At 36.7% G+C, this 72,089-nt stretch overlaps 1 protein-coding gene across 1 annotated transcript; it reads left to right on the top strand.

Annotated features, from left to right (window-relative positions):
• The first annotated feature begins 12,955 nt into the window (after positions 1 to 12,955).
• LOC128230166 (myomodulin neuropeptides 2-like) lies at positions 12,956 to 47,861 on the top strand. The gene is made up of 2 exons (XM_052942218.1): positions 12,956 to 13,329; positions 46,295 to 47,861. The coding sequence occupies exons 1-2, from the start codon at positions 13,275 to 13,277 to the stop codon at positions 47,167 to 47,169; spliced, it is 930 nt and encodes a 309-aa protein (XP_052798178.1). The 5' UTR covers positions 12,956 to 13,274; the 3' UTR covers positions 47,170 to 47,861.
• The last annotated feature ends 24,228 nt before the right edge of the window (positions 47,862 to 72,089 follow it).

The raw sequence follows: 72,089 nt of genomic DNA, 5'->3' as shown, positions 1-72,089 counted from the left end.
GTCTGTAGTAGCGTTTGACAAAATGTAAAAAGATTTATGCTTGTAAAATGTAAAGCTGACGGAAAGAGTCTAATGTTTTCCCGATGTTTTCAGACTGTCTCTGGTATTATACTCAGGTTTTTTAAGTACAAGATATATGACAGCCCCATTTATATGCCGATAAGTAATGCTTAAACACACATTATGAAACGACTAGACAATGCCAATATAATTTCAGAACACAAGCTCATACTTCCAATCAAATTTATTCTTATTGACATTTGGAACATTTTCCGACCAAATGGAGGCCTCACAGAGAACGTCTCGACAATCAAGTTAAACTGCATAAGAGGTTTGGTATTTTATTTCAAAACATAGCCGACGCAGGAAAATATAAAAATGCAGAGCATACAGTAATGTTTTTCAAGTTGCCTACAGTTAAAATAATGAAACAGGGTGTAAAAAGTGAAACAGGAAGTAGTACCACACACAAGATGATACGCAATAATTTTAGTGTACATATGTCCCCTTACTTACATGAGAAAACATCACTATGTTGTCTTCAAAATTGCATTAATAGTTTACACAACGTCATTATCAAGAAGCGATGTATCGGCATACAATTATCCAAGGAGTAAGTTCCACGGACGCGTCATAGGCGGCGTCTCATCAGACATTTCCTCCGCCTGGCGCGTAAGTCCACCCTTGGGCAGATATCTTCCGCGTATCTCAAGAGGAAGTATCCCCCGAGGGCAACCAGAACTGCAAGGAGCACATGGGCACCGTTGAAGACCGTTTTCGATAGAAACTGGAAGGTAGTGCTAAATCGTCTCTTGCTGGAAGCCTTTCGTGTCTATGATCGTAAAGATAAAGATGAAGATTTCATGAGAGGAAAAAAGGGCCATTGGCGCCAAGGAAGTCTGCTTATGATGAAGATTTCATGAGAGGAAAAAAGGGCCATTGGCGCCAAGGAATTCTGCTTATGATGAAGATTTCATGAGAGGAAAAAAGGGCCATTGGCGCCAAGGAAGTCTGCTTATGATGAAGATTTCATGAGAGGAAAAAGGGCCATTGGCGCCAAGGAAGTCTGCTTATGATGAAGATTTCATGAGAGGAAAAAAGGGCCATTGGCGCCAAGGAAGTCTGCTTATGATGAAGATTTCATGAGAGGAAAAAAGGGCCATTGGCGCCAAGGAAGTCTGCTTATGATGAAGATTTCATGAGAGGAAAAAGGGGCCATTGGCGCCAAGGAAGTCTGCTTATGATGAAGATTTCATGAGAGGAAAAAAGGGCCATTGGCGCCAAGGAAGTCTGCTTATGATGAAGATTTCATGAGAAGAAAAAAGGGCCATTGGCGCCAAGGAAGTCTGTTTATGATGAAGATTTCATGAGAGGAAATAAGGGCCATTGGCGCCAAGGAAGTCTGCTTATGATGAAGATTTCATGAGAGGAAAAAAGGGCCATTGGCGCCAAGGAATACTGCTTACGATGAAGATTTCATGAGAGGAAAAAAGGGCCATTGGCGCCAACGAATTCTGTTTATGATGAAGATTTAATGAGAGGAAAAAAGGGCCATTGGCGCCAAGGAAGTCTGCTTATTGACATAAGGTTTTCGTCCATCCGAAAAATACGGCCATCAAACAATCCAAGCGCCAACTATCGGTTGGGCAGGCATCAAATAAGACCTTCCATTTATATAAAATACGTGAACATGTATTTATTTGTATTTATATAGAATTAAGGTACAGTAGTATGGTAACTAATGAATTACAATTTACTGCTCTAACGGAGATGACTTCGCAGTGTGGATTGGTTGATCCCCTCCGCTAGACAGTGCCAGAAATGAACACATAGGCTAATAGTGTGTAGAAGAAATGGATAAAAAACAACAACAACAAACAAACAAATATTAAAAATGTCTTTGATAAAATTTCGTGCTTAATCATTTTCTGCCTGAAGTCATTATTAAACCAGTGTGGTAAATCCACGTGATTCGTGACGTCATTTCAGGTACTGTGGCAAGTACATATTAACGAGTTAAATTTTCAGATTCAGTACCTGAACATGACAAAACGAGTCACATGGTTTATACACACTGTAAGTGTTAAAGGTAAATTTCTTCCTAGAGGCTTCTAATCCAAATTCCATTTTACACGGGGGATGCGGTGGGTCGAGCCGCAATACAGCCAATTGTCACTGGTAGACCTTAAACAACTCTAACACCACCATAACCACGTCGGTAACTAATATTTCTCGAACTCCAATAACATCAAGAATCAGCAATTTTGTTCCTAGAATACACACAACTATATAGCAATGAAGTGCAGCTACACACATCCCCATGTAGCAATGAAGTGGAACTTCACATATCCCCATATAGCAATGAAGAGGAACTAGGAACTACACACATCCCCATGTAGCAATGAAGTGGAACTTCACACATCCCAATATAGCAATGAAGAGGAACTAGGAACTACACACATCCCCATGTAGCAATGAAGTGGAACTTCACATATCGCCATATAGCAATAAAGAGGAAGTAGGAACTACACACATCCCCATATAGCAATGAAGTGGAACTTCACACAGCCCAATATAGCAATGAAGTGGAACTTCACACATCCCCATATAGCAATGGAGTGGAACTTCACACATCCCCATATAGCAATGAAGTGGAACTTCACACATCCCATATAGCAATGAAGTGGAACTTCACATATCCCTTAAAGCAATGAAGTGGAACTTCACACATCCTTATATAGCAATGAAGTGGAACTTCACACATCCCATAAAGCAATGAAGTGGAACTTCACACATCCCTATATAGCAATGAAGTGTAACTACACACATCCCCATATAGCAATGAAGTGGAACTTCACACATCCCATATTGCAATGAAGTGGAAATTCACACATCCGCATGTAGCAGTGAAGTGGAACTACACACATCCCCATATAGCAATGAAGTGGAACTTCACACATCCCATATAGCAATGAAGTGGAACTTCACACATCCCATATAGCAATGAAGTGGAACTACACACATCCCAATATAGCAATGAAGTGGAACTTCACACATCCCCATATAGCAATGAAGTGGAACTTCACACAGCCCAATATAGCAATGAAGTGGAACTTCACACATCCCCATATAGCAATGAAGTGGAACTTCACACATCCCCAAATAGCAATGAAGTGGAACTTTACACATCCCATATAGCAATGAAGTGGAACTTTACACATCCCCATATAGCAATGAAGTGGAACTTCACACATCCCAATATAGCAATGAAGTGGAACTTCTCACATCCCATATAGCAATGAAGTGGAACTTCACACATCCCATATAACAATGAAGTGGAACTCCACACATCCCATATAGCAATGAAGTGGAACTTCACACATCCCATATAACAAAGAAGTGGAAACACCCATATAACAATGAAGTGGAACTTCCCACATCCCCTTCACTTCACACGTCCCCATATAGCAATTAAGTGGAACTTCACACATCCCAATATAGCCATGAACTATTACAATAAATATGAATACAATATTCAAGTGACCGTTATATCATGTGTGTTATGTAAATCAAAATGATAAAACAATAGAAAAAAACGGTTTGTACTGAATAATTTTGGTTAGGGTTGACCTATTGCTAAGGATTGTGTTTAGGGCCCCGAGCGTCAGGGTCAAGGTCAAGGTCACTGTTACTAAAAATAGAATAATGGTTAGTACCGAATAACGTTAGTTAGGGTTAACATATTGTGACCAAACTTCGTAAATAAGAAGAGTTTATAGAGACCTTTCATGGGATTGCGTTTGGGGCCCCTAGGATTAAGGTCACTGTTACTAATAATAGAAAAAAAACCGGATACGGTTAACACATTGAGACCAAACTTGGCATATAAGAAGAGTATATGGATACATTTCATGGAGTTGCGTTTGAGGCCCTTATACAATTATAGGTGTAAGTTTCGGTCAGCGATGGTGATTTATTATGAAGATATCAGAAAAAGATACATAAGCAGCGGTAGTTGCGTAATCCAAGTTTTTTAAAATGTATGCAATTGATTAATAGTTTAAGTTCAGTTAAAACAAAAATTTCTTGCCACTTTTACTTTCTTCAATCCCTTTGAAACATTTATTAGCTGGCTGACGTGCTTTTTCTCATATGTTGAAATGAATACATGTTGTCTCTCCCGTTAACATGAAAATCTTCCTTTGAAAGTAAGCCAAATAATATTGATCTGCTGGTTTAGTAGTTATCATTACGTTACAGCCTTGCAAATTCATCAAAGGAAGTCTGATATTGTTTTTCGAAGATATTTGAAATATCATTATGCCAGGTGATAGGTTGCTGAACCAGTATATTACAAGACAAATGTTGATGCTAGGCATCAAAGACGCGGCTGAATGGGTTTTATTGAATATTAATATATATCTACTGATGTTCATGAAACATTCTGATTTAGTTTCATGAAAATTAGACCAAACATAATGGCTCTAGTGTGTTCCAGATTGGACATAGTCACCTAGTTTTTGACCCCATGTGACCAACTTTTACAAGCGGTCGATATTTCATCAAAGGGTACATTCTGACAAAGTTTGAATATAATCTGAACAATCATTACCATGATATGGTTCGGGACAAGATTTTTCTAATATTTGACCTAGTGACCTAATGTTTGATCATATGTGACCGAGTTATAAATATGTCCAAAAGCTCATCAAGGGAAGTATTCTGATTAAATTTCATGAATAATAGACCATGTATAAAGCTTTTAGTATGTTCTAAAGGTTTTTTTTAATTTGCCTAGTGACCTTTTTTTACCTCATGTGATTTACTTTTACAAGTGGTCAATATTTCATCAAGGAGTATATTCTGACCAAGTTTGAACATAATCTGACCAATCATTACCATGATATGGTTTCTGGCTAGTTTTGACCTAGTGACCTAATTTTTGATTATATGTCACCCAGTTTTAAATATGTCTAAGAGTTCATGAAGGAAAATATTCTGATTAAGTTTCTTGAATATTTGACTATGTAAAATGCCTCGAGTATTTTCCAAGTATTTTTCTAAGATTTGACCTAGTGGCCTAGTTTTTGACCCCATGTGACCCATCTTTACAAGTGGTCGAGAATTTATCAAGAGGAACATTCTGACCAAGTTTGACATTTTTTGTGACCAATGCCTACCAAAATATGGTTCCGGACAGAAAAAGTGTGACGGACGGACGGACAATGCCAATACAATATCCCCCTCACGAAACCTTCGGTTCGGCGGGGTCCAGTAGTTTTATAGTCATGCTCTGAACAAGGAAAATTGCAATGGATCGACTGACCGACCACAGGTTGACTCCAATATATCCCCTTAAAACTTTGTTTGTCGAGGGTATAATAAATGAATATTCTGGAACTGATTTCCATCCAGTAGTTTTTAAGTTATACTCTGGACAAAAAAAAGTAACAAAGGCACTTACTCCGTAATCAGCTAAAGTAGAGTTACAGTTCTTATGCACTGCACTTCCTCTCATTGTATGAAGTTTTAATGTATTCTATCTTCTTTTGTCGGGATATAACAAATCAATATTCACTAATTTAAATACCCATGAAAAGGTAGATTTTTTTGGAAAGTCACGAATTTCATGCCAACGAATATAAATGATTTTTCAGTATGTATGACTACGTGGCAGTTAATTCAGTAATTTAACGCAAGATCGTGAAAATAAAATAACTATATTGTTAAATGTATGCAGTCAGATGGTCATTACATGATGAGATAATGATGTCATGTAGTAAGAACTAGAGCTATCACCGACGGTTTAATCAACTTTATAGATCGTAGTTACTCGGTCGTCTCCGGCATGCGTAAATTATTTAGACTGCTACTTTGCATTCTCACCGATAAAATAATTGGTGTCGGGTCGATTCGGCCGAGATATCATTTCGGCCTGATCCTTTTCGGACTACTTTTATTCATTAATGTTTGTTTAAAATCGTGTGAATTACGCTTTGAACTCTCATTTTATATCAGTTAAATTTAAATTGTGTTAATTTCGTTATTGCGACTTACATTTGTTAGTAAAATCGTGTGAATTAAGCTTTGTACAAGTACTTCCATATTATCACTGAAATTTAAAATAGTCAATTAATGTCGTATTAAGGCACTTATATTTGTTATCAAATGCATAATTTAAACTATTATTCACAACATGCCCGTACATTCTCACATGCCTATTTACTACCACAGCGTGTATATAAATCGTTTTCACAGAAAGTAAATTTCTAAAATAACGAACTCGTATGACCGGCGACCAGTCAATACAAAAACACAGAGAATAACTTTTTTTTCAATTTCTTGTTTTAAACATTTGGCTTATTCGTTTTATATGACGTTTTGAAAGTTTTACACGCATCAAAACGGTTATTGACGACAAATTTTAAGTAATTTTGAATAAGAGTTGATATCATAAACAAATCTTCTTTTTTTTATAACTAAAATTTATCCGTATACACTTCCCCATTGACAATTGCAAACATGTATCCCTATAGACGCGGCCTCCAGGCCGCGTCTAATGATACTTTGTTGTTAATTCTGCTGTGTTATGGATCTTGTCAGATGTGTTTGCATAATAAAATTTTCTTCTTTAATTTGATACAAATATCTAACGTAATATATAGAAAACTAAAATTTCCCCATCCCTGACCGAAACACCAAGCTTTGTTTACACGATCGACCCGTTTCTCACTTTCAGTCATAAAGACCATATAAACATATATGTCCATGACAAGGTGACGTCCTTGGCGTAAACAAATAACAAAAAAAAAAAACCCATTTCACCTGTCCATTTATTGGCGAACAAAACTGTTTTGGGGCGTATCAAGTTTTCTTGATAGACAGTTAAACAGCATGTAATAATCGTGAATATTGAGATTAAATAAGGTTTCCTATAATCGGTAATATCCTGGGAATAACGGTGAATTTTATCATCAGAGCTATCAATATTTAACCCACGTTTTAGTGAGTATTATTCATTGGCTTTTCCAACCCAGACCAAATAAAAAGCCACATTAAACAAACAAATTAAGTCCACATTTCTTCTTTGCTGGAACTGATGTAAACAAATATTATTACAAAATAATTTATAGGTTTCATTAGAACTTGCATTCTGTAGAAGCAGTGGAATGTTTTCAATATATTTGGTGAAACAATACGTAAATTGCAGAAAAAATTGTTACAGAATAATGGGAAAATATTGTTTACTGTATCCATTTAAAGTACATTAATCTGCACATGTCAAGTTCATGTACGTTAACGCACAAGAAACACACAATAGACGCAGATGTAATTATTGATAAAAGGATACTTATGTAACAAACACTATGTTCTCACTCCATAAATATTCACGTTAAATGCACTGGTCTACTTAAAGGTAATCGTATGCACCAACATAGCTTACACACAATGGGTAACCGTCATTGATAGCACGTGATGCGGACCATTTCCGGCACGCCGGAAGGAAGTGTCGACATGTAGCAGTCATGTACCAGTCATATACGATGCTAATCGGCCACTCGATAATTTTCCATTTATTTGTCAACTGAATAACTACAAAATTGTTTCCTATAAGACGAGCACAATTAACTGAGGCACTGCTTTACACAAAAGACTAGCCTTTCAAGGCGGCTAAGTGATTGATGACGCCGGCCCACGCGTCCATTCTGACCCATGATCAGCACAAAGTCCAAATGGCCCTGCCAAGCTTGTGGTAGATGCCATAAATTGTGTGTCTAGAATAGACTCGTCACTGCCCAGTTATCTCCCTCATTACCTTTAAAAACATTTAAATAAATACTAAATTTCCTTTTCTTTTAATAGGGATAAAATGAAAACGAATAAAATCGTTTGTGGATACCAACGGGACAGCACATTTACACACCTTTTAGATAAATTTACTGGACATAGATTTTTATTAAAGTTTCAAGTCCCAAAGAGCTATATAAACATGAATTGTAACGAGAATCATCCATATGGATGATTTAACATGACTAAAATCTAAATCTTAGGGAACGTATTAGAAAATTAATATGACAATTTAATGGCTACTTTGGCTTCAAAGTAATAGTTAGAGAAAGTAAAATCTTAATGATTAAGAATGAGTGTAGCGACCGAGCCCTTCTTTATTATTTTGAATGTTGAGATACAGTGGATGGACAAGCGGCATTCAACATACCCACATTGAATGTTGTGCTGGCTCTGCAAACACAATTCAACATTTCGAAAATGATGGCTGGCAAAATGAAAATCCACGTCGAGCTTTTTTGACACAAGATATTTGACAATTAGAAGAAAATATAGAGAAACAATATTCGATAAATCCGATGAATGTAAAGCTGGCTTGACAAACAACATTTAATTTTATGAAATTTGAATGATTTGACAAACGATATTTGTCATGAAAAATAAGGTCAAGTTGGTTTATACGACAAACGACATTGCATTACAAGTCTTGTTATTGTTCACGAACATTTGATTATATCTGAATACTCAGCAGGCACACACCATTGTGTCAACGTTTTAACATGGTTGGTTAGTGGTCGCAACGTCAAACAGCGATATTTCAAAGTTGAGATAAAGTCGAAGCTACAATGTTCAAACAATTGAAATACGGCCCAGTTCGATATTTTAACTTTATAAGCACGTCAAAAGTGTTTAACGTATAGCATCGATCTATTTATTTTGGTCAGAAATGATACCACTCTGCATATTGGTAACAATTTATTTGTGTTTATTTTGTGTTTATTTGGCGGGGGGAATACTTTTTTTTATCTATTACACATGTGTAATTCAAAAAAATACTAAATATAAAAAGTGGAAACAAGGTATATCATGAAATAAAATAAAATAAGGATCCCAGTGCACTGCATGAATTGAACTACTACTTTTCGATCGTCTAGAAGAATAATTCGATGTCTCAAGTTTACAAAACTGGTGTGTGACTGGATTGGTATTGCTATACGTCAATAAAATCAAGCGAAAAATGCCCAACAGACCCGTGTCTGTAGCCCCCTTGGAGGTTCCTACTATCGGATATGCTTAAAGCTAACACTGGATGTGACATAGCTACCGGAAGAAAGGATTCCCAATAGCCCCGTGCCTTTAGCCCCGTAAGAGAGTCATGAAATAAGATGTGCCTTAAAGGGGCTGTCTCACGTATGATAAAATAACGAGAAATTTTTTTTTGTCGAAAACTGACATAAAGTTGGCATCGATGTGTACAATGCATTGAAACTTACTAACTGAAGTACCACATAGTTTACAATTTATTTAAGTTTAGCAGTTATTTTGTATTTTTCCATTAAAAAAGATTGCTGGGTATGTGTACCAGGTAGAATTCATTCCTTATGCGTGATTGGCTAGTCGGTGTTATCACGTGATATTACCGAGGTAGGACTATAGCTTTATTATATCACCCGGTTAGAATAAGACTTTGTAGCTCTGTGAGTAAGACGCTGGATTTCAATTTTGGCGACGCGGGTTCGAAACCGGTCTCCGACACAATTTTTTTTTAAATTTTGGTACTTTTTTTACAATTATGATATCAAACCGTAACACATTCTATTAGATAATTGTCCTGAGATTCGTTACAGAAAAAAACTTTTTTTGGTGCCAATCTGTGACACAGTCCCTTTAAGCCTTAACCAAGCTATGATGTAATATGCTAAAGGGTCGTGCCTCTTTTGTTTCTGAACCCTACTGAATTTAATGTGCGCGGACACCAATACCTACACGACGGTTCACTAGAATGAAACAAGACCTACACGACGGTTCACTAGAATGAAACAAGACCTACACGACGGTGCACTAGAATGAAACAAGACCTACACGACGGTGCACTAGAATGTACAAAGACCTACACGATGGTTCACTAGAATGAATCAAGACCTACACGACGGTGCACTAGAATAAAAAAAGACCTACACGAGGGTGAACTTGAATGTACAAATACCTACCCGACGGTTCACTAGAATGAAAAAAGACCTGCACGACGGTTCACTAGAATGAAACAAGATCTACACGACGCTCCACTAATGCACACAGACATACAAGACGGTTCACTGAAATTGCCAAAGTAATAAACAACAGTTCAATAGAATACATCAAGACCTACACGACAGTTCACTCGAATTCACCACGACAAACACGACGGTTAACTGGAATAACAAAGACCTACTTGACGGTTAACTAGAAAACACAAAGACATACACGATGGTTTACTAGACTACACCAAGACTTACACGGCGGTTCACTAGAATGCAACAAGACCTACACGACGGTTCACAAGAATGCAGAAATACCTACACGACGGTTCACTAGAATGCAGAAAGACCTACACGACGGTTTACTAGAATGCAAAAAGACCTACACGACGGTTCATTAGAATACACAAAGACCTACACAACGATTAACTAGAATTCAAGACTACATGCACGACAGTGCACTAGAATACACGAAAACCTACACGACGGTTAACTAGAACACACAAGGACCTACACGACGGTGCGCTAGAATGCACGAAAACCTACACGGTGGTTAACTAGAACACACAAGGACCTACACGACGGTGCGCTAGAATGCATCAATACCTACCCGACGGTTCACTAGAATGCAACAAGACCTACCCGACGGTTCACTATAAACCACCCAGACCTACACGACGGTTCACTACAATGCACAAATACCTACACGACGGTTCTCTAGAATGCCTAAAGACCTACACGACAGTTCCCTTGAATGCACCAAGACCTACACGACGATCAACTATAATGCACCACGACACACACGACGGCGCACTAGAATGCAACCAAAACCTACACAACGTATGTAGTGTGGGGCCAAAATGGGAGGATATGAGGAGTGAGAGCTGGGCCAAAAGAAATCATCATCACTAGAATGTATCAAGACCAACACGACGTTTAATTAGAATGCACCTATATGTACACGATGATTTACTAGAATGCACCATCACTAGAATGTTCCGAAACCTATATGACGGTTCTTTAGACTGTTCCAAAGCTAAGAAACATATTTGAAATTTCTAAACAGATAACAACATAAACAAACTTTACAATAAAATTGCTCTCATATCTGCATTATTTATTTTTTATATATATTTTCATTTGCCGAAGATATATGCCAATTTTGTTTGCCAAATGTTTATGCAACATGTTTTAAAATAAATGTATAATTGATAATCGTTTTATACTGATAACAATCGTACTATTTTGCCCGCATGCGTAAAAATACTACACCTTCCATTTACTTTTATTTGCATATATTTTTAAATGTCTGAGAAAGCATTGTATTTTACAAAAACTCAATTGAGGAGCAGGTTAAAATCTGCATTGGTAAATAAGCCGTTTTCGATTGTCAAAAGAAAATACATTGAAAAGGTCGTAAACACGCATTGTGTCAGATTTTCCGAACATTTTCATTAAAGCTTTAAAGGAAGCTTTCTGAAAACATTTCAATTCGACACCATTCATATAATGCGCCGTAAAAAGTCCCATTGAAGAGAATATTTTCTCTACGAACATAATAAAAGTTTGAAATGGGGAATATAAATGAAGAACCATAGACGCCAGAGTGTATTTCCAATTCTGGCAATTAGAGGAGATTGGGGAAGCGAATGGAAATGTATCAATAAAGATTTGGTTTGATGATTAGTTCCGATCGGGATGAGTGCTACAGAAAGATATGAATATTGTTTGATTGTCACGGTGCGAAGATTTATCAGAGCTCCGGATTTTCCGGACGGGTTGATGGGTGGGCCATTTTCCTGACTGATCATGCACTTTTGTACAACGAGATAATGACATGTCTCATTATTTTCAAATTTCAAAATAACTTTAATGAACAGTATTTGATGTTAACCTGATATGTCAGTTTTCAGTAAGGAAACCTACACGCTGTGTTAGGCTCGCCCCATTTGAAACTGAGATTATACTTATTTATACGTAATTGCTTATTCAAGCTAAATGAAAATGAATCGTCAAGCGCAGGCAGACTAACGATTATTTTGCATATAAACTTCAAGGTGAGTTTCGCTACTTAGAAAGCACATCCCGTCTTTTACTGAATTATGGACGCTTTCATTTTCGCCCAAATCCGTGATAATATGTACGCATAAGAAATGGCAATTTATGACTTTATATTCTCAAGTATTTTGTCATTTAAGTATTTCTGGTCATTAATATACTTTTTTCTTCCCAAGGATTCGAATGCTTCGTTCATTCATGCAGTACGAACGATCGGGCGCGATTTTTCAGTGTTTAATTCGGTGTTAAATCATGTACTGTATTTATTATTATTGACCAAGGTTAGGTAAACCGAAACCAGTCTAAGGTGAACTTGTATAGACGAAGGGAAAAACAAAAACGTTGATTGAATGAAAAAAGGGCATTTATTCAATGCCATAAAAGTGTAATAAATTAATATATATACACATGTAGTTTTTCCAAAAGATCATATCTGGGTGGACAAAAAACGCCAACAGGAGAAAACCATGTATTGTATAAGATATCACCAGAGACTGTTATTTCTAAACTACACAATTCAACAGTTAAAATAAACGATTCGTCAGTTCACATGCGACTCAATTATTGCTTCTTTATCGTCAGAAAATCAAAGGCAACTAAATGGCATATTACCAATAACTATTTGTTGATTCGACTCGCAGGGTTATTTCCGATTCCATTCTCCACAACTGTCAATCAGAGGCCACCGCACGCTGGGCTTCCAATTGATTGATAGCTTTCTCGCAAGGTGGAGCTTACGTTAATTGCCACTTTCTGTAATTACTTTTATTTTTGTATTTAAATGCCCGCCGAAATAATTATTTCAAATTGACATCAATTTTCCAATTCAATTGGCATTACACGAAGAGTTTTCGGGGATTTTGCGCAGTTCATCCGTTCTATGTCATTTCCGGTGTAGGCGCGGACGGCGGAGGACGAACGAAAACGAGGCGTTACCACGCAGGAAAAAATCCCTGACTTTCTACGTCACACACCGTGATTAAAACCACTGCAGCTCCATTGGTGATCGGAGAAACGAAACAAACGGCACAAGCTCAAGATCATTTTTCATTTTTCGGAACAGAACTTCAAAATTTGGCTTAGTTTTCATTCGTGCATCTTTTGGAAAGAACAGTTACTGTTCTTTAAATCATTTTTATCAGGGATACCTTTAACTGTTTAAATTGAAAACAAAAGAGACAGCTTATAAAAATGAACTATAGATTTCCGGTAGCAGTTGTGTTGCTCAGTTTATATACAGTGTCTGGTAAGTACTACATAGATATTGTCTTCGCAAATATGTTTCTACACTTATACTAAATACGACTGTTTAATCAGATCACAAACAAAAACTTCTTGAATGGCTGTAGGAAATGCTACCTGTATCACCAATTCAGTAACAATGTGTTTGCTCTTTTTGAGCATATGCTATATAATTACGACTGAACATATGCTATATATTACGACTGAACATATGCTATATAATTATGACTTGAAGGTAGTAGTGAGAACAAACAGATTTGTTTAGTTTTAGAAAATATATTAAACACTCACGCTTGGCTAATTGAAATACTAGTTGGATGCTTTTTCAGTCAAAGGGACGCGGAAAAACAAAGCTTTTTTGTTTCAATTATGTTGAAAATGGAGTTGTCGGCCACATGAACAATACAATTTTCTATCGGATGCATTTCGTTTCGTTATTGAGTAAAAAAATGTAAGTTCCATAGTTGCCGTTTTTACGAATGAGAGTTAAGCGATGAAGAAGTCGAGTACATATTTTTGAAACATTGTTAAATACTTATTTTCCATAGCTAAAAATTACAAACGTTCAGGAATAAGAAGGCAATTCAATAAGATTCTTATAGTCTTTCGAGCCTTTGTTTTTTATTCTTTTAGTTTCAATTACAATTAATATTAATTCCACTACATGCATTCTTAGAAGAATTTTAATTCTAAATAAAACTCTTAAAAGAGAAAATAAATATTTCTTGAAGAGCTAAGACTAAAAAAGTATAGCAATCTAAATTCAATGAGAGTCAAAAAGAGGTCTTGCATTGTGCGTTACAGGACGGTGTTGATAATATCGATGGGAATACAATTTGTTACATGTTTCCTGATAGAGATGATTATTTAAGATGATTTTCTTTAAAATAAAAGAAAGTAACGCTATTTCTAATAAAGTGGCTATCATCTTATCAGTATGGCATAAAACAAGTTTAAGAGGCAATCTAATGTTGTTTTTGTAATACAATTAAATGAAAGCATCACCAAAGAAAGACAAATCGAAAGTATTATAAAACTGTATTTAGACTTTACATACAATGTTGCAATACCACTTATACAGGAAATATGTTATGGAAGGTACTGCTGTTGTACACATTTATAAAAAATAAATCAAAATTCGTGTTCAAAGTACTTAAAATTATAATATACGCCGCCTTTATTTTCTGTAAACTCGAATTACCTGCGAAATAAATAGATCTTTGACAAAGATCAAAGTTTTGAAATATGCTCGGAGCAGTTAAGAACGCCAAGCATAGTGAATGCTATTTCGTTAATGTGAATATTAAATATACACTACTCTAAAACTTAAACTATACCTCGATTAGTATCACTGTTATGCATTTGTATTTGAGTTTGAACTATTTTGGTAACTTTTAAAGATTATGAAATGAAAAACTTCTTTTTAATCCAAACATTTTAAAAAGTTCTTTCATAACAAGCATGAGTTGGCAATTTCAGTGGAAGAACTGATTTTCAATAAATGGAAATGAAACAAAAAGGTAATGACCTGATCATGCAAAAATACAAATCATATTGAAAACTCTGAAAAAACCCCGATCTAGCCATGCGATTGAAAGGACAAATCAATCGCATCCTTTAAGTTTAAAATATAGCAGAAATGGTTCGATTTTCGTTGTGATAAGTTAGTTTATAGTAAATATGCTGGCTTGTAGACATTTGCTTACTTTACACGATGTCAGATCACTAAAAGGAAATAACACAGACTGTAAGAAACTCGAGGATGTTATTTCTGAATCTGTACATGTCATTCTAAATTATTTGCGGTTTTTAAAATTTAAATAAACTATTTATTTCTAAAACTAGGAACTATTATATTGCAAAAGGGGTTTAATAATGTTATGATTTATAAATCAAACCTTGCAGGTTTTAACTTAACTGTGAGCGTTATTGAGAGTTATTAAGATTCTAATCGACAAAACTTTATATTGAGGTCGAACACTTTAAAAGACAATTTGATATTAAAGTGAAAAGTTCGAGGGAAAAGAATAATGAGACTAATTAAGTGGAATATTTTTTACCAAAGTAACTGTACAGAAAATCGTGATTAAGAGCATGATTTCTTTTTTGATGTTGTTTTTCTTATATCTATTTGAAATCATTGTACAACATTCACGGTTCGAAGCAGGTTTAGCCTTAATACAAGATCTGAGAGAATACAAGGCCTCGGGGAAATTGTACCGTGACAAAAATCTCCATACGATAAAACACTCGTTAGCTGGTAATTATAAATCGCATAAAGAAAAGTAATATTCACTTCTGGATTTATATTTTATAATCGTGTACAAACAAATCCAAATATTGCACTACGAAAAACAAGTATCTCCAGAAGAGGAATTTATTTACGTCGAATCGAAATTACAAAGATAAACATGTGGTAATTAAAGTTTTCTTTGAATCATCCCAGTATGATAAAACCAACGGTGAAATGGTCAAACAGTTTATTCAAAACATCTCATAAAATGGCAGCAAATTCTTTTATTTGAGCAATATATGGTTTATCTCTCCAGAGGCTTTGTTTATGTTTCGGATTCTGATCCAAATCCTACCCGCTAATCCGCTAACATACATTTACAATATTTCCGTTTAATTATTCATAAAATGGTAGCCACAGAGCAGACATCAGTGGTAGAATAAAGACTTCGTACACTCTACTCGTCTCCCGTGTCTCAGCAACCAAGAGCTTTAGCACAAGTACAGATATGCCAACAATTATTAAAAACATTAAAGATTTTGGTCTCATTTTATCAATAATAAACACTATACTATAGTTGTTCCAAACTTTGTTTGAATTCCTATACTTGGTTGTTGTCTTAATATCGCTAATCATTAAACACAAACAAATTCGCTCATCATTCAGGGCGTTCATCGGCACGAGTTGCTTCCAGGGAACAAACTCATACATGACTCCCATGAGCTTATGGCTATCATAACAATCTAACTAAATCACTAAATGTTAAATCATAATCTTTTTCAAGTACATAGCAAAACATGTACTAACCTTTAAATTCTAATCTTAAAGACTAGAACTCACGTAACAACTACCAGCCATAAAACTGAGAACAAGAGTTGAGGTAGTTGAGAAAAGAGAGCGAATTTCAAGGGTGATTCTGATAATGTAACAGGAAAAGGAAACCATGCTTTATTGTTACATATGGCGGTGTAAAAAGGATCAGTGTCCGGAATGCGATCATGCCAAGTAATAATATAGTCATGATCACAGGAAATAATACATAACTAGAATACAGACATATGATCCTCACTAGATATGCTAAACACATGCGACACGCCATACCTTTTATTAAAAGTGCGGTTCAAAAAAAGGTAGTAAGGACTTCAAACTTATAAAGATAATTGATTTTGAACTATAGAAATTGTCGAGAGCAGAGACCATTTAATGACCATAGGATGGGTCTCATAAGAGGAAATTCAAGATTACATATTAAAGTATATATTGCCATTTGTTGTTTCACTATGTAAGTAAACCGGATCGAAATGCGCATCCATCATTCAAACTGTAATCTTTGTCAAAAAAAATAAGATGGAGTAAAATCATAAGCAAGAAAGACATAACCCCTATTTCCCCCGTATAGCAGTAACAATGATATTAAAGGAACATTTCGCCTTGTGGTGCCATTTCTATTAAAGGAACATTTCCCTCCTTGTAGTAACATTGAAAGTTAAGAAAATTTCCCCTTCTCGTATAAACATTTGTATTTAAAGAACATTATACCTTCTAGAGGTAACATTGATATGATATGGAACCTTTCAACTTCAAGTAGTCACAATGATATTTAAGCAACATTTTCATTCGATTGTTTTCCCTTATGAAATAGTTTGACGGAGAACGTACAAGCATGGTTGTTTCAAGAACTCGCAGAAACTATTGACCATGTTTTATTTGATTGAACAAATGTCCCTAGAACGCTTAACATGTTTGCCAAGACAAGGCAAAATGGTACTTCATTATCCTACAATTCGCTTTGCTTGGGCACACACGTGACTTGATTAATCAATGTATGATTTGGCGCCGTTTATTTGACTCGCAAATTTATTTTGTTTGGCCGTTGGCTTGTGTGTTGTATCCATTTCTAGTGTTGATGTTTTTCATATGGTAAATAACGTAAAGATACGTCTAGTACAGCTTACCTATTCGACTTCCATTCAATAAATCGCATTAAATAAATTACAATACAAAAAAATAATACTCACACACATACTCAAGTTGTTTGTATACTAGTAATATAAAATTCAGAACTCCTGCATATATTTCCTTCATGCACCCGCTCTTTTATGACATTACATAGCTTTATTGCAGTGAAAGGCCTCCAGCCCAAAATGAAAATTACAAAATAAATTGTATAGCAATATAGTACAAGAATAGGTCAAATGAAATTTTACAGCAAACAGTAATATGTAAGTACCAATATAAATTGTAAAGCGATATAGTTCCAATGTTTATTCAATGTGGAATATCAATTTAATGGTATGGTGATATAGTACATATAATAAATATGCTGCCCAAGTGGTTCTATCCGCCTCATCTAAAGATTTCAGCATGTTGTAGCATTGCTTCGGGTATCTGTTGTCCTCCATCCATTTTTGTACGTTTAATATAATCCAAAACTTTGCACGTTTTCGAGATTTTAGTTGAAAACAATCTTCACAATTTCGCAGAATAATAAATAAAACAGAAGAGAACTATGCATTGATAAACACATATCGTATGAATGTCGTCGTTTGGCTCGTTGCAGACGGTGACGTCACTTGGTAGTTGACCAAACTTGCATTGGGTGCATTGTCGTGTTACAAACTATCATCATAAATATTATATACATATGTATAACAAACATATATCAGGGAGAATTTTAAACATTGACAAGACAGACAAATATGGCATTCACTGGTATGGAAGAGTTTTGAAGCAAAAAATACATCTTGCTTTCTGACTTGTACATCTTGCCTTGTTACTTTTACATCTTGCGTTATTGCATCCTTAATTTGTTATTTGGGCAACTGTTATGCTTGTAAAGTTCCTTCTTTTATCTTGGTTGGTCTAAAGTGACATTCAACGTTTGCCTATGCATAAATGTGCATACGTATGTTTTCTGAATATCTTGTCAGTCAGTTATTAATTTATACATTAATGTCAGTTAAATATTCTGGGTTTAACTACCTTTTTACTCTAGCTTGATTTAAAGCTTACTTCCTGACTAATTTTCTTCAAGTGAACAGGCGGGCATTCGTAGTTGTAGTTTCTTCAAATGTTTAACATATTTAAAATATTTTGGACTGCACATACTGTGTTATTGCATCAAGTATTTGTTAAGGAAAGAACAAAAAAAAATACAATCGTGAAAAGGACATGGTTTGGACTTAAATAGCTATTTCCCCATTGATGCCAAATAACGGTTAATAGTAAAAAGCCACGGCACAATATATACTTAGTTTTTCGCGGTTGTAGTTCCTCAAACGTGTTAACTGGCTGTGCCAAGGCTTTCACTGTTGTAGTGCCTGGCTGTGCCTTGGCTTTCACTATTGTAGTTACTCAATCGTGTTTACAGACTGTGCCGAGGCTTTCATTAAAGTAGTTCCTCCAGCCTGTTAACTGGCAGTGTCGAGTCGTGAACTGTTGTATTTTCTTCAGCCTTTTTGGTGATAGTTCAGAGGCGTTCACTGGTGTAAGTTCTACAGCCTGTTTACTGATAGTGTCGAGGCTTCAACCGTTGTAGTTGCTCCATCGTGATTACTAATGCGTTACCCTCAGTACGGGCTTTCACTGGTATAACTTACCATGCCAATGCGTTACCCTCAGTACGGGCTTGCACTGGTATAACTTACCATCCCAATGCGTTACCCTCAGTACGGGCTTGCACTGGTATAACTTACCATCCTAATGAGTTACCCTCAGTACGGGCTTGCACTGGTATCACTGACCATCCCAATGCGTTACCCTCAGTACGGGCTACACTGGTATAACTTACCATGCTGATGCGTTACCCTCAGTACGGGCTACACTGGTATAACTTACCATGCTGATGCGTTACCCTCAGTACGGGCTTTCACTGGTATAACTTACCATCCCAATGCGTTACCCTCAGTACGGGCCGATGCGTTACCCTCAATTCGGGCTTTCACTGGTTTAATTACTATCCATGCCGATGCGTTACTTTCAGTACGGGCTTTCACTGGTTGAATTACTTACCATGCCGATGCGTTACCCTCAATTCGGACTTTCACTGGTTTAATTACTTACCATGCCGATGCGTTACTCTCAATTCGGACTTTCACTGGTTTAATTACTTACCATGCCGATGCGTTACTCTCAATTCGGACTTTCACTGGTTTAATTACTTACCATGCCGATGCGTTACTCTCAATTCGGACTTTCACTGGTTTAATTACTTACCATGCCGATGCGTTACCCTCAATTCGGACTTTCACTGGTTTAATTACTTACCATGCCGATGCGTTACCCTCAATTCGGACTTTCACTGGTTTAATTACTTACCATGCCGATGCATTACTCTCCATTCGGACTTCCAATGGTTTAATTACTTACATGCCGATGCGTTACCCTCAATTCGGGCTTTCACTGGTTTAACTACTTACCATGCCGATGCGTTACCCTCAATTCGGACTTTCACTGGTTTAATTACTTACCATGCCGATGCGTTACCCTCAATTCGGACTTTCACTGGTTGAATTACTTACCATGCCGATGCGTTACTTTCAGTACGGGCTTTCACTGGTTTAATTACTTACCATGCCGATGCGTTACTTTCAGTACGGGCTTCTACTGGTTTAATTACTTACCATGCCGATGCGTTACCCTCAATTCGGTCTTTCACTGGTTTAATTACTTACCATGCCGATGCGTTACTTTCAGCACGGGCTTTCACTGGTTTAACTACTTACCATGCCGATGCGTTACGTTCAGTACGGGCTTCTACTGGTTTAACTACTTACCATGCCGATGCGTTACTTTCAGTACGGGCTTTCACTGGTTTAACTACTTACCATGCCGATGCGTTACCCTTAATTCGGGCCGTCACTGGTTTAATTACTTACCATGCCGATGCGTTACCCTCAATTCGGGCTTTCACTGGTTTAATTACTAACCATGCCGATGCGTTACGTTCAGTACGGGCTTCTACTGGTTTAACTACTTACCATGCCGATGCGTTACTTTCAGTACGGGCTTTCACTGGTTTAATTACTTACCATGCCGATGCGTTACTTTCAGTACGGGCTTTCACTGGTTTAACTACTTACCATGCCGATGCGTTACCCTCAATTCGGTCTTTCACTGGTTTAATTACTTACCATGCCGATGCGTTACCCTCAATTCGAACTTTCACTGGTTTAATTACTTAACATGCCGATGCGTTACTCTCCATTCGGACTTCCAATGGTTTAATTACTTACCATGCCGATGCGTTACTCTCAATTCGGACTTTCACTGGTTTAATTACTTACCATGCCGATGCGTTACCCTCAATTCGGACTTTCACTGGTTTAATTACTTACCATGCCGATGCGTTACTTTCAATTCGGACTTTCACTGGTTTAATTACTTACCATGCCGATGCGTTACCCTCAATTCGGGCTTTCACTGGTTTAACTACTTACCATGCCGATGCGTTACTTTCAGCACGGGCTTTCACTGGTTTAACTACTTACCATGCCGATGCGTTACTTTCAGCACGGGCTTTCACTGGTTTAACTACTTACCATGCCGATGCGTTACCCTCAATTCGGGCCGACACTGGTTTAATTACTTACCATGCCGATGCGTTACCCTCAATTCGGACTTTCACTGGTTGAATTACTTACCATGCCGATGCGTTACCCTCAATTCGGACTTTCACTGGTTTAATTACTTACCATGCCGATGCGTTACTTTCAATTCGGGCTTTCACTGGTTGAATTACTTACCATGCCGATGCGTTACCCTCAATTCGGGCTTTCACTGGTTTAACTACTTACCATGCCTATGCGTTACCCTCAATTCGGGCTTTCACTGGTTTAATTACTTACAATGCCGATGCGTTACCCTCAATTCGGGCTTCTACTGGTTTAATTACTTACCATGCTGATGCGTTACCCTCAATTCGGGCTTTCACTGGTTTAACTACTTACCATGCCGATGCGTTACCCTCAATTCGGGCTTTCACTGGTTTAATTACTTACCATGCCGATGCGTTACTTTCAGTACGGGCTTTCACTGGTTGAATTACTTACCATGCCGATCCGTTACCCTCAATTCGGGCTTTCACTGGTTTAATTACTTACCATGCCGATGCGTTACTTTCAGTACGGGCTTCTACTGGTTTAATTACTTACCATGCCGATGCGTTACCCTCAATTCGGGCTTTCACTGGTTTAATTACTTACCATGCCGATGCGTTACTTTCAGTACGGGCTTTCACTGGTTTAATTACTTACCATGCCGATGCGTTACTTTCAGTACGGGCTTCTACTGGTTTAATTACTTACCATGCCGATGCGTTACCCTCAATTCGGTCTTTCACTGGTTTAATTACTTACCATGCCGATGCGTTACGTTCAGTACGGGCTTCTACTGGTTTAACTACTTACCATGCCGATGCGTTACTTTCAGTACGGGCTTTCACTGGTTTAATTACTTACCATGCCGATGCGTTACGTTCAGTACGGGCTTTCACTGGTTTAACTACTTACCATGCCAATGCGTTACTTTCAGTACGGGCTTTCACTGGTTTAACTACTTACCATGCCGATGCGTTACCCTCAATTCGGGCCGTCACTGGTTGAATTACTTACCATGCCGATGCGTTACCCTCAATTCGGGCTTTCACTGGTTGAATTACTTACCATGCCGATGCGTTACGTTCAGTACGGGCTTCTACTGGTTGAATTACTTACCATGCCGATGCGTTACTTTCAGTACGGGCTTTCACTGTTTTAATTACTTACCATGCCGATGCGTTTTTTTCAGTACGGGCTTTCACTGGTTTAACTACTTACCATGCCGATGCGTTACCCTCAATTCGGGCTTTCACTGGTTTAACTACTTACCATGCCGATGCGTTACTTTCAGTACGGGCTTCTACTGGTTTAATTACTTACCATGCCGATGCGTTACCCTCAATTCGGGCTTTCACTGGTTTAATTACTTACCATGCCGATGCGTTACTTTCAGTACGGGCTTCTACTGGTTTAATTACTTACCATGCCGATGCGTTACCCCCAGTACGGGCTTTCACTGGTTTAATTACTTACCATGCCGATGCGTTACCCTCAATTCCGGCTTTCACTGGTTTAATTACTTACCATGCCGATGCGTTACCCTCAATTCGGGCTTTCACTGGTTTAATTACTAACCATGCCGATGCGTTACGTTCAGTACGGGCTTCTACTGGTTTAATTACTTACCATGCCGATGCGTTACTTTCAGTACGGGCTTTCACTGGTTTAATTACTTACCATGCCGATGCGTTACGTTCAGTACGGGCTTCTACTGGTTTAACTACTTACCATGCCGATGCGTTACCCTCAATTCGGGCTTTCACTGGTTTAATTACTTACCATGCCGATGCGTTACCCTCAATTCGGGCTTTCACTGGTTGAATTACTTACAATGCCGATGCGTTACGTTCAGTACGGGCTTCTACTGGTTGAATTACTTACCAAGCCGATGCGTTACTTTCAGTACGGGCTTTCACTGGTTTAATTACTTACCATGCCGATGCGTTACTTTCAGTATGAGCTTTCACTGGTTTAACTACTTACCATGCCGATGCGTTACCCTCAATTCGGGCTTTCACTGGTTTAATTACTTACCATGCCGATGCGTTACTTTCAGTACGGGCTTCTACTGGTTTAATTACTTACCATGCCGATGCGTTACTTTCAGTACGGGCTTTCACTGGTTTATTTACTAACCATGCCGATGCGTTACCCTCAATTCGGGCTTTCACTGGTTTAATTACTTACCATGCCGATGCGTTACCCTCAATTGGGGCTTTCACTGGTTGAATTACTTAACATGCCGATGCGTTACTTTCAGTACGGGCTTCTACTGGTTTAACTACTTACCATGCCGATGCGTTACTTTCAGTACGGGCTTCTACTGGTTTAACTACTTACCATGCCGATGCGTTACCCTCAATTCGGGCTTTCACTGGTTTAATTACTTACCATGCCGATGCGTTACCCTCAATTCGGGCTTTCACTGGTTTAATTACTTACCATGCCGATGCGTTACTTTCAGTACGGGCTTTCACTGGTTTAATTACTTACCATGCCGATGCGTTACTTTCAGTTCGGGCTTTCACTGGTTTAACTTTTTACCATGCCGATGCGTTGCTTTCAGTACGGGCTTTCACTGGTTGAATTACTTACCATGCCGATGCGTTACTTTCAGTACGGGCTTTCACTGGTTGAACTACTTACCATGCCGATGCGTTACTTTCAGTACGGGCTTTCACTGGTTGAATTACTTACCATGCCGATGCGTTACTTTCAGCACGGGCTTTCACTGGTTTAATTACTTACCATGCCGATGCGTTACTTTCAGCACGGGCTTTCACTGGTTTAACTACTTACCATGCCGATGCGTTACTTTCAGCACGGGCTTTCACTGGTTTAACTACTTACCATGCCGATGCGTTACTTTCAGTACGGGCTTTCACTGGTTTAATTACTTACCATGCCGATGCGTTACCCTCAATTCGGGCCGTCACTGGTTTAATTACTTACCATGCCGATGCGTTACCCTCAATTCGGGCTTTCACTGGTTGAATTACTTACCATGCCGATGCGTTACGTTCAGTACGGGCTTCAACTGGTTTAACTACTTACCATGCCGATGCGTTAGTTTCAGTACGGGCTTTCACTGGTTGAATTACTTACCATGCCGATGCGTTACCCTCAATTCGGGCTTTCACTGGTTTAATTACTTACCATGCCGATGCGTTACCCTCAATTCGGGCTTTCACTGGTTTAATTACTTACCATGCCGATGCGTTACCCTCAATTCGGGCTTTCACTGGTTGAATTACTTACCATGCCGATGCGTTACTCTCAATTCGGACTTTCACTGGTTTAATTACTTACCATGCCGATGCGTTACCCTCAATTCGGGCTTTCACTGGTTTAATTACTTACCATGCCGATGCGTTACCCTCAATTCCGGCTTCCACTGGTTTAATTACTTACCATGCCGATGCGTTACCCTCAATTCGGGCTTTCACTGGTTTAATTACTTACCATGCCGATGCGTTACCCTCAATTCGGGCTTTCACTGGTTTAACTACTTACCATGCCGATGCGTTACCCTCAATTCGGGCTTCCACTGGTTTAATTACTTACCATGCCAATGCGTTACTTTCAGTAGCGGCTTTCAATGGTGTACCTCATATAGCGTGTTTATTGACAGTGCCGATCACTGGTGCAACCCATGCCGAGGTGTGACAGTGCCGATCACTGGTGCAATCCTTGCCGAGGCGTGACAGTGCCGATCACTGGTGCAATCCATGCCGAGGCGTGACAGTGCCGATCACTGGTGCAATCCTTGCCGAGGCGTGACAGTGCCGATCACTGGTGCAATCCATGCCGAGGCGTGACAGTGCCGATCACCGGTGCAATCCATGCCGAGGCCACTGGTGCAATCCATGCCGAGGCGTGACAGTGCCGATCACTGGTGCAATCCATGCCGAGGCGTGACAGTGCCGATCACTGGTGCAATCCATGCCGAGGCGTGACAGTGCCGATCACCGGTGCAATCCATGCCGAGGCGTGACAGTGCCGATCACCGGTGCAATCCATGCCGAGGCGTGACAGTGCCGATCACTGGTGCAATACATGCCGAGGCGTGACAGTGCCGATCATTGGTGCAATCCATGCCGAGGCGTTACCCTCACTATGAGCTTTCGCTTTTTTTTATTTGTTATGATGCAAATTAGTCATGTTCAGTTCTGTTTAAAACAGCTACTTTGTTTGCGCTGTCTTCTGGTTCGTTCGTTACCACCAAATATCGACTCGTATCAGTTGATAATACCGAGGGTCATAACGTTAAATCAACATTATATTTTACTTGTTCACTCTAACAGTTAAGTTTGACTTATGATTATAAAATTTAAATCATTTATTTTATATGTAGAAAAAAATGCATTTATTTCATGTACAAAGAATGTAAAATATTAGTGAATTATAGCCGTTATCATTCATCTTAATATGGCTTGTGTGTGTGGAAACAAATTAAGTGTGTGTCAATGCTAAAGACATTTGTTAAAGTAAACTTATTTTCACCTATTTTTAATATAAGGAAAGTCTCTGTTATCCAAAACAGATTTAGAAATACATGTACGATGAATTAACTGAACCAAACAATACTGTCGTTAATATGTCCCTGTTTGAGTACAATGTAGAATGTATTACTACGCCACGAACGATGCCATTTATTTGTTTAAAATTGCAAATATATTTTCTTTTACTGCCAAAACAGGTATGAATTCGATAGTTTTGTGGATTTTATTATATAAAATTGGAAATAAACTTTCTTTGGAAACATGAAGTTTGAACGAAGTTGTTATTTGAGTATTTTTAATTGCGCAACATAAAGTATCAGACAATTGTACAAAGTCTCCAAGGTAGACTCAGCGAATTTTCAGGGGCCTTGTTTTATTAAAAAAATATTTTCGAATTTGATTTTCAGTTCTTTTTAAAATGCGTCAACATTGTAATTACCAAATTGCTGTCAACAAATTAAGGGTATCGTCTTATAGATTGAGTCTCGAAACCGGTAGCTGGAGTAGTACAGATTTTGATAATATGAACTGTCCCTCGTGTAATTATTTCCTTGAAGACGCATTCATCTTCCTTTTGGAATATAACATGTATTCAGCATTAAGGCAAAGATACATTCCTCAATATTATTGCCGACACCCAAGTATGTTAAACTCCATTGAACAGAATACGTACATCATTATGAACCTTGCTGTGTATGTGTATAGAGCTTTCAATATTAGAAAGCATCACACTTTGTATTTCGTACAAATGTCAATTCTTCAATGAATGTTGACTGATATATGTCTATAAACTAAGTTACTATTAAGTGTACGTAACAACCAATCAAACCAATACTCATATACCAAAACATTTATCTATTTTCATTTGTAAATTATTGATCTGTTGATTGCTATGGATTTTATGAACTCGTTATATGTCTGTAATGATCATGTGCCATTTTATGAACTCGTTTTATGTCTGTTATGATCATGCGTCATTTTCTGAACTCGTTATATGTCTGTAATGATCATGGGCCATTTTATGAACTCGTTGTATGTCTGTTATGATCATGCGTCATTTTCTGAACTCGTTATATGTCTGTTATGATCATGCGTCATTTTCTGAACTCGTTATATGTCTGTAATGATCATGCGTCATTTTCTGAACTCGTTATATGTCTGTAATGATCATGGGCCATTTTATGAACTCGTTGTATGTCTGTTATGATCATGCGTCATTTTCTGAACTCGTTATATGTCTGTTATGATCATGCGTCATTTTCTGAACTCGTTATATGTCTGTAATGATCATGGGTCATTTTCTGAACTCGTTATATGTCTGTAATGATCATGCGTCATTTTCTGAACTCGTTATATGTCTGTAATGATCATGGGTCATTTTCTGAACTCGTTATATGTCTGTAATGATCATGGGTCATTTTCTGAACTCGTTATATGTCTGTAATGATCATGGGTCATTTTATGAACTCGTTATATGTCTGTGATGATCATGGGTCATTTTCTGAACTCGTTATATGTCTGTAATGATCATGGGTCATTTTATGAACTCGTTATATGTCTGTGATGATCATGGGTCATTTTATGAACTCGTTATATGTCTGTAATGATCATGCGTCATTTTATGAACTCGTTATATGTCTGTAATGATCATGGGTCATTTTATGAACTCGTTATATGTTTGATTTTAAAATAACATTTGCTCTGTTCGCTGGAAACATGAATAAATTTATTGCAAGAAATTATCTAGATAAAAACGGGCTAATGACAATCCTTTTACAGAAAGAAGTTTGAAAAAAATTAAGGCATTTGAAAAAATATTCTTGGCATTTTTCAGTAATGATTATTTCATTAATATCAAAAATTATATCAAGTTATTTAAAACATATACCAATCAAGCAACTTCTTTGAACAATTTATTGGAGTATTAACACACGAACCATTCAACCTCTAAGGGAAAGAGGTTCTGTGAGACGAAGCGGCCTCGTTTCCTGAAGAGACTGTTGCCCTCAGGGCTTGAAAATTGATACAAGGCTAATTGGTGTAATTTCCAGCTCAAACTCCAAGCAAAAGACGATGTAAAGAGGTATTCAAGCGTTCTCATGACAGGCAAACACTCCCTGAATGAATGAAACATTTCTTCCAACAGTGAAGTATATTCGATATTATTCTGAGTTTTTGTTCTGAGTGTTTTCAACACGTACGTTTGATTAAAGTTTGCAATATACAATTATTATGTTCTATGATGTGTTGTCCTTCATAGTTACTGTGTTCCTAAGACTGGTTTAAGTGTACTTAAGCTAATTTGTAATGGGTTGTTGGGCAATATACACGTATATCAAATCATCCTGGATTGAAACAGTGTATACGTCAACAGTCGGCTCGAGCATGCTCGCTTAATAACATCAGATTTAACCAGTGTTGTTGTTGTTGTTGTTGTTTTTATGAATAATGTGAATAAATACTTGGATTTCCGTAGGATTCTGAAACCGATTACAACTGACAATACAAACACTGAACGTTCCTATGTTGTGGGTGTCACTCCAATACTAATTATTGGAATAATTACTATACAATTATTGATTAAGGTGCAATGCCAGTGTGTGTATACCACGTGATAAATTACGTCATATTATCCTACGTCGGAAGGCAATATTATGCTTAAAATGAAGACTTAAATCAAAGATAACTTTTCTATTACTACACCATTTTGAAGCAAAGGGCAGTCTATGCCGCTTAAAGAGCCACGCCTTCGTTTCAATACCGAAGTTTGATAAGGTGATTAGTTTCATCAAACATTTCGACAAACCTGATTCCAAAATTGTGTTTTGACAGTGCTCCGTCACACGACCGTATTGTGAAAAGGTTTGTCGACGTGTTTTAACAAACTACACTCTCAATCAAACTCTGGTAAAAGACCGAACGCGGGGCTCTGTAGCGAAGTAGACTGCGCTGTTTCATTGAAAATGGTGAAGTAATAGGAAAGTTATCTTTGTTTAAAGTTTTCATTCGAAGCAAAATATTTCCTTCCGACGTAGCATTTATGACGCAATTTATCATTTGGAATACACAGACTGAATGCATATGATCTGATATTCGCCGGTAATACGTCATATTGACCGAGGTGCAGATGGTGTCAATAGGTTTTCCTGTCAGTAAATACCATATCATATTCTATGGCCTCCTAGTTTTATTTTATTACATTGTTATTTCCATATCCACATTCAGTATGATCACGCAAGAAAAACATGATTATTTGTGATGAAAGTAAAAGCGCACCAATAACAGTTTTCTTTAAATGACACCATTTTCTGATTGCCATTCTTTTCATATTTCGGCAATGACGTCACTTAATTTACCCCAGCTGCGTCTATTCTAATGAAGTTCTCTAACTAATGAAACGCGTTTGCATTGGGCGTAATTTATAGACCATCAATATGAGTAGGGAAAGGCCAAACTCACGAAATATTATACATTCTTGCCCGTATTCACTAACATCTTGAGTGTGAGTTGGAGACACACACTCAAAGCCAGTATTTCTAATTTCCATGTAAAGTAAATATCAGAGAAGAATAATATTGAATATTGTTGTATATACTACAAATACAATGTTTAACTATTGTCTATTTCAGAATAAGATCAACATTGTTATTAACATTTGAATTACACGCATATCTGAGTCTGAGATTCAAACTCCCGCTCAAGAAATTTGTGAATTTGGGCAAAGGGCTGAGGCATCATTTAAACAACGTCATTTTATATTAGGAATATAATAACATAAATCGCTTTTTTGTTTAGTGTAAGATCGTTATAAATTTCAGCTGGTGAACGCAAAGAATCAATATTTTATTCTTGGCGCGCACTATGTGTATTGTATGTCCACTGTCTGAAGTATCTGTCAGATCGGTACGGCCATGCGGCCAGAGTACAAACCAGCTGGCTTTGCTCCAGTAGTCTCAAATGTATCCCCAACTAGACCATTGATATATAGACGTTCACACGCATGTTGAAAACGACTTGCAAACAGATTCAATAAACGTTGGCCGTATGAGATTCGCTTAATCGAAATCAAAATACCTGAATTACGAAACGTGAAGCGAATTTTGCGCGTACCTTTATCATGCGGCTAAGCTTAGACATAGGCTCATAGAAGGCATAAGAAGCAGTATTTTAACTTTATTTGTTAATGTAGAACAATGCCAATTCGTATGCGTATTCGTAGGGACATAAAAACTTGAAACTTGCAAATTCGCAACAACCCGTCATGTATTCATTGTAAATGGGAATCACACACTTTGTATGTATTTATGAAACTGAAACACATCCAAGACCTGAGCATGACATATACTAGTAACAAGTATATCGATTACGCTTAACGAAATATTGAAATATAAATAAAGTCAGGACAATTTATATAATAACTCGAACAAATAGGTCAATCTTCGGGAAGGAAACATATGAACAGCGACGAGCAGAAATAACCCTTAGGCCACACCAAATTAATGTTTAGTTCTTCGGATTTTTGCCCAAAACAATTGGAGCGAGCGAGCGAAAAAAAAATAAATAAAAGTTTGACAGTTTTCATAAAAACCGAAGCAAGCGAAGAGCAAAAAATATAGTTTTCCTTATATTCAATATAAATAAGAAAGATTGTTCAAAATAATTGCCCTTAAACCCATTTTAATGCCATCTTAAACTGAACCTCTAATGGACATTGGGAAAATGTCGGAATGCATACTATTTATTCATCCGTGTTTAGTACAAACATTATATCGATAAATCTAATGTCTTATATAATTAAAACGTACTTTAATATGACGATCATTCATAATAATAAATAACCCTGCTGTTAGTAAAAAGTTTGAAACGACTTATATAAATCTACCTGAATCAGTTTAACATCATATGCAACTGTATTTAGACATAACTTAGGATTAATTTGGGATTTGTAAAAAATGATCACTTACACAGGCATCATCAAACATCAGACTCCATATAACATAGACTAAATTTTGTTTTTATTATCACAGGAAATGCAATGACATGTGCTTATTAAAACAAAAAGAAAAAGGGTATTTTTCAGAGTACTTTTTTGGGTTATTGAGATGTTTTTATGCACCAGCCAATTCCAATTGTATATCCCCCCATAAGTCCGGAATAGCGGGGACTTTGACTTCCGGTTTCTCAAAACCCGGGTAAAATACCCGACTGCAGGGACACACTGCTGGTAAAATCTCTGCCAAATGGCCCCGCAACCCCGAATACCTATGTGAGGCCAACTTCTGTCTATCGTCAATATAAAGACAAAACCACTTTCACTAGTCACTGCGGGGCCACCTGAAAGGTAAAAACACAGCCCATTGCCTCTGCTATCCCCGGTATACCCCTGGAACAAGAGCGAGGGGTGGGCGGGGCAGTGGTTACAATTGACAAGTATATTACAATCCCGGATTATGCTGCATATAAAAACAAAATATAAGGTGATAAACTTAGCCGCTTACTTACGTTGAGGTATATCCAGACCAGTGTTTTATATCGCTATTTGTGAAAAGATATTTGTTCATAACTGTTGTTTTGTCCGAATTTGATCAAAAATGAGCTTGATACATCAATTTGGAACAAACAATGACTCATGTTCCAGTTAAGTTGACCTGTCCGATTTCCATTCAAAACGAGTCCCTAATTACGCAATATAATCGCTACCAGTCTTAGATACACATGCTTTATTGCATAATGATTGCTTTAAATAATGATCCTTTAGTGCATGAGAATATCAACAATGACTTCAAGCATCCTTAAAACATATTAATTGTAAAAAATAAGATTTAATTTCCAAACTCCGAGCCACATTGATTATACCGGAAGCCGCCATTTTGATTGAATTTATTGAAACCCATGCTAAACCGATCGATATACAGTATAAAAACACTACGCATCGGTAACTTCCTTTTACAAAATCACGAAAACTAGCGTAGACAAATTATACTTGATTATTTTTAGCCTTTAAATAAATTATTACTTGAAAAAAATCTACTTGGCGATCAAAATGGAGGTGCGGGCGCACAAAAAAAATAAAAATATTTTTTTTACATTTTCAAAAAAATAGGAGCGGTAAATCCGCGGAACGAAATATCAATTTGGTGTGGCCTTATAGTAAATATATCGTAGCCAGCAAATATGCAAATATGCATTGCTCAGGCAAAAAAAAATACCTGTGTTTCCGGTAACCCGACCGACCCTATTTTTTCCTCGCCGACCCTAATTTTTTTTAGGCATAAAAGTAAAAAATCAAAAATTAAATATATCGTCGTTAATTTCGTTGTTTGTCTGCCTCTGTTTCCGGAGAATTAACTTTCGTTCCTGATTATGTATTACCGAGACGCTTTGTCAACAGAGAAACAAAATGGCGGAGTTCGGCTATCCCTGTCCGATATCCTCAAATTGACAGACGCATGTTTATGGTCCAAACACGTGGTTGATCACAGGATACACATTTTGCTGTCTTCATAATGAAAATATTTAGGATAAAGTTCGCGGTGTTATTTATCCATGTCCGAAATAGAACTTACTTTTTTACATTAGGCAAAGTATACGCAAAGTATATCATGCAGGCTTCTTACGATTTGGCTTTGCGAATTCATGCAGGCTTGACTGTGAGGTTCACATTAATTTATCCGCAATTACCAATGGTTATTTATTTCGCCTAATTTAAGTCCCATCAACTGAAATCCAAACAAAAACCTGCAAAAGTTTTAACAACACATTTATAGCAATGTGTCGGTTGCAGATCAAACGGTACAATTTGTGACGTCAGAGCACGAGCGGTAATAAGATCAAAGGCGCGCGGCTATGGTTTGTATTTAAATCGGTCGGTCGGATACCGTAAATACCATACGATCGCAAAAATATAATAATCAATAATCGTCGTATGGGAATCTCAAAACAGTGACCGAAATGTTTGAATTCACTACGAATATGAATGAAACTTTGATTGTAACGAGAATAATGATATATTATCAATAATAAAATAAGAAACGTAAAATAAATCCATATCCGCGTTTACTTGTTCTGTTATTAACCTACCTCCACATAAAAGAGCTCACAGTGGACAAGAAAATCGGCGATTTTCTTCAAGCAAATTAACAAATTTAGTTGATAAATGACTGTTTCGCTAGAACATCATCATAGATTTGTAGAAATTGAAGTGCTGGATTTGTTCAAAAACCGATCGCGTCTTATAAAGGAGTATTGTATACCAAAAAACACCAAATTTCATGGGCAAAATTGGCGGGAAAATTCGGTAGTCGAAGGTAAGGAAATGATTTCAAACATTAAACAATGCTGTTTTTTCTGACTTTTTGCTAATTTTGGAAAGCTTAGATATATTTTTAATTGATTTGATGCAACAGAATTTTGCATGCAATCGAAACTGTAAAAAAAAAAAAAAAAAAATCCCGACCGACCGACCCCAATTTTTTTTCGCCATGTCACCGGAAACACAGGTTGTTGTTTTTTGGCCTCAGTGTTGGACAATGGAGAGTTAGTTTTATTTATAGTTTCATAGTTTATTTCAAGTGCATAAAGGCCATAGGCCCATGAGCATACAAGAATTTTGCATATATACACATATCATGACAATTCATAGATCAGTGGTCAACATTATACAGTGGATACATTATTATTATTCTTTTTACAATAACTAACACTATATTATTATATAATTCAAATTTTAATATTTATAACACTATATTATTATATAATTCAAACTATAATATATATAATACTATAATATTATCACAGTGAGGAGACAGTGGCTGTTATACAGATATAAACTTATTACATATGTTAGATATAAACAAATGTATTTTTTAATTCAAAAGCTTTATGTACATACATCGATAATTTTCTACATGTAGCTTTCCTATCACTGGCAATAAGTTCAACAAATTTCAGTACATTTGGTCTTTTCCAATAATATTTACTGATGTATTGTTTTCTTAAATCATTATACAATGTACATTCTAACAAAAAATGAAACTCATCTTCGAGGATATTACAAATTTGACATTTTCGTTCACTAACAGGAATACATTTATGCCATCTACCGGCCTCGATTTCTAGTCTATGTGATGAGAGTCTTAACCTCGTAAGGGCTTTCCGAAATTTTACAATATTTACATCACACAAGTAAGATTGTAACTTAAAATCTGCAAACAGCACATATGATTTTGCTCTGGATGAGTTATTAATTTCTGCAAACCAGTTTTGTACATAAACATCTTGCAGTCGCTGCTTTAATTCATATATAAATTTATCAACGTCACCAACAGTTTGAAACAACAAAACTTCATTAAATCCTAATGTTTGTAAAATATCTCTAACGCTCTTTGCCCATGATGTACAATTAGGCAGTCTCTCTAAGTCTCTATACAATATTTTATAAACTGCTCTTACATATTTGATATCATCACAATGCAATTTTTTTAACCAGTACTTTATAACGCTTACAACTGTTTTAGTGACTAATGGTGTTCTTCCAAGTTCTCCATAAACAAAATTGTTCTGTGTTTGAGTTCTTACACCTAGAATCTCTTTACAAAACTTCAAATAAACTCGTTCTTTCTTTACGCTATCGTTTAACCCCTAGACTTCACAGCCATAATTCAACACTGGGTATATAAGTTTATCAAATAATGACAAATAGTGGCTTATTGATATACCAGGAAACTTAGTAAGATCTTAATTAAGCTTATATAATGCCTTCATAGCTTGCCCTGACAAGGTTTCAAACGTTGTACTGAATGAGCCACCAGGTGTAAATACAATGCCTAGATAAGTATATTTTTTTAAATCTCTAGTTCTTGTCCTTTGTACATAAATTTAATATTTCTTCTTTAAATATCATCACCTTTGTTTTATTTATATTTACACTAAGTTTCCACCTGTTACAATAATCTTCTAGCAGTACTAATCCATTTTGTAACCCACTTTCAGATTCTGATAAAATAACAATAGCATCAGCATATAGCAACAGGAACATTTTTAACATATCTAAATCAACCCCTTCAAAACCATGAAGCATAAAGTGTTCTTCTATATCATTTAGATACATACAAAATAATATACGTTTGGTGATTCAGGCATATATAGTTTACTACCAAAAACATTATTTTACCGGCTCATGGATATAAGTTCGTTTCCACGGTACACCATCTAACATTTTGAGTTAGGCAGTCAATAAGGGACATGTGTCCGTTGGAGTTTGTTTGCTGGGATTTAATCACTGTCATAATATAAACCTGATGCAGTTGAATCATCATTGTTTGCATGCTCAAAGAAATATTCTGAAAACAACGCTCCATTGTAAAGATTGTTCTCGTTTAGCATATGATCTGGGTGGGGTATTAGTGATTATTGTTTGTTGTAAGATTTACCGGGAAGTTCATTTTACAAAGTAAGAGAGCTCTGAAACATATTTAAATATTATATTACATTAAATAAATGTTAATTTGTTTATTTTTTTTAATGATGTCCAAATCAAAGAAAATTGTGGAGCACATTCAGCTTCAAGAAAATGTTGAAGAATAGAAACTTTCCATAGTAAACGGTAAGATTTGTTTATGGACTAGTTCTTTACGGGAAGTAACTACAATTGACAATGAAAGTAGTTCTTAAACGTGTTATAATCATTTCAGTAAAACTATCAAGGCGATATTCTCACTGTTGTCACTTCACTGACAAAACTCTGTTTTTCACTGGACAGGATAAAGGAAAGTTCGTTATAAATATATTTCAAAGGATGCCAAAAACGTTCCATTTGGAAAACAGAACTGTTCCACCTGCCGTGATTCATGAAGGAAAGGAAATAAAGAATTAAAACTTGTTAATTATAGTGTCACTCTTCTCAGTTAAGGGTAGGCCCGTTGGACTTATAAGCCATCTTAATATATGAACATCTTTACTCCCGGTTCCTATCCTTTTTTCCGGGCACCTAGCCTTGCTTCTGGGTCACCAACCGGCCATAACAGAACAAGCCCCATGTGGGGCTCGAAACTTAGATCTTCGACTCCGTAGGCGAACGAAACAGCCATTTGGACACGGGGCCGTAAATGTGCAACTCATAGAAATAAACAATGAATATGATAAAAAAAAATGATGAGCATTAATCAAAGGAATTTGATTGCCGATGTAGCGATTAAAGCTCTTTAGTTCAGAAATGTATGCACAATGTTTCAACGCGAGATTTTCGCTGAAGCCAACTGCTTAAGGTGGAAACTGATACAAAAACTCTTCAGTATCTCATGTGGTAGGAATAACTATTGTCTAGAAGCCGCATTTAAATTACTATACAACGATGCGAATGAATGTCCAGGGACAATCATTGCATCGAGATTCTTACATAGCATTTGCTGTGTTCGTGATAGTTTAATTCCATGTTATACATAATTAAAAGAACATGGTAAAATACGCATACTGAATTTATCATATTAATGGTTACAATGCGTACTGAGGCATTAATAAAGAACATCTCAATAACATCCCAGTATCACTTTCATTCGCTAAAATTGATAACAAGTTGAAATGAAGCCACTTTATAATACAGATAAAGGTTATAACAAAGACCGTTTCAAGGATGCGTTGTCTATAATTACAGGGAAGTTAAGTTACATATTAGGTTCCTGAAATATATTTAAGGAATAAAACAATAAGCCCCAAACTCTGAGTTTTAGGGAGAACTCGCCTAAATCTATTCTATGTATGTCAACAAAATATTTATCACTATTGGTAAAAAATCACGAAATATGGTTTTCCCCAATGAACATATTATGCAAAGATCATTGTGCTAATGTGAATAGCTCGTGTTGGACAAACTTTAGTTTACTAAGTTATTAATCATCTTAATTTTATGAATATAAGAATAAACTTTGATGTTTATACGAATTATCTTCCCATGTTTAAACATGTAATTCCTGAACAGTTTATATAAGTCTGGAATGCTTCGATTAAAGATATGCATTAATTGGTATTGTATTGTAATTTTACTGTTTTAAGGACAAGTTTTGCTTTTGTATATCAAAGACGTTAGCCTAGGAAAGAATATAACATATTTTAGATTATCTGCTTATAAATTATAATTGACAAATATACATGTATTTCGAAATTCGAAAGAAAATGCAAATGTTGTTTTTCAAATACGATAGTAGATGAGTTGTACACTTTACAATGGATTACGACTACTTAAATAGTACATCATGGCTTTCTATAGATATGTTAAAGTATTTCTTATTATCCACCTTAACGAGAAAACTGTTAAATGCAGCTAAATAAATATAAGCTGCAATGAAATTAAGAAACTTTACCCTGGAAATGTAACAGTTTCTTAAATACAAACTGGTTTCCATTAGTATACACGTTAAGTTAAACTGAGTTTGCAAATTGTTCAAAACTTGGCTTGTTCATTTTAAAATTCTTTTTTAAATAACCAATAACTACAGGTTAAGTATGCTGGTTTTAACCATGCTCGAAAACCTAATCGAAATTTGGAAAAAAAGTACTAACATTAAAAACAGTTCATGTTTTATACGCCCCGTATTTTAATTAAAACCTAACGGATAGCATTTCTGCGTTGCCTGTAAGAATATCAAATGTCGGATATCAGTGACCGAAATCAAAGCGGTTTCATTGCATACTTATATATGCTTTTATTTCATCGAAACAAAGTTTTGAAATGTTGGTATCAACAATGCTTTTACAACAGCAGAAACTTCAGCAGAATGTATGCAATTACAAATCAATTGATGATATCAAGATTCGATATGGCAATAGGCTCGTGAATAAGTCACAAGAAATGGTTGTATTTTGTATCAAACAAGTATGTTGTTACCAAAAAAGTGTGGTTATTTTTTATCGTTTCAACATGTTTTGGTATCAAATTACTTTTAATGTTGACACAAATTTGATATACATTTGCAGTTAACTTCAATTTAAAAAAGAAGATAATTTATATGCGAACATCTCCCTTTCTTTCATTAGAAACATTACAAACAATATGAAGGTGTTTTTATGAATATACGTGAATATCATGTTGAACCAAGAACATTCTGTCACTTCACTGCAACGCTACAACGGCTCAAAGATATACAAAATGTAAAGAAATACACTGCTCTGGAAATCAGGTCGATGATTTACGGACTGAAAACTGTCTTTGTAATTTTGCTAAGAGGACATCGACATCATATTTGCTCGCTAGGTGGTTATAGATAACACGAAATCGCAATAAATAACGAGATAATCCGATTGATCGGCATGTATACAGGACGTGATGTGGTTGTCATCATTAACGTTATCATAGAGACTGTGTTAACAATAATAAGATGTATAAAATGTTTTTCTTTGATCTCAAGTTTTCACACAGCAATACCGAAAATAACCGCACCATCAATATTTTATTCTAAGCATTTATCGAGTAATGAAAGCGAATAACGTTTTAATTTCTGCTTCTATATCCATCATAACTTAATTTGACGCAGCAGTTTTCATGCCAAAGACAAGGAGAATGTTCTTAAATAATTTTTTTTTAAATATCTATAACGCTAAAACAGCACTTCATAGACTACTTTTTGCTTGTTTTAAGACGTTGCTTACGGTTTTTTAGCTTCCACTTATGAAGTTTACATTAAATTTGACATTGAACTATATTTCTTTTTACTTTGAAAATTGTCATTATCACATATTTAAATTATACACGTATCCGCACTCACTAAAGCAGGTTGAATGAGTTGTGTTAATGCGGCACTGTGAACGAACATGTATTACACCCAGACACCATAGCCCACAGCATCCACCCAGACGCAATAGCTCACAGCATCCACCCAGACACCATAGCTCACAGCATCCACCCAGACACCATAGCTCACAGCATCCACCCAGACACCATAGCTCACAGCATCCACCCAGACACCATAGCTCACAGCATCCACCCAGACACCATAGCTAACAGCATCCACCCAGAGACCATAGCTCACAGCATCCACCTAGAGACCATAGCTCACAGCATCCGCCCAGACACCATAGCTCACAGCATCCACCCAGACACCATAGCTCACAGCATCCGCCCAGACACCATAGCTCACAGCATCCGCCCAGACACCATAGCTCACAGCATCCGCCCAGACACCATAGCTCACAGCATTCGCCCAGACACCATAGCTCACAGCACCCACCCAGACACCATAGCTCACAGCATCCGCCCAGACACCATAGCTCACAGCATCCACCCAGACACCATAACTCACAGCACCCACCCAGACACCATAACTCACAGCATCCGCCCAGACACCATAGCTCACAGCATCCACCCAGACACCATAGCTTACAGCATCCGCCCAGACACCATAGCTTACAGCATCCACCCAGACACCATAGCTCACAGCACCCACCCTGACACCATAACTCACAGCATCCACCCAGACACCATAGCTCACAGCATCCACCCAGAGACCATAACTCACAGCACCCACCCAGACACCATAGCTCACAGCATCCACCCTGACACCATAACTCACAGCATCCACCCAGACACCATAGCTTACAGCATCCACCCAGAGACCATAACTCACAGCACCCACCCAGACACCATAGCTCACAGCATCCACCCTGACACCATAACTCACAGCATCCACCCAGACACCATAGCTCACAGCATCCACCCAGAGACCATAACTCACAGCACCCACCCAGACACCATAGCTCACAGCACCCACCCAGACACCATAGCTCACAGCATCCACCCAGACACCATAGCTCACAGCATCCACCCAGACACCATAGCTCACAGCATCCACCCAGAGACCATAACTCACAGCACCCACCCAGACACCATAGCTCACAGCACCCGCCCAGACACCATAGCTCACAGCATCCACCCTGACACCATAGCTCACAGCATCCGCCCAGACACCATAGCTCACAGCATACACCCAGACACCATAGCTCACAGCATCCACCCAGACACCATAGCTCACAGCACCCACCCAGACACCATAGCTCACAGCATCCACCCAGACACCATAGCTCACAGCATCCACCCTGACACCATAACTCACAGCATCCACCCAGACACCATAGCTCACAGCATCCACCCAGACACCATAGCTCACAGCATCCACCCAGACACCATAGCTCACAGCATCCGCCCAGACACCATAGCTCACAGCATCCACCCAGACACCATAGCTCACAGCATCCACCCAGACACCATAGCTCACAGCATCCACCCAGACACCATAGCTCACAGCACCCACCCAGACACCATAACTCACAACATCCACCCAGACACCATAGCTCACAGCATCCACCCAGACACCATAGCTCACAGCATCCACCCAGACACCATAACTCACAGCACCCACCCAGACACCATAGCTCACAGCATCCACCCAGAGACCATAGCTCACAGCACCCACCCAGACACCATAGCTCACAGCATCCACCCAGACACCATAGCTCACAGCATCCACCCAGACACCATAGCTCACAGCATCCACCCAGACACCATAGCTCACAACATCCACCCAGACACCATAGCTCACAGCATTCGCCCAGACACCATAGCTCACAGCATCCACCCAGACACCATAGCTCACAGCATCCACCCAGACACCATAGCTCACAGCATCCACCCTGACACCATAACTCACAGCATACACCCAGACACCATAGCTCACAGCATCCACCCAGACACCATAGCTCACAGCATCCACCCAGACACCATAACTCACAGCATACACCCAGACACCATAGCTCACAGCATCCACCCAGACACCATAGCTCACAGCATCCACCCAGACACCATAGCTCACAGCATCCACCTAGAGACCATAGCTCACAGCATTCACCCAGACACCATAGCTCACAGCACCCACCCAGACACCATAGCTCACAGCATCCACCCAGACACCATAGCTCACAGCATCCACCCAGACACCATAGCTTACAGCATCCACCCAGACACCATAGCTCACAGCATCCACCCTGACACCATAGCTCACAGCATCCACCCAGAGACCATAGCTCACAGCACCCACCCAGACACCATAGCTCACAGCATCCACCCAGACACCATAGCTCACAGCATCCACCCAGACACCATAGCTCACAGCATCCACTAAGACACCATAGCTCACAGCATCCACCCAGACACCATAGCTCACAGCATCCACCCAGACACCATAGCTCACAGCATCCGCCCAGACACCATAACTCACAGCATACACCCAGACACCATAGCTCACAGCATCCACCCAGACACCATAGCTCACAGCATCCACCCAGACACCATAGCTCACAGCATCCACCCAGACACCATAGCTCACAGCACCCACCCAGACACCATAGCTCACAGCATCCACCCAGACACCATAGCTCACAGCATCCACCCAGACACCATAGCTCACAGCATCCACCCAGACACCATAGCTCACAGCATCCACCCAGACACCATAGCTCACAGCATCCGCCCAGACACCATAGCTCACAGCACCCACCCAGACACCATAGCTCACAGCATCCACCTAGACATCATAGCTCACAGCATCCGCCACCCAGACACCATAGCTCACAGCATTCACCCTGACACCATAGCTCACAGCATCCACCCAGACACCATAGCTCACAGCATCCGCCCAGACACCATAGCTCACAGCATCCACCCAGACACCATAGCTCACAGCATCCACCTAGACACCATAGCTCACAGCATCCGCCTAGACACCATAGCTCACAGCATCCGCCTAGACACCATAGCTCACAGCATCCACCCAGACACCATAGCTCACAGCATCCACCCAGACACCATAGCTCACAGCATCCACCCAGACACCATAGCTCACAGCATCCACCCAGACACCATAGCTTACAGCATCCACCCAGAGACCATAACTCACAGCACCCACCCAGACACCATAGCTCACAGCACCCACCCAGACACCATAGCTCACAGCATCCACCCAGACACCATAGCTCACAGCATCCACCCAGACACCATAGCTCACAGCATCCACCCAGAGACCATAACTCACAGCACCCACCCAGACACCATAGCTCACAGCACCCGCCCAGACACCATAGCTCACAGCATCCACCCAGACACCATAGCTCACAGCATCCACCCAGACACGTTAACTCACAGCACCCACCCAGACACCATAGTTCACAGCATCCACCCAGAGACCATAGCTCACAGTATCCACCCAGACACCATAGCTCACAGCATCCACCCAGACACCATAGCTTACAGCATCCGCCCAGACACCATAGCTCACAGCATCCACCCAGACACCATAGCTCACAGCATTCGCCCAGACACCATAGCTCACAGCATCCACCCAGACACCATAGCTCACAGCATTCGCCCAGACACCATAGCTCACAGCATCCACCCAGACACCATAGCTCACAGCATTCGCCCAGACACCATAGCTCACAGCACCCACCCAGACACCATAGCTCACAGCATCCACCTAGACACCATAGCTCACAGCATCCGCCTAGACACCATAGCTCACAGCATCCACACAGACACCATAGCTCACAGCACCCACCCAGACACCATAGCTCACAGCACCCACCCAGACACCATAGCTCACAGCATCCACCCTGACACCATAGCTCACAGCATCCACTCAGACACCATAGCTCACAACACCCACCCAGACACCATAGCTCACAGCATCCACCCAGACACCATAGCTCACAGCATCCACCTAGACACCATAGCTCACAGCATCCACCCAGACACCATAGCTCACAGCATCCGCCTTCACCTGTTTCTTGTACGTTATTATTGCCTTGTGTTTTTGGAATGAAGTGTCTGTTATTTTATATAGGTCTTTCAAGACGATGTTGAAATTGAGAGCTTTAAAGAGAATTTTATGGTTTGATACCACACACAGATAACATATGTAATATAATCTTGTGATGATTTCCGAGCATTCTTAAGGTCATTTTAAGCGTTCATGGCCCCGCCTCGTTGTTGTTTTCGGGTTGTTGTTTTTTTCTGAAAAAGAACAAACAAACAAATAATCCATATAAACTTAGTGTTTTTACTGAAATGGAAATATGCACCGCAGCAACTTTTTGAAATGTCGAACCAGGGCTTGATGAATAAAATCACATTTATTGTTACTATCAGTATACTCACAAATTCACAAAACTAATACCTTACATAAGAGATTATAATACTACAACCTTTTACACACGTTTTCATTGAAACTTTTCTCCTTTGCCCCTGAAGAGAAAATCGCATCAATCTTACTTGTTGACTACGCATTGGGGTTTTTATTGACTTAACATCCGTAAAATTAATACATATTGTCACAAACTATTACTTGTGATTGGCCTTTGTTTAACAACACTGAGAAACATTCGCCTGTCTTGAAGTTTGATGTTGATGAGAAAAAGGATGGGAAACTTAGAGTGGTTCAAATTTGATAGGCAGCATTCATACTCAAGCTTTAAACCAACGGAATATTCATATGCAATTGAAATCCGTGAGCACTCTTATAATAATACAAATATAATTATACAACTATGCACTAGTTTCTGAACGAAATAATGTGTATTTTAGTATAAGTCAATATGATGCACAGGCTACTGGATCTATATAAAATAACGTACTATACAAACATTTACCGCTAAAATAATTATCGTGTCCACCAGTGAAAACCCCCCACAAGAAAACAGTAGCAGCAGCAGCAGCAACAACAACGCAGTTTAAAATCTTTGCAACAAAGAACACAATTAAAAAACTATGAACAACTGTTTGCATTTGTTAAGATGTTTACCATAAAATGAAGATTGTTTAGATGCAAACAAAAATTCTTCTTCCGTTTGGAAATGTTTTTTCCTAATAAAATGCTCTCGAACAAAGCAAACTGCCAGTAAATTTACTTTGCTTCCAACGCAAATATTTATAAATCAAACTTATCAAATTGATCCTAGCAGCATGGGTCAATGGCTAGATAATGTTCCTGTGTTGATGGATTGTGAATGTCAGAATGGTGTAATATATGCCTTGTTTCATCATCCATAACTCGCCTCCATAGTCAATACCTCCATCATAAGGAGCGAACATCTAATCGAAACTTTATCGTTCGCCCGTTTTTCCACATTCTGTGATGCAGAAAAATAATTACCGTTATTTTCTTCAATAAAGCAGCCAGCACGTTTTATCAATCACAATTTAACCATTTATGTTTTTCTCTTGTTATTATATTAACTCCTTTTATTATATCGTCATATCGGACAGGCCTTTTAATATCCGTTTCATGAAGTATTTTATCATATAACAACTGCCTTGCAAGATAATTGACGAGTTTGAAGCAAGGTTTTTAGGTCATTCAGAAAGTAGGAGTGTTAACGTTTTTTTGAACAATGGGAGAAATGGGTGCAAATATTTTCCTTTGGATGTGTTAATGGAAATTAAATTATCCATTTAAAAAAGCGTTATGCAGTACTAACATGTTATAAAACTAGTGTCGACAACTGGTATACATTTTTGGTATTAAAATTTATTGGATAGGGAAAATTAGTTTTACTATGTTATCAGTAGTGTAATTCCGAATATATCATGTATCCGTTTATGATGGTTACCAAATATAAGTGTTTAAGTTGTTTTTATCTCTGCTACTCTTAACTGTTTTTACATTAAGTTTGCAATAACAGTCTGTCCAATGTCTCGATTTAAAAACAAAACTGTTTAATGTTTCAATCAATTCACATTTATGAATGGCTTAATCAAGGAATGCGAAACACTTTCAGGGAATTGTGAACAATTGTCGGGGACATTTATTTTACTATGATTCTCTATATGAGCCACAATAATAAAACTAACTACAATGTCCATAGTCTACTCGTGAAATGGTTGAACAAACAATGATGGGTGCGTTTTTGAAGAACAAAATCCTGGACGCATGCATCATTTGTTTTCCCGCACGTAGAATGGTGTTGAGTTACAATTGCACGTGTGACTAAGCGAGAGATATACATGGGTCAATTGCACGTGTGACTAAGCGAGAGATATACATGGGTCAATTGCACGTGTGACTAAGCAAGATATATAACATGGGTCAATTGCACGTGTGACTAAGCGAGAGATATACATGGGTCAATTGCACGTTTGACTAAGCGAGATATATACATGGGTCAATTGCACGTGTGACTAAGCGTGATATATACATGGGTCAATTGCATGTGTGACTAAGCGAGAGATATACATGGGTCAATTGCACGTGTGGCTAAGCGAGATATACACATGGGTCAATTGCACGTGTGACTAAGCGAGAGATATACATGGTTTAATTGCACGTGTGACTAAGCGAGATATACACATGGGTCAATTGCACGTGTGACTAAGCGAGAGATATACATGGGTCAATTGCACGTGTGACTAAGCGAGATATACACATGGGTCAATTGCACGTGTGACTAAGCGAGATATACACATGGGTCAATTGCACGTGTGACTAAGCGAGAGATATACATGGGTCAATTTCAATTGACTTTCATATCGATATTGTTCATGTTGTTGACGATGTACATTGTACAAGTCAAAATAAATTGTCTGTCTGTCTGTTTGTCTGTCTGTCTGTCTGTTAATACTTTTCAAACTTCATTGGTTTTCAAACCTGCTACTTGGGTGTTTTTCATGTAAGTGTGGGAATTCGTTTCTCCGAACTTTGTGAAACTCCTGTTTTGTAAGGGAACTTGAACAGATTGATTCTTAATTCGAATAAAGTGTTCAATTGAATCTTGAAATGAAGCAATGCTTAAGTAGCAATGTATGAAAGTGCTAAACTTAGGGGCACAACGTTGGACGTAGGTCCCGTATCCCAGATTCGAAAAATGGAACCATCCAATTAGCCTTTATTCACCAAAATAATTACAATTGATCGTGGCTACGGCTATTTGGCTCATGACTAAGCACATGGTGCCGGACATCAATGCATTAATATACCAACGACGTCATCCGGCTTTCACGTTGGGGAAGCACTTTCAGAGAAAAAAATCTTTATAATTACCAATTTAGCCATATAAGGAAATGATTTCATAATCTTTATACTTATATTATCTGATTAAAATGCGAGAAGCTAATAGTGAATTACATAAGAAATATAAACAAATCCAACGTTGAAATCTTGCCAGAAATAATCCGTGTACATGTATCTTTTTTTCTTCAAACGACCGCGAAGTAAGAAAAAGAGAACGTGTTGCAAATGTGTATCTTATAACCGCTCTAGTGATGAAGATCAGATTAAGCTATTTATCGAAACTATGACTAACCTTCATCAGTTGTAAAACACAAACTACTATATAAACCCATAACTGATCATGCCTTAACATTATGCTGTACAATTATATTCACTAATTTAATTTCTTGTCGTTTTTAATGGAAACTTGTGGAAGGACCAGTGAACCATGGCTTGATAGTCGAGATTTATATTGGAAGTCATTTACTAATATAGGTATCACGGTTTAGGTATATATACTAATCAACACTATTTTACTACTAATACAAAGTGGATTATCATGTTGGTAAAATGTTTATTAATGTTTTGTTATACTTGTATGTGTGTATTTCAGGTACGGAAGTGCTCACAAATGACGATCTATCCCAGGCAGGTGACGATGAGGGTTCCTTTAACCGGGTAAGGCGAGGCGGTTTCAGTATGCTGCGGCTCGGTCGGGGGCTTCAGATGCTTAGGCTTGGAAAACGGGCCCTACCCATGCTCAGACTCGGGCGGTCCGCAAACAATGGGCTGAATGGAGAGGACTTACAATACCTTCTGTCTATTGTCCGTCCTGACAGACAGGTCCCCTTGCCAAGATATGGAAAAGACATAAACAAAGACCTCGCCTTGCAATATATGCTTATAAACGCACTCAAGAACGCTGAAGATGATGGCACTGAGTATTATGAGAATGAGCGACAAGGTTATGATGGTTTCGGTTACGGCTATCCTTACGATTCTTCTGCTGAACGACAGATTCGCCCTGCTCCTCGGCCGGGGTACAGATATAAGCGCTCCAGCGGCACAGACCCGTCCGAGAAAGACAATGACATACAGGATAAGCCAACTGAGGCTAACTATAAATACGACCTTAGCTATGATCCCGAAGCAAGATATGATTTCGCTCGCGTTGCTCCTTTAATGAGGTACGGGAAAATGTTGGGCTCTGTTTCTGACGAAGACGTGGATGAAGTCGACAAAAGGGGGGCAATGCGCATGCTTCGTCTTGGAAGGGGAATGCGCATGCTCAGACTTGGAAAGCGTCTGTCTGACTCTGAAAACAATGAGTTGACGGAAGCTGACAAACGTGCATTACGACTGCTGCGGCTAGGGAAACGGCCAGCGTTCCACATGCTCCGCCTTGGACGGGGAGGTGAGCAAGAGGAGGAGAAACGCGCCCTTCGATTACTCAGACTAGGAAAGAAATCTGTTACAGAGGAATCTTGACAAATTCATGTATAGAAATACTTAAATACTGAAACGAAAAACAAAATTGTGATTGAGATGTGCATGAGTTTTGAAAGGAAGGTTCTTTACAGTAGTTCATTGATCTGTGTTATTTGATCACTAATATTCGGGGTAAATTATTTTTTTAGGATTTTAAGAAATGGACACATGCAACATGAAAATCAACAAATATCATCAGTTATTCCTCTAATGTTTACGTTGGTGCTGTGTATGCAGGAACTGTTGACTGGCACAGAGTGGAACTGTGAGATATTTCTGTGAGACTACACAACTTAAGACATGCTTACCGTATCTGCTATCGCTGTAGAAAATTATCAACAACATTATTTCTCATAAATAATTCAAACTTGTGTTCCGTTTTGTGTCTTTTGGAGAAAACAAATCTTACTGGTTGATTGTTAGGTGCATCAATGCTATTCTTGACTATTTAAATTAATTTAAAAAACAAAACAACAGTATATACAATTGTAAACCAAAATAAATACAATTTGGTCTGTTTTTATTATTCAGTTCACAGAGAGATAATTACTTTATAAATAGTGCATTGTACTTAAATGAAAGTATTTATACCAAAACTGTACCCGTAAGGCGGCTACGTTACTGTAGCGGTTCATTAAATGCATCGTAAGCAATGTCTAAAAAACATAGTTTTAAATAAACTGAACCAAATAGTTATTGTTTCAAAATGATTTGAATTATAGCCATATTATATTCTTCATTAAATTCTAGATTAACAGCAATGCATGTGTCTAACAGCAGTAGACAAAACTGCTTTATACAACTGATACTCCGGGACCGAGTCATGTTCCTACAAAAAGGTAATGTTTAATCCCCGGCTTCAAGATTGATGTGATGCCTCGATAAATGACACTTATCTTCAAGATTGATGTGATGCCTCGATAAATGACACTTATCTTCAAGATTGGTGTGATACCTCGATAAATGACACTTATCTTCAAGATTGATGTGATGCCTCGATAAATGACACTTATCTTCAAGATTGATGTGATGCCTCGATAAATGACACTTATCTTCAAGATTCATGTGATGCCTCGATAAATGACACTTATCTTCAAGATTCATGTGATGCCTCGATAAATGACACTTATCTTCAAGCTTCATGTGATGCCTCGATAAATGACACTAATCGAGAATGTACTTTGGTATTTAAGCTTAAAAATAAGTTTTGAACAACATGAAAAAATAAAACATATAAAAGTTTAGAATGGAACCTGGAAGACGACACATGTCTCTGATAAATGCATATTATATAAAGAATACGTTAATACATTACATAGAACCAAAGAAATGATTGCAAACGGTCCCCACTAAATATTAAAAAGATTTTCTATTTCGTGGATGAAAAGAGCAATTTCAAATTGTCAACGCTGAGATGCAGCATACTGACATGGTTTTGAGCATGTGAATTATGATTGTTGTTCCGGGAATATCGTGCTAATTATTGTAAAGCCGCTTTATCACATAAAATGTTTCGACTTCTGCTCTTCATGTCAGCGTTTTCCTGCTCTTTGATAAGGGATCACTCTTTCAGAGTTGTATTGGCGGATCATTTCACGGTCATACGAGGCAAATAACGCATTCGGACACAACCGACGAATCAAGTTGTTTCGTTATTTATGACGCGCCTTGAACGTTAGAAAATAGGCTAAAAGTACCAGGTCGAAATAATAACAACAATAACAAGTCCGAATCGATCACTTTATGGATAAAACGTCAAACAGTCAGGAACAATGTCTTCCCTGTTGTAGTACGTCAAACAGTCAGGAACAATGTCTTTCATGCTGCAGTGCGTCAAACAGTCAGGAACAATTAATTTTCACTTATTCTGACTAACTCACCAACCGACCGACCGGATGGATTTATGGGATGAGAGCTTTATTTATAATTATTAATGTTAAAACATTTAAATCAATACATTTGCATCTGCCTAGTCTACTGAATGACAATATATTATAATATCGCAGTGTATACGGTGAGGGTCGTATATCCGACACAACAGCACATACGGAAGCCGGTAACTAGGCCATGCATTGTAAAGGTCCGGGGGTTTCGATTCGTCCCGCATACATTGCTTACCCAGGTAGCCTTTAAGGTAAAACTACAGGAACGCATGACTTTCATACCGGACAATCTGACCAGTGCTTCAGACATCGATCTTACACCTGATGTGAGATCACTCACGCGCCAATATAAACTTTTTAATGAATAATTTCTTGCAATTTAAATCCTGACATTTCAAAAACGCAATATTTTTTATGAGGTTAACATTCTGGTATCTTTTACAATATGATGTTCTTATTCTCTAACGTCAACTGTGATTTCCAATAAATGCGCGTCATGACGTCAGAGAAAAAATATATGTGCATCACATGACTTATATGCCATAACACAAAGTGATAACAGTTCAAGGAAGTAATAGACAAAATGAAATTGGGCGAAATTGAAGATATATAATCACAGAATATGTTATTATATACATATGCCGAAATTGTCGGTGACTTCAGTTGTGATTGAATTGTTCCACAACTACCCGTGGTTTTCAACATGCCTCTAAGTTTCATTAATGTAGATGCTGTATATTTGGAGCTGCATGCGACACAAACCTTGCGGACTAATTTCTGAGGTCAAGGGCCATAATCCTCATTTGATTAAAGTAAAAAAATGAAAGAAATTGATATTGCACGCCACCCATACTGACTTCATTCTTCCGGAAGTCCACGCAATTGGGAGCAAACATTGCTGAGCTATACAAGCGGCACAATATCGTTCAGACCCTTTTTTGTTTTAAACCAAGGGCATTGCTGGTGTTCAAGCAAGTTAGAGCTGCACTATCACAGATTTACCGTTTTCACAACTTTTTTTTTATTTTTTGTCTTTGAAAGAGCAAAATTTTGCGTAAATATCTGCAAACCAATGATAAAAGTTTGCTGACAATTTTTTGCATATTTCCGTTCAAAAAATAATGTTTAATGGCTTAAACTGTTACTAGCGGTTTAAGAAAACTGCATAAAACCTTATTTTTTAAACTGAAATATAAAATTCTGTGATTTAATTTTTGGTCAGTAGTCTTATATTACTTGTTTCCATGGACTTTTGGCAAAAATATGGCTCGTTCCAAGACAAAAAATAAAAAAGTTGTCAAAACGTTTAATCTGTGAGAGTGCAGCTTTAGCAAAAATAACAGTAAATCGTTCATTTGGAAACCATTTTCAGTCTTCAGTCTTCACAAAACGTCGGTTTATATAATTATAAAATTATTATTGCTTGATAATTTTACATGTTTTGATTGTGTTAGATCAAAATCCTTAAGTGCCTTGCGTAATAGTGGTGGAATAGCTGTTTACATTTAGAATAATTTGTTGAAAAATGATTTTATTACTAGAATATGCCATGAATATACAGATTGCGTAGTATTCTATATCAGCAGTACTATATTTCGTTCTATGCACGATATTAATATTATATGTTGCTTATGTCTCACCCGAGGGCTCGAACATTTATAGCAATAGAGATGAAAAAAATGGAATTAAATCTATTGATAATAATATTTCAATTTTATGAAATAAGTATCCCGGTTCATATTTTTATCTAGCTGGGGACTTTAATGCCCGCACGAAAGAAATGTTAGATTACATTCCAGATGATAATCTGCAAAACATTTTTAATACTGATGTTGAATATAATTCAGACAATTTTGAGTTACCTCGCAATAACAAAGATAAAATAGGATATAATAACTTTGGGAAATCTCTTATTGAGCTATGTTGTACTCATAACATACATATTTTAAATGGACGTATTTATGACGACATTGTTGGCAATTTTACATTTATAACATATAATGGTGCAAGTGTTGTTGATTATCATATTATGTCTACTGAGCTTTTTTCTCATATAAGTGCTTCAGTGTCACAATGCGCGATGAGTCGGATCATTTACCAGTTTGTTCTAAATTGTCATTCTTCCTAGATATAATAGAGCATACTGATGAAAACTTAGCGGGACCACCAAACGACGATGGTTTGGTACGTGCAGAAAAGTTTAAATGGAAGCTCGCATGTAAAGATGAATTTTTAACGTTATTTGCAAATAAATGTAATACGCTCGTCGCTCAAATCGCACTTGAAATTAATATAAATATAAATGACGCGGTTGAGAAAATACTTGGACTTTATTGGGATTCTGCTTATATGATGCGCTTAAATAACCGTGATCCAACAAATCGCGATGTAATTTCAAACAGTCAACCCTGATGGGATAGAGACTTTGCTTTAGCTAAACAATGAAAGTACGCTGCATTACGAAGATTTAGATGGACAAGTGGGTTGTTAGATTTCAAAACTATATTTCACTTCGTAGACATTTCAATATTACGTGTTCCACTAAAAGGCAATTGTACCAGCAAACTTAAAGGAATGAGCTAGTATTGTCTAGTTGTAATCCAAAATCCTTTCGGAATTTGTTAAAAATGTCCCAACGTAATAGAAAACAAGAGCTTCTGCGCGTAGACCCTGCTACATGGCGGAACTATTTTCGAGGATTATTGTTTAATGAAGATCAACCAAACCTGAACGATATAGCTTTTGACACGAATAGATTTAATGAAGAATATGATTCCATTTTAAATTGTGATATTACTGATGGGGAGGTTATTGCAAGCATTTCAAAATTGAAAAAGGGGAAATCTCAGGGACCTAATGGATTTGGGGCTGAATTTTACCAAAGTACAAAACAAACCATAACTCCAGTGTTGCGTCAATTATTTAATAGGGTTTTAAATACGGGTGTATTTCCGGATATTTGGAGAGAAAGTATTATTGTCCCAGTGCACAAGTAGGGCTCTAAAGGAGACCCATCAAATTACAGGGGTATTTTTCTTATAAACGTTATGTATAAAATATTTTCAAATATAATACATGACAGATTATGTGCATGGTCGGAACAGTTTAACAAAATTGATGAGGCACAAGCTGGATTTCGGACTGGTTATTCGACAACAGATAATATATTTACTTTGCAAATTATGGTTCAGAAATATACCAGTAAGCCCGGGGGAGATTCTATGTATTATACGTCGATTTTAAAAAGGCGTTTGATGGATTGATACACCGTAACCTGTTCAATAGTTTGCATAAAATAGGAGTTCAGGGAAAGCTCTTCCGTATATTAACGTCTATGTATTCAAATCTACGCGGGTGTGTCCGAGTTAGCGGCGGCACAGTTACGCAACCCTTTATTTGTAACGTTGGCACGCGACAAGGGGACGTAACCAATACAATAATTTTTAATCTATATATTAATGAGTTACCTTCCTTCCTACCAGCAAAGGGACATACGGGTATTTTTATTACTGAGCAAATCGCGGATATAATATGCATACTTTTTGCAGATGACGTTGCGAACTGCGCTGACACTGCTATTGAATTACAATTACAACTAAATTCTATTTCGGAATTCTGCGAAAATACTTGTATGACTATTAATCAGAGGAAAACAGAAATAATCGTGTTTAGAAATGGCGGGCCTCTGCGGTCATACGAGCATTGGTATTTAAATGGCACCCCGGTAAATGTTACATCGGTATACAAGTACATGGGACTCATATTCACGCCAAAATTATCCTGGACAAAGGCAAAATCAAAATTAGCTGCGCAAGCCCGGAAGTCAATTTATGCTATAAAGGCCTACCAGAGGGCTTTTGGAAACTTTTCTTACACTGAATATTTTAAACTATTTGATTCAATGGTTAAGCCTATAATTATTTACGGTGCGGAAATATATGGTACGGAAATATCTGATATTCTTGAACAGGTACAAATTCAATATTTTAAGGAATTCCTTGGGGTAAATAATTATGTTAACGATTGTGTTGCATTGGGGGAATGCGGGAGGAAGTCAGGAAGTTGGAAATGTTGGCGATTTTTTAATATCATTTAAGCAAAGGTTAATTGATTGTAAAAGACAAAACTGGTTCGAAAATGTGGGAGACTCAAAACGATGTGACACATATAAGCATTTTAAAACTTTGTTAAATCCAGAAAAAAATATTTATGTATTAATCTACCATTTTATGTGAGGAAATCGTTAGCAAGATTCCGATGTTCTAGCCATAAATTGTTTATTGAGACTGGTCGACATTTGGGTATCGAAAGGGAAAATAGACTGTGTAGTTATTGCTTAATTAAATTTGATATCAGATGTGTAGAAGAAGAATTTCATGTATTCTTTCAATGTAACAAATTCAGGCAAGAAAGGCAATTTTATATCTATAAATGGTACACGGGTAGGCAAGACTTTCAAAACTTCATAAATCTTATGCAAAGTCTAAACGATGACCGAATAAAAAATATAGCATTCTTTGTTAATGTAATAATGAAACAAAAAGATAAGGAAAAATGAATGTCATTAAGGAATCTCAACTCTAAAGATTGTATGCTTTGTATTGTATGTGTTGTATTATGGGCCAGAGGCCTTTCTTTACAAATAAAATTTGAATTGAAAAAAATGAAATATAAAGAGTTATCTTGAACTGGGAACCATTTTCCAGGCACGATAATCAGCTTGTTTATTCACGTCTTCTCGCTGATTCAGACCGGTTAAAGTTTAAAAGTTCATATAGGAGGGATTTCTAATCAGCCAATATGCTAAAAATAGATTTACTGATAAGCACAGTCCATAGCAACTGTGATAGGTAGTACAAACTTTGTACGACCTGGCCTCTGTTTAACATAGATTTGCACTGGATTGGGTATGGACTTGGAGCCTTTATCTCTTAAAAAACAATTCTCTGTTATAACACAAAATAAATATTTTTTCATACCTTTCCCTTAACCTAAAACAAATGAAATTTAAGTGTAAAGGGTTAATATGTGCACGTAGTCAAGAGGATTTCACAGTTGCTAAATGAAAACGTGGACATACAAATTCAGTAAACATTTTGTTAGAGGAAAAGGACCTTCTGAGGATCATCCAGACACTAAGCTTGCAACATATGCTCATACATTAGAAATTTGAAAACTAAATGTAATATAGCCAGAATAAAAAATATTTTCGTTTTTTTTTGCTTAAATTTATAGAAACCTTATAACTGAATAAGTATTGATATTACATACTATTGTGGTATTAAATAAGAAACAATTTTACTAGACCTGTTGAAGATGATTACAATATATTGAAGATTTTACGACAGGTTGATAAATACTCCCAAAACAGATATGCCTTAAACGCTAAGAGCTACATCTGTATCAAAGAATACATTGACGTTTCAAAGGCCCTCTTGCAGTATGACAAACAGCCATTCAACTCACCTTACTACAGAAACACACATATTCAGATTGATCAAGTCTTGCAGGATATGTGCGATATGTGTGTATGCATATACATGATAACTTATTTAATAAAGGAAGACAATTACGTGTGAACATTCTTCCTCATGTGTTTCATTAATCCAAATTAAATCAAATTTAAATGCAGCGACCAGCTGTGAACCTGATTCCACTCAAGAGAGTCCAAAAGGAGATAGGGGAAAAATACTGTAAAACAAAGATAATATAATTTATGTCGTTTGAGCAGCTTCTGAATGATGTTAATCTGTTTAAATTTTACACTGGCACCACCATTCATCAATTTAGTCATTTATACCAATCCCTTACACAGAGTTTACATTTTCGGTGAAGGAATCTGTATTCTTTGTACACAAATAAAGCAACTTTGAAAGGGCATTCAAGTTCTGGTGCTATAACATTTCTGTCGGATGTGGATAAAGGGAGCAAGAGTGACAGTGACATAGCCTCATAGTTTGCGCACATCTTAGAGCCTGGCGAATAAGTAATTGCTTATGATTATCGATTATGTATCTTAACCACCACCTCACACCACAATCAGTATCATCAGTACCATTAAAGAAGGTATAATACAAATGTGAATAAACTCACATTACAAAGTTACAAATAGAATGCAATAGATAAAAGTTTATACATAGCATAAACAAAATAAGCACCAAAAATTAGTCAACACAATTACATGTATATTTTTAAGTAATCCGCCATTTTCCTTTACTTAACTTTTGTCTCTAATTTAAAGTGCATTGACATTGAGCCGACATTATCATGTCAAGCATGTCACTTGTGAGTCAAAAATCATGAATTCACCAGTTCATTGAGTTCTTCGTTTCCTGTAATTCTCCTCTGTCTTTTAGTGTTTTGATTTCGTAAGACATAATTTGATAGACATAATTGTTAGACGGTTGGCCGCGTAATGCACGTACTTTATATAGTAGAAACGTACGGGGGGAAATAGGAGTGGCCAGATAAGGCAGGTGGCCTTTTAAAGCAGGTGATCGTTCAACCAGGTCTGACTGTATATACTATTTATGCCGTGTGTTGTTTGGGGAGTTTTGTGCTGTTGTTCCATGTTTCTGGTTTGTGTTTGTTTGTTTTTGTGTTCTATGTCTTTGGCGTTGACCCAGTGCGATTAAACGGGGTTGTTATTTTAACTTTTGACTACTGTACTTATTTCTGTAGTTTTTCATATAAAATTGATCGCATTTGTTTATACTACTACTACTCCTATTGCTTCTACTTATATTGTCACAAACACCACCACCACAGCAGCCACTCTCATTGGCATGATGCTACATTTGAGTGAAAGGTTTGAAGAATAGATGTGCTTCCTGTATAGAGTTTTTATAATTCTTTGACTTCGCTTTAACTTAGAATTTTATGAGACTCTTCATTATTGGTGTCTTCTTCAAGATTTAATCTAAAATATACTTTGTCATCACATTAACCTTAAGTCACAGCTTCATCCTCAGTGTTCTTTGCCATGTTCGATGGGTGCAACAACTCTTATAAAGCGACGTTAAAGTCACACCCTCCAAGGAAAGCACCTCCATTATTTTAGCAACACCAGCACTGGTAATTGTCATATTAGTTGCACACAAAACATTCAGAACATAAGGTTCTGACTGCGTAAAAAGGCACACCAGAAAGTATCCAATCTTCTCAAATGAACATGGAATAGAGGTTGAATTCATATAATATTCACAAAATATAACCATTTTTGTGATCTGTAACAATCATTGTAAGGTCATTTTTTTATATTACTTCATGTTTTTTCTGTCAAATTGATTTATTTATGTCTTGTTGTTTTTTCCTTATGATGAATAAATGCCTCCACTTGAGCAAACCAATAAATTGCATGTTAAAAAGGAAAACTGTCCTGTTTATACTATAAAACATCAAAACAAATACTTTATGGCGAATAGTTATATGTTGTTCTTGCAATACTTTTTCAGGTGACTGTCAGCAGCTACACAATCAAGAGAAGCCAGAAGTAAGTTGCTGTTTTATTATCCAAATAGATCACTATGGCAATTCAAATGTCAGCCATTACTTCATTACTGTTAATGCAATTTTAGTAAAGCTTCTCATAATTAAAGATCAAATGAACACTGAAGAACACATCTTTGGGCAGTTTTCATGAACATTGGTCAGAATTATCCCCTTCATGTAATTATTGCAGGAGTTTTTGACTGGGTAACATAAGGTCAAAACCTGGGTTACTAATTCTAATAGCAATGTAATCACATACGAGGTCATTTTTATCATGTACTTGTGTGCTTTAATTGTTGCTGGTTGGACTTCCAAGGTATTTATAAATGTAAAAGTATATATATATATCAAGTTACCTTTTACATCTAGTTCTAGTACCGGTACAAGAGCAAGTTTTGGACTAAAACATGGAAACGTCAAATGCACTGGAATGTAACATATTTGGTAAATATATCCCCGTCTAATTAAGCGTTTTGTTTTTTGTTGTTTTTTTTTGGTGAGGGGGCGTCGGCGCGTTAGCGACAATCAAAGGCATCAGCCCCTTCATTACAGAAGTTTGTTACTGTGGGATCCATTTCGGGTCTGGACTGTCCCTGGCGCCCGAATATGTTCCCGATAACTAAACACAGCTCAGAGAGTTTGTAGCAAGTTCGCTTTTGTAAAATGGTGTATCAAGCATAATGCGAGACGTTCTGACTGCTTTTGCGGCTCAATCAATGGTTATCACGACACAACCCTTGTCAAACAATTGGTCGTTTTGTTCCAATTCTCGCCTAACCGCGGCTGATTTACATCCAGTGTCACGAAGCACACGCACCTTTTGTAAGCCAACATAACCGTCTGAAAATGCCAAGTTCCGGTGCCGCCATTGATGCTGGGAAAATGGCACGGTATCACCATTTGCGAGCTTTAATTCCCTATCTGCAGTATTTCGCTCAAAAACAGTCATAGTTAAACCCGATACTTTACTAGTCAGAGAACCCGCTTTTCCTGGGCTCATTTTACTGTTTGGTGGACAAACGTTGGCAATATGTTCCCCACGACTACACAAGAAACGTGCTTGTTGCTTTGCTGGCTTTTTATCGTACCGTGGTGGGTTGAAGCTAGGGAAATGATCAGTCTTATTATTAGGCACACGTTTTGGAGCTTTGGTAATGTGCTGCCTGTTTTCATGAGGCTCGGTTCTGCCTGTCATGGGGCCACAATGTGCCTCCAACTATTGCTCTGCAAGCTTGTTCATTCAACGTTCAAATGCACACGTGCCTTCAAGAAAAGAGTCATTTCTGTAGAATATGTTTCTATGAACTGTACCCGAATCGTGAGGTCTATCAACGTCTCATATGTCTCAGCTACCACGGTAAGCTCAATTAAGCGTTTTACATAGGGCCACAATTATGCAACAAACTGAAAAAAAACACATTTTTACCAATCTTGGGCTTACTGTCTCATAACCTCGACCTGAATCCCTCTTCAGTCAGCTGATAGCGTTTGAGCACCACGATTTTCAAAGACCGTCGGCTTACTGGTGTATACGACCAAGCCTTTGCCAGTTAACAGGGAGCTCAAGCGTACAGCTCATGTTGCTCCATGTCATCCCTGGCTTTTTCGAAAGCGCTGAAACCGTTCCAAATACCCGTCCATGTCGACTTTATCATCCTCAAATTCCGGATTTTGGCCACAACGCCTTGGAACTTGTATCATGCACGGTTTCGGATCTCTACCCCCAGTCCTTAATTTTATGAGCTGTAGCTCCTGATCCCGTATAACAGCGTTCCGTTCTAATTACTGAAGCTCAAATTCTGGAGCTTTTCCTCATCTAGCTGCCGTGCTCAGGCTTCCCTCTCTACCCGACGCTGCATTCGCTCCTCTCGTTCCTTGAAGTCAGACTCGCGCTTCTCCACGAAGTACGAGACACAGCGTCAATCAGGCCCCCACTATTTTGGCCAATGATTGCATCATTAAAATACAAGCAAATCTAAAACAGTAAATACGTGTAGAAGCAGAAAATACCGTAGTCTTTTGGGCCAAAATGCCGTAAAATTATAGAAACAAAATACTATCAGATTGAGCAAGCAGTTTAGGGTATATTTATGTGTGACGGACAAATCGGAATTGCCTTTCATAACAAAATGCAGGGACGATTTAACTTGACTGTTCTCCGATTATCAAAGCACTTAAAGTATTCGTTTGGTGAAGGAAGCTGTGCGAAATGTAATGCGGACAGCAGTGTCTAGTTTTCGACTTGGTAAATCAGTTTAATATATCTATTACTGTTTAATATGAAGATAAAGGCACCTCGTGAGCAATATTGAAGAGCATTAAGGTCGAAATAGGCGATAAATCGCCTATAAATGTTTTTGAAAATTTGACGTGTTTTGTAATTGATGTCGTTAGTGTCGACTCATTGCTGTCTACATATTCGCGACTCTTCTCCAAAAATTCAAAGCATTGAAATTTCTCAGAGGGTGAATGGTGTAGTGGTTGTCAGGACTGATTTAAATGACGTAACGCATTAAAGAGGTGATTGCGAGATGCGTGTGATGTGTACTAACAATCCGTGATATGCAGAATATTGAGTGCAAAACGCTGGATAGCATGGTTGCATAGCTGTACGGGTGGATGGTGTATATAGATTATTTTTTAAATATATGGATGTTGCAACAACTTCTTTCATATTGTATTATTGCTTTCATTCAATGCATCACGCAAAGCTTACTATTTGCAACATTCATTGACTTAAAGATAATCTAGAATTGTTAGTTCATATCACTAATTGTTTGCAGAATACACATATCAATCTACTCTACAACATATTTCTTTACCATATTATCCACTAACTATCACATGGTATGTATTGATAATATTTACCTCAACCTATGCCACTCGTGGACAAAATGAACAGATTTATACCAGTGGTTTATAAATATGCATATGCAACAAGCTCACGACTCTGGGCTGACATTACTGAGACAAACTGAGAAACCTCCACACAATTTCCTTTCAATTCGGCATTACAAGACTGTACTCACAAATTGTAGCAGGCGAAATCATGTCAACGCTTTAAGCGCTTTGATTTCAACTTTGGCGCCTCGTGGGAACGAGGCGCTTTGTATGTTATGCCGGTTTTCGGCTGCACCAGGAAGGCCGAAATATTCATTAAATTCGTGTTATTAGACGTACGTTGTGTTTTTCAAATAAAAATGATGGCATGTTTTTAAACACAGTAAAAACTTTGTTTAAGAACGTTAATATTGTTTTTGTAAGTCTTCATTACGCTGAAAGATAACAAAAAACGGGTGTATCAACATGTTTAACAGCTTGTCCCCATTGTGTGAGTTTATAATATGACAGCATCATTTTTATTTTTATTTTTTTGAAAAAAAAATGCATAATAGACAACAATTCGGAAGTCTGTTGTTACCTCTAACGTAACGTTACGCAGTAGCTTCCCTTTGATCATTTGTATCAAAGCTTTCATATTTGCCTTTTCTTTATAGGTTTGCAAACATCAGGCTTTGACAGACATTATTCAAATATTCAAATACAATTCATTTCAGCAAATACTAGATTCGATCATAAACCGTTAAATGTATTCTTTAAAGTTTCATATTTTAATGTCAGTATTAGTTGCATGTAACCCTGAGTAACTCTTTTTTCCGTGTACAATAAATCAATAATGATATCGTTTAAAACAGCTAAATAAACATGCAACTGTTACGAAAGATTGTTCTGAATTATGAAATAGTGTAAGAGTGTATAATTAAAATTTAGAAACGATTCAAGGTTGTTAGTATGTATTCACACAACTACGGTTTGATGCGACACAGTCGCAGAACCATGCATTGTATATAAGTACATACTAACAATATTAATTAAACATGGTCAAGTTAAAGCCGAATTAAGGCTATTTTAAATATAGAGACTATACAAATGAATAAATTACAATCGCACAAAAAACTGATAATAGGATATAATGTAATATTATAATTTCATTTAAAACATTTTGGTTTGATATTTAAAGCCAAAATAAGCATTTAATTGCATCTTCAATCTTTAAGCAGTGAAAGGTTTACTTCTAAGATATATTATTGAAACAGAGCCCTGTGCCAGTACTTTCTCGCCAGCAGTGGTATCTGATGATTGGATAATTACTACTTACGATCGAAGCGCTAAAAGCGCTGAAAGACTGTCGACGGTGAAACTAAAGCAAGCAAACACTATCGCAAAGTTCTTTCAAATGAAACATGATCAATTTATTTCAAACATATGATGAACTCTCTTTAAGGTAGATGAAGAATGGTAAATACCCTACTTAATCATGTATCCAATGGCCTATAAGATTCTTAATTCAAGTTTCCTTAGTTTGAACCTCTTTAAATCAGTTAAATGCATTTCATTATGTTAGAAATGCTACAATATATGATATTTGACGTCGCTTATAACAGTTTCAGTATGTTCTTCTATGTTTCTTGTTTGTGATTTTGTGTTATATAGCTTTGGCGTTTGCCCAGTGCCACTAAACCCGGTCTATGTTTAAACCTTTTGCTACTGAGCTTGTTTCTGTAGCTTTTTGCATAAATATGCAATTACATGCCTTCATTTAATTAGGGTCTGTTGAAGCCAATGTCTATAAAATGCAAATACAATACAAACTATACCCACGATTCATGGGACATAATGAAAATATAACTTTATTATGATGCTCTTTCAAGCCTGAAATGCCTCCAAGAACTTCTATCAACAGATTCTAGATATCTACAAAATTTGTGCTCAAGTTACTCTTTCATTGATATAAAAGTGAAAACATATCTGCATGGTGCTGTGGCATCATACCAAGAAAAAAACTGATATCTTCAAAATTTGTTTTCTAGTTTTATTTTATTATAAAAGTGAAAATATATCAGCATGGTGCTGAAGAAAAAAACTAATGTTCTAAACTTCAAACCTGCAGCATTAATAAGCGCCATGTTATCAAGAATAGTTGGACAACTGAATGAAATATGCATTGACCGAAATGACAGCTGGTTTTTCATTGACATAAGATGCCTTTAGGGCAGTTTAAAGACTATTCAACGTATGAGGGTAGTAGGTTCAGTTTTAGTCATATTCAGATGATGGCTCGTATTTGCTGATAAACATGTATCCTCTTAGCAGCAGGGAATAAGTAAATGGCATAGTATTAATGACCAATATTGGAGTTGAGTTGTGACCTTGACCTCCAAATCCAAATGGGTCATCTACTGGTCACCCCAAACCTAAATGTCAAGTTTGAAGGCCATGGGTGCAGGCTTTGTCGAGTTGTCACACAGGCAAGCTTTTTGCATTCAATGTCTCTGTGACAAATAAATAGGACCCATCTACTGGTCAGTTCCAACCTCAAAAACAAGTTGTTTAAGGGCCATGGGTGCAGGCTTTGTACAGCCCTTATTTGGACAACCTTTAAGCATTCATGGTCACTGTGGCATTGACTTTTGACCCCTAAAATCAATAGGAGTCATCTACTGGTCAGGTATAGCCTCAAGGTTGGGTTTGAGGGCTATAGGTCCAGGCATTGTCATGTTATCACTCAGACATGCTTTGACACCTACCTGTTCAAGGTCAATGTGACCTTTGACCCGATGACCCCATAAATCAAACGGGGTCATCTACTGGTTAAGCCAAACTTTAATGTCAAGTTTGAGAATAGGTCCAGGAATTGTGGAGTTATCAATCGAACAAGCCTTGGTCTACTGGCGGACAGACGGACGGACCGGCCAACATGTGCAAAGCAAAATCCTCCTCTTATTTGAAGGGGGCATGCTAAATTAAAATTGATTAAATATGTTTGTTTATTATGTTAATTAACTTACACTACATACAACAAGTACCATTTGGATATTTTCAAATGCTCATTTGGGCATGTACATGGGTTTTGATCTGACAATGAAAATGAAACCACATAGTGATGTTCCCTCCTACCAATTTTAAATTAAAACAAGAAAGACCATTGATGCAAAGCATCAAAGGGCGCCGTTTAATAGTTTATGCACTTGTTATATGTTGAAAAACAAGGAATGTCAAGGCCAACAAGCATATTATGGTGCATTGAACCGCATCTATGAAATTCTCAAAATGTTTGTAGTTTTCTGCCTGACAACATAGGCAAAAGCATTGAAATTGAAGATTTTCAAGTTGAACATTTCATTAGGGGTGGGGTACATTAATGAACAAGACAGAATTAGGGTGCTTGTGCACTGTACGTTTTGTCATTGCCACATACCCATATACCAAGTTTTATTTCAATACCATAAGTAGTTTTAAAGTAATGCTCTGGTCAAGAAAAAGCGGCAAAGGGCAATAATTATGTAATTAGCTTAAAAACAGCTATAGTCATTGTGCACTGCATTTCCTCTCGTTGTGCTAAATACCATTGAATGATGTTTAATGAAATTCCAAAAAAGTAGTTTTCTACTTATGCTCCGGACAGGAAAAGATACAAAGGGAATAACTCTTGCAATACGCTGAAATAGAGTTATTGTCCATGTACACTGCAGTTCTAATCATATAGGGGGAGGGGGCAACGTCACCATGCTGGAATGACAACTTGTAGGGAAGAATAAGTTACCTCATTCATCATGAAGAAGTGATATGAAATAACAATTTAACAATTTGTGTAGTACTTTAATAAATATTATCATTTCGTCCGAAAGTTGCAAACATAAATAGAACATAATTATTGAACTGTAAAGTTGCAAACATAAATAGAACATAATTATTGAACTGTTATATAAAAAGTGAACATTGTTTACTAGATGAAATGCATTTATAACATAACATGCCTTGTTTTTAGCTGTTTAATAATACTAATGTTAACTTCTTCATTTACATAGTAAAGAAGAGTAGAAAATGGATGTTTTAGTTGATATTAACACAAAAACAGCATGTGTCTTATTGGACAATGGCATTTTTTTCAAATATGATAAAAATAACGCATTCAAACTGAATATGTATCAGATTATGTATGAAGGAAATAATACTGTTTCTATTTTTCACAAAGGTTTTGAAATACAACAATGCACATATAAGCATAAATAGGCCAAATATGCAAAACAAATAATAGTAAACAATGTGTGAAAGTGATACTGAACACTTAAAATAATTTCTTTGTGCATTAAATGAATATATACCAGAAAAGCAATACTAAATCAAGTCCAAAATGTATAATAACATGAAGAACACCCCTTTATGAATATCTTCATAACAAATCAGAGTACATGTAAACAATAATCATTTATATCATTAGTATCAAATGTGTCCAGTTTAAAGTGTGTTTTCATTTGCATTAAATTACATTGTAATATATACCAGAAAAGCAATTATAAAAATCCTTAAATGTATAAGAAACTGAAGACAATAAAGAATAACACCCATTTATGAATATCTCCAAAACAAATCAGAGGTCACCTATATAAAAAACAATAATCATTCGTATAATTAGTATCAAATGTGTCTAGTTTTTGTGTGTTTGTTCATTATCTTTAAATGAGCATCTTTAAAGTGAAACTCTTATTTGAAATCAATACATATAATTGTATATATAACACACATCAAATTGAATGAAAAAACAATAACTACTTACTAAATAATGCATTTACTGAAATATCGTTTACTGATAACAAGCTTGTCACCCTGTTTATAATAGTAGAATGCATGACAAATATTAAATGATCAATTGGTGATTGCTAAAAGATTTACTGTGGTCTACTATAGTATCACAAGGCAGAAATACCATGTTTTAAGTTCATTTTTATTAGCAAATTGAACTCAAGATCCTTCATTAAAAACATTGTTGTTGACATCTATCAACCCATTTTGAAAAATGAAAACAATAATATTAATTATCATAAGTGTTATTGGGGAGTAAGAGTGCATCTTTAAAAATAGTTTGTGTGTTTTTTCACTTAAATATGTAACAATTCAATTTGACAAATGAGACAAAAGTTAGGAAATAGAAGTAGTAATTGTACATAAAACAAAACATCAACACAAATTGACAAAGCTCAATATAACAGGAAATCTATATTATGAAAACACAAATCTTTAAAGGCCATAATTATTCGAACTGAATTAAGGTATAAGTAATACACACTTTTATAAAGCTTTTACGGACAACATAGTCATTATCATGGTACGTTATGGGACTTTTATCTAAATTTTGAAGATTTTTTACTGTTAATTAAAAATATTTTGTCTTTATTTGATTTTTTTTTTCACATTATCAGAGATTATGAAATAAACACAACAGTTTCTGGTAAAATAAACTTCAGTTAACAGAAAAATTACGTTCAACCGAACATATTATTGATACACATGGAAAAAAATCATTTTGATTGATCTTGTGAGTCTTCGGAACAGAGCAGTATTTCGATGTTTGAAAATATATAGCAGTTTTATAAATTCATAAAAAATAGTTAATAATAAGACAACCTGCTGAAATCATTTAAATATTTTCTATGATGTCTAATAAACAATTCAAAAGACAATCTATGATAGTTTACCGTTCAGTTTTGAAGAAAATATACATAATGTCATGTAACTATACATTTTTATAACTAATAAAATGCTTAAAAATCAACCTTTATCTTGTAAAAAGCTCAATTGGACTTAATCATAAAATGTAATCATTCAAATAAATGAATTTTACTTATGATACTAACTCAGAATTCAGATTTAAAAACAATGAATGTACTTTTAAATTAAAATATGTAAAGAAACAAGAACACTAAGTAGGCGATAATGCCCCTCCAAAAATGTCAGAGTGAAAGTTCTCAACTAATGTCTTTTGAATATTATAACATGTAAACAGTCTCTGTTGGTAATCGATGTCTATTTGTTTTATTTAGTCAATGGTATTCTAACATTTAGAACTTTTCACAATAATTCTTCACTCTTCAACATTTGAAGTTTGGTTTGTTCCCATGCGTTTGTACTTGTAGTGTCTGCACAGATGAAAAATACTCAATGCTGAGTCAATGCTGATTTAACAGTTCTTTACCCATCTAGAATGTTTAGTGCTGTAAAAGAAAAAAAAAGTACTTTCTAACTAATTTGTATAGATAATAATACTGCCATACATATACAAAATAAAATATAAACAGTTTAATATTTCTCAACATTATTTAAAAACAACAACAATAAGCTGATACACACACATATATAATATAAAGAAAATTACTAAATTTATCAATAAAATTCATCATCACCACCACCATCACCACCACCACAACCACTGGATTATTGAAAACAGTGAGTTTATAAAACAACAAACACCAACTCAAATATGTTTTATATGAAATACTCACATCATCTCTATCAGATGTGGATAGACATGGATGTCAAATCTGTCTCAATGATCCAACAAAGTATTTAATGCAGGCTGGAATTCTTCATATAATAGTAATATTCAGTCCTTTTCCTGCCTGAAAGAAATTAGACTTCTGATTATCAACCAACAGAAACTACAACCGTTTAATACAAATGCACATGTATTAATTATACATTCTACACTAATATCCGTTTTAGCCAAGAGTAAGGGTTGGTAGGCACAAATGTGTAGTAGTGTGCATATGGTTGATAATGATTCACAACAGTATGGCGTTCAACGAGACCTACACCAAGCAAATGAATGTCGCTTGTGTCCAAGCTGTTGTGGCTTCCAGCCCGAAACCATGTACATCTTTTAATACAGGTTTATTTTGAAAATATGCAGTTTGTAAACAAATAATGGGTATTTTTAAGTCTAATATTTTTCTTTGTAAACAAATAATGGGTATTTTTAAGTCTAATATTTTTCTAAGATAAAACAATCAAATAAAAGATTACATACTCATATCATATACATAAATGATGTACATAAGTACATTTAAAAATATGTAACATGTACATAATGCACCAGTCAATTGTAACCACGGCCCTCCAGGTCTGGGGATATGCCGGGGAAATGACCTGTGTTTTTAACTTTCAGGTGGCCTCGCAGTGCCGGGTGAATACGGGAGTTTTGTCTTTGAGCCAGATATAGCAGGGAATATGCCTTACATAGGCTCCCTGGGGTACGGGGCATATGGCGAGGATTTGACCATCAGTTCGTCCGACGAGGATTTTACCCGGGGTTGGCTGGACAGAAAGTCAAAGTCCCAGCTATTCCTCGGACCTGGTGGGGTTTTGGTTACAATTGACTGGTGCATTATAAGTAGATGTAAAGTATGTAACATGTATATTTATAGTACATGTAGAAATATTAAAACGCTGTCTTAACGTTTAGCAAATAAAAATGATTTAAGAATTCCAAAGAAAATAAAAAACAAACATTTTTGAACACATAAACTTACACAACTGCTCAAGGATACTTACATGAATAGCCCTTTGATACGAATATCCCAATTCCATGCTGATTGTTGACATTAGTTTTTTCGACAGAAAATCTTCTCTTACGCGTATAATTCACTTATAATCCATGTTTTACTGTAATGACTCAAATTGTTAGATGTATCGTAATCAACTGTCAGTGTACACTTTTAGTGTTTACTTATTTTAAACGTATATTCATGACAAAACCGAGTTTCCAACTATTAATCGACGATGTAGAAATTCCATTATTGACCTATGATTAGCGGGGAAATACCTTCTGGTTCTAAAAATAGCAACATCCGGATATGTGTAGTGTTCTAAAAATAAAACAACTCGGGGGCAATCGTAATACAATTTATAAAAAAAATAAAGTTAGGTGATGATTTAATCCAATATCGATTAAATTAAAGAAAACAGCTTAACTCATTGTTTATTAATGTAGTAAACATAACAAAACAACATAAAACATAATTATTCCCATTCACATAATTACCGGTCCACACATTTTACATTTCATTCGGAACTCCTCCGAATATTTACATTTCCAGCACATGATATTACAGTTAACCAATCGGAAAACGTAAACGAAACGGGAACAGTTATTAAACTTATTTGTCGTTCTTCAAATATAATGTTTTGAAGATAAATTGAAGACAATCTATTCAACCACAAATAGCATTTTTAACACCCATGCAATCGTCATCCATTTGCATTTTTAAATCATAATAAAATAACAGTAAAACCCAACTGTCAATCAACTTAAAAACCGCTCCTACCACTAACTAAAATAAATTCCCATTCCATAATAGGCGCGCTCTTTAGAGCGGCGCCAATAACCATAAGAAAATAAGCATTTTTTCACTGCAACATGAATCAATATGTCGAACACAATAAATGTCAAGTTATTCAAGATTAATTTCACACTTTTCTTTCGATGATTTAAGTGCATTCCTGACTGTAGGTTTTTCCCATGTGCCACACAGTTATTTCATATTGGCTTAACAAGGTCAGATCTGGAGTTGGATCTCCACCGCATGACACCATCTCTTTATCCCCACAGAAAACACACTGGTGCAAATTACACTGTAACACCTGCAAAAAGATGTTATATTCTTACTGAACTCTGCATCAATATTCATTTTTTTTTATTGGATTTAGGAAATGTCTTTGTTTTAAAGGGTTTATATAAATTAATGCATTTTTTTCCTCAATTTAAAGCAGTATCATGTTAGACTCTTTTACATTGATGGTTAAAAAAAGGAATATGATTTGTGTACAGATTAAACAATATAAATTATAAATGTGTTTTTTGATTAATAGACAAGTTGCAACAATTTCCCCAGTAAAAAGGTGCCGAAATAATGCTTAAATATGTATATCAGCAGCTTAATCATTTGCATTTCTTTTACTTTGATCATTTAAGTCAAATAAGTTAGAAATGATAATGCATTAAAATTAGAAATATATTTTTGGGCATCAATCAATTTTGAAATAAATTTCATCTCAATAGATGCTAAATTAAAAAATATATATATATATAAACCAAGATTTTGATTATGACATACCCGCATAGTTAGTGGTCTCCATAACTGCTCAGAAATGCTGACAAACAAAGTGCTGGTGTATGGCTTGGGAATAGTGCTGCTCAAACCAGTAGCGCAACTCTTTCTACAAGCGGACCAGCTCCTCAATATGGTTTCTGTCATGGCTGTGATGACTTTTTCTACATTCCAGACGGAGAATGAATCTTCCAATCTAAATTACAAATTTAAGAACAAATTTATTCAAATGCACATGTAATGTTGTTAAAAACAAACCATTTAGGTGCCACAAATGTTAATCTATAAAATTTAAGGTGAGACCAATCAAAACAATCAAATTTATTTAAAGCTGCACTCTCACAGATTTACCGTTTATTTTTTTATTTACAACTTTTGTATTTTTTGTCTTGGATTGAGCATTTTTTTGCGAAATATCTGAAAACCAGTGATATACGACTGCTGACAAATATTAGATGGCAGATTTTCATATTTCAGTTCGAAAACTTATGTGTTATGGCTTAAAGCGTTACTAACGGTTTTAGAAAAATACATAAAACATCAAATGTTGAACTTGAATATAAAATTGTGTTACTAATTTTTGTCAGCAATATTATATGAATGGTTTACATGCATTTTCGCATAAATTGGCTCGTTCCAAGACAAAGAATAAATAGGTTGTCAAAACGTTCAATCTGTGAGTGTGCTGAATTCTCACAGATTGAAGGTTTTGACAACTTCTTTTACATTTGAGCTTGGAAAAAGTTAACGAAAAGCAGTATGAAAACTGATGATATAAGACTGCTGACAAAATATTAGATCATGTTGTTTTTTTTATATTTACATTCGTAACAAATGGTTTCATGGTTAAAAGCATTACTAACGCTTTACTAATAATGAGAATTTTGGCATAGAACTTCATCTTTTGAATTATTAAAATAAGTAAACAGCGATCCAATATTTTTAGTTGTCTTTTTTTGACCGAATTAATATAAGAAAACAGCAATCCACTTTTCCTGTTGTCTGTTATGACCAGTGTTCAGAAATTCACATAAAAAAAATTCATTCCACGACCAAAAAATAAAAAGTTGTTAAAACAGTCAATCTGTGAGATTGCAGCTTAAACATCTTTCACGTACATTTTTTGTACCAAAGGTGGGTGGTTATTTCGATCAGGATTCCGGGTTATAGCATCTTGCGACTATAAAATGTAATTAAAGCAAGAAATATTATCAGATAATGATATAAAATATTAGTTATGTACACAAAAAATAAAATCTGACGAATTATAATGAGTTTGACGAGTGTTTTCCTTCTGTTCATACTGTCAAAACATAATGATATAAACTGTCATACATGAAGAGCACCTGCAAGGCTGCAGTTCACAGATTAACAACAATCGGAGCCCTTTGGCCATGGTCGAGTTGTTACGATTGTATACACAAGTTGACTGGTATCACGGTCTATCTCGAAGTTTACCTGAGATGGTCGTGTTGTTGCGATTGTATACACAAGGTGACTGGTCTCACGGTCTATCTCGAAGTTTACCTGAGATGGTCGTGTTGTTACGATTGTATACACAAGGTGACTGGTCTCACGGTCTATCTCGAAGTTTACCTGAGATGGTCGAGTTGTTACGATTGTATACACAAGGTGACTGGTCTCACGGTCTATCTCGAAGTTTACCTGAGATGGTCGTGTTGTTACGATTGTATACACAAGGTGACTGGTCTCACGGTCTATCTCGAAGTTTACCTGAGATGGTCGTGTTGTTGCGCTAGGTAAAAATGTTGTGTTTAGATGCATTAAATTCTTGTTTTTTTGTTAAAAATATATGCACTGACATGGTAAAATACGAATATAAACCTTTAATATCTATTTCAAACATAAACTACTTATCTAAATACAATTTCAATATCTTTCAACCCCCACCCTGTTTTGCACAAACCCGATTAGATGTAAGTGATTGGATGAATGCCATATAACTCGTCTATTATTTTTAGACAATTGAAGCACATATGTTCTTTTTTGGAAATAAAACTTGGAAAACCTGGAAGACTTTTTGATGGTTGAGATGTTTCAGGTTAAACAACAATTAAAAATGCAAAATAATTTTAGTGAATAATCAACTCTGACTTGAAAGTAACATGGAGATGTTGTAGTGAAGGATTTACCATATCAAAAATCGTAAAAAAATCCGTAAACGTACACATTTTTGCACTAGGAGATGTAGATCAGCTAGATGTACCTTCGTGTCCGAAATCGATCACTTCCTGGCAGCTCATTTCTGGTTTGTCTCCATCGAAATTTAACATCTTTAGACGCATAGATTGGTGTCATTTTTGCCTCGACTGATGTTGAAGCAATAACACTAAATACGGGTCGGTAATTTTGTAGAGGAACGTGTTCGAAATAACATTCAAATTCATTTCCGCAAAATCGCTGCCATATTGTATGACTTTAAAAACTACACCTTATAGTACAGAATAACAATAGGCATAACGTTGACACTCTTTGATAGTTATAATCGGAATAATTAACTCAAACAAATACAATAGTTCAATTGCTACTGAAACAAGCTGTTACAGAGACTATTCCGCCGCTTTTCAGTTTTTTGAAAATGTAAAAAAAATATTTTTTGTGCGCCCGCACCTCCATTTTGATCGCCAAGCAGATTTTTTTCAGGTAATACTTTATTAAATGGCTATAAATAATCACTTATAATTTTTCTACGCTAGTTTTCGTGTTTTTGTAAAGGGAAGTTACCGATGCGTAGTGTTTTTATACTGTATATCAATCGGTTTAGCATGGGTTCAATAAATTCAATCAAAATGGCCGCTTCCGGTATAAACAATGTGGCTCGAAGTTTGGAAATTAAATCTTATTTTTGATAATAAATATGTTTTGAGCATGCTTGAAGTCATTGTTGATCGTCTCATACACTAAAGGATCATTATTTAAAGCAACCATTATGCAATAAAGCATGTGTATCTGAGACTGGTAGCGATTATATTGCGTAATTAGTGACTCGTTTTGAATGGAAATCGGAATGATCAACTTAGTACTATTTTATTCAAGTCATAATACAAGGGACCAACATTTTACCTCGTTACGACGATGCTGAAGATGCTGGCATTAAATGGGTTTAAGGGCAATTATTTTGAAAAATCTTTCTTATGTATATTGAATATAAGGAAAAATATATTTTTCGCTCTTCGCTCGCTTCGGTTTTTATGAAAATTGACAAAAAAATTTTTTTTCGCTCGCTCTAATTTTTTTGGGAAAAAAATCCGAGGAACTAAACATTAATTTGGTGTGGCCTAAGGATTGAATCGTTTGGCGAAACATGGATCACTGTAAACTTAAATTAGATTTCAATGCAATACATGATGTATTTGCTGAATTATTTTCATAAATGTGGTTACATGCAAAATTAAACCAGAATTTATAAGTCCAATAATAAAGGGCCATTATTTGCAAAATACAGTTATCTAACTTGGACATTCAAGTAGGTTGGGTGGTTGAGTACCATTGCATAAAGTCTCAGTGAAATACATGAAGTAGTTGCTGAGATATTAACCTATGTGTGCTTACATGCAAAACTTTAACCATATTTTCTAAG

The sequence above is a fragment of the Mya arenaria genome, chromosome 4 (genome assembly GCF_026914265.1).
Source record: "Mya arenaria isolate MELC-2E11 chromosome 4, ASM2691426v1".
In the NCBI taxonomy this organism is placed as follows: Eukaryota; Metazoa; Mollusca; class Bivalvia; order Myida; family Myidae; genus Mya; species Mya arenaria.
This window is presented reverse-complemented; position numbering and strand designations above follow the sequence as displayed.

Bases quoted from the DNA above. Each gene is read 5' to 3' on its own strand.
- LOC128230166 (XM_052942218.1), top strand. From the start codon at position 13,275: ATGAACTATAGATTTCCGGTAGCAGTTGTGTTGCTCAGTTTATATACA. The intron at 13,330-46,294 runs GTAAGTACTACA...TGTGTATTTCAG, and splicing joins CAGTTTATATACAGTGTCTG to GTACGGAAGTGCTCACAAAT.